At 30.2% G+C, this 72,089-nt stretch overlaps 6 protein-coding genes and 1 long non-coding RNA gene across 11 annotated transcripts; 4 read left to right on the top strand and 3 right to left on the bottom strand.

The window, feature by feature from the left end:
- The first annotated feature begins 21,545 nt into the window (after positions 1 to 21,545).
- LOC100816097 (homeobox-leucine zipper protein HAT7) lies at positions 21,546 to 25,141 on the top strand. Its single transcript, XM_003554344.5, has 3 exons — positions 21,546 to 21,981; positions 22,847 to 23,244; positions 24,552 to 25,141. Exons 1-3 carry the CDS (start codon positions 21,852 to 21,854, stop codon positions 24,900 to 24,902), a joined length of 879 nt encoding a protein of 292 aa, XP_003554392.1. The 5' UTR covers positions 21,546 to 21,851; the 3' UTR covers positions 24,903 to 25,141.
- An 11,577-nt stretch (positions 25,142 to 36,718) lies between these two features.
- LOC100820361 (probable serine/threonine-protein kinase PIX7) lies at positions 36,719 to 40,763 on the top strand. Its single transcript, XM_014771523.3, has 5 exons — positions 36,719 to 37,075; positions 37,548 to 37,683; positions 38,398 to 38,537; positions 38,625 to 38,748; positions 40,264 to 40,763. The coding sequence occupies exons 1-5, from the start codon at positions 36,719 to 36,721 to the stop codon at positions 40,761 to 40,763; spliced, it is 1,257 nt and encodes a 418-aa protein (XP_014627009.3).
- A 5,427-nt stretch (positions 40,764 to 46,190) lies between these two features.
- Positions 46,191 to 49,421, top strand: LOC100819830 (probable serine/threonine-protein kinase PIX7). Its single transcript, XM_014771522.2, has 5 exons — positions 46,191 to 46,526; positions 46,971 to 47,091; positions 47,870 to 48,009; positions 48,104 to 48,227; positions 48,853 to 49,421. Exons 1-5 carry the CDS (start codon positions 46,191 to 46,193, stop codon positions 49,419 to 49,421), a joined length of 1,290 nt encoding a protein of 429 aa, XP_014627008.1.
- Positions 49,422 to 51,130: 1,709 nt separating this feature from the next.
- Positions 51,131 to 56,528, bottom strand: LOC100806285 (3-dehydroquinate synthase homolog). Of its 5 annotated transcripts, XM_006603797.3 has the most exons (10): positions 55,893 to 56,526; positions 54,860 to 55,026; positions 54,071 to 54,169; positions 53,874 to 53,942; positions 53,663 to 53,803; positions 53,484 to 53,573; positions 52,709 to 52,876; positions 51,585 to 51,660; positions 51,390 to 51,505; positions 51,131 to 51,305 (listed from the first exon to the last, which is right to left on the bottom strand). In XM_006603797.3, exons 1-10 carry the CDS (start codon positions 56,281 to 56,283, stop codon positions 51,300 to 51,302), a joined length of 1,323 nt encoding a protein of 440 aa, XP_006603860.1. In that variant the 5' UTR covers positions 56,284 to 56,526; the 3' UTR covers positions 51,131 to 51,299. The 5 variants fall into 5 exon arrangements, 3 of the variants coding, with proteins under 3 accessions (XP_006603860.1, XP_006603861.1, NP_001402026.1); NR_183203.1 differs by having other exon boundaries at positions 51,201 to 51,505; positions 54,860 to 54,970; positions 55,893 to 56,371; NM_001415097.1 differs by having other exon boundaries at positions 51,201 to 51,505; positions 55,893 to 56,371.
- Positions 56,529 to 56,986: 458 nt separating this feature from the next.
- On the bottom strand, positions 56,987 to 60,525 carry LOC100803092 (aldose 1-epimerase-like). The gene is made up of 5 exons (NM_001255025.3): positions 60,211 to 60,525; positions 60,045 to 60,094; positions 58,664 to 58,787; positions 58,379 to 58,486; positions 56,987 to 57,919 (listed from the first exon to the last, which is right to left on the bottom strand). The coding sequence occupies exons 1-5, from the start codon at positions 60,383 to 60,385 to the stop codon at positions 57,270 to 57,272; spliced, it is 1,107 nt and encodes a 368-aa protein (NP_001241954.2). The 5' UTR covers positions 60,386 to 60,525; the 3' UTR covers positions 56,987 to 57,269.
- Positions 60,526 to 61,845: 1,320 nt separating this feature from the next.
- LOC102660883 (uncharacterized) lies at positions 61,846 to 63,548 on the top strand. The gene is made up of 3 exons (XR_419728.4): positions 61,846 to 62,104; positions 62,832 to 62,898; positions 63,293 to 63,548. It is a non-coding gene; the product is annotated as an uncharacterized lncRNA (long non-coding RNA).
- A 63-nt stretch (positions 63,549 to 63,611) lies between these two features.
- LOC100819296 (probable WRKY transcription factor 72) lies at positions 63,612 to 67,045 on the bottom strand. The gene is made up of 4 exons (XM_041012841.1): positions 66,788 to 67,045; positions 65,589 to 66,083; positions 65,313 to 65,426; positions 63,612 to 64,740 (listed from the first exon to the last, which is right to left on the bottom strand). Exons 1-4 carry the CDS (start codon positions 66,893 to 66,895, stop codon positions 63,811 to 63,813), a joined length of 1,647 nt encoding a protein of 548 aa, XP_040868775.1. The 5' UTR covers positions 66,896 to 67,045; the 3' UTR covers positions 63,612 to 63,810.
- Between the last annotated feature and the right edge of the window lie 5,044 nt (positions 67,046 to 72,089).

Here is a 72,089-nt window from a genome sequence, read left to right as displayed (position 1 = left end):
TAATATTAACTATTTTAAATAGTTATGTAAAACGATTGTGAATTGATTGAGAAAGTAAAAACTTTAATACTAACCATAGATTCCTCTTTAAATAAAAACTATGGGTTCGCAAGAGTAAGGGGAAATGGTTGAGTGCTATCACTGCAATCGAAACTCTATCCGTTACATCCACTCACGTTGTTTTTGTTGTTGTCTTGTTGCATTATGTTTCTATTTTATTTTTTATGGGATGAATGTGTTACATTACGTTATGTTATCATCGTTGCTATGCAACATTCGTGGAAACCTCTTTCTTTTGGTTTTTTATTTGTTAAAAAAAAGTAGTGTTTCGATATGGCCACAGTTACTCGCGGCAATTCTACCATCACTCGCAACATTTGGCGCGTGCAGCCGGACCCCCACTCCCTAGTCAGATGGTGAATGACGGTGCCGGTGCGTACGCGCTTTTGCAAGTTTCGCTAAGGTTGTGTTTACCACGGATAGGGTAAGGCACGTTGAAGAGGCTTTAACAAAAAATATTTTGTTTTTTTTAATTTCATTTTTCTAATTTCTTTTATATATATATATATATATATATATATATATATTCACTCTTGTCCTTATTTTAAGTTAAAATTAAAAGTATGATTTGTTACTGTTTATAAGTTCAACTATCTTTTCTCTAATTTTTATATAAAAAAAATCTCTTTCGTCTAAAAAATAAGTTTCAGACTCAAACTTCTCATGTGTTAATTATTTTTTTACAAAAATTATTAATGATAATTAAAGTCAATTCTAGAATGACGTGATAATAAGAAAAATATAAATTATTAATGTTAATTATTATATTGATTTTTTTATCTGTCTTTTAAGGTTGTTTTGATAGAAATAAAAAAATAAAATAAATTTTATTGATTATAATAAAATAGTGGTGAAATTTTTCATTTTATTTCTTTTTTTCCACCCAGTAATAAATATATGTGTAAAATAGTTAAAGATAACAAAACAAGAGTATAATTATCAGGTTGACATAATTGATAGTGACTTGTGTTTCTTAACTAAGTGATTCAAGATTTAAATCCTAATTGATTTTTTGGTATGGAAAAAATCGTATAAGGAAGATTTACTTTTTTTGTGTTCGAAATTTTTGACAAAAATTAATCAACACTTTTGATGGACTACTTTGTACCAATATTATAATTAACAAAAAAAAATATTCACATGCCAAATTTTGAAGAAAAAATACTTATTTAGGACAAATGAAAAGCTCTCAACACAACTAAATAACTAATTTCTTTAATCTTTGATGGATTAATTAGTTGGACTTTATAATAAGAACCGGAAGAAGTACTAGGTATTCCAGGGCCAAAGCTAGGGGTGGATGCATGCTTCAATGTTAGTAGGGACCAAAGAAGAAAGCTAAGATTCATAATGCATATTAAATTTTTATAAAATATTCATATAGTAAAACATATTAGAGAAAGGGGTAATTCTGTCTTTTACTGATATAAGTAGGGGAATAAGTGTAATTTCACAATAAGGGGAAGCATTTTTGTTATGAGATAAATACTTTTCCGTTTCAGAAAATATACGTGTGTGCAATTCCGTTATTCTGTTTTTCCTCCATCTCTTTCTTGCTCATCTTCTCCATTCTTCTTGGTGAGTTTCTTGGTGAGTTTGTGTGTGTGATTCAAGTTTCCATTGCTTGATGTGTGCTAGATTAATGTTCTAGATCCAACATTTTGGTATCCAGAGCCTAATCGAGTCTGGGATCAGGAAACACGAGTGAAATAAGTGAGGTTTCAATTTGCAATTTGGGAAACACGAGTGTGAGTGAGTGTTCTTCATCGATTCAGTGAATTGAACACGAATTGAGTGAAAATGAAGTTGAGCACAAATGGAGGAAACATCCCTGCGCAATTGCTGGTTCTTGACAGAAAAAATTGGGAGCGGTGGCATATTCAAATGAAGGCGTTGTTTGAATTTCAAGACGTGATGGAGGTAGTGAAGAATGGCGTAGCGGCGGAACCAGCAGAACCCACTACTGAGGCAGTGAGGAATGCATACAAGGATAGCAAGAAGAAGGATGCGAAGGCAATATTCTTTCTGCATCAGAGTGTAGATGATGCGAATTTCAATCTGATCTCGAAGGCGACCTCAGCGAAGCAGGCCTGGGATAAACTTGAGAAATGTTATGCTGGTGGAGATCGAATCAAGAAGGTGAAACTTCAAGTGTTGCAGCGACAGTTTGACTCAATGACGATGGAAGAGAATGAGAAGATCGCTGACTTCTTTGCACGAGTAAAGGTAGTCACCAATCAGATGACCACACAAGGTGAGACTCTAACTGATGGAAAAATTTGTGAGAAAATTACTCGATCTCTGCTGGAAAAATATGATTATATAGTATGTGCAATTGAGGAATCCAAGGAAGTAAGTGAAATGAGTTTAGAAGAATTGCAAAGTTCACTAGAAGCTAGAGAACTTAGATTGCTAGAGAGAAATAAGAAGAAAATTGCTGAACAAGCCTTATTGGCTCAATCTAGTAACAAGAATTCTGGCGACAATAACAGAGGAAGAAGTGGTTTAGAGGAAGAGGTCGTGGTAGGAACAATAGAGGAAGAAGTGGCTATGTTTCTAGTAGTGGAAGAGGCCAGAATAATGTTGAAAATAAACCTGATCAGTCGCAGAGAGGCAGGGGCAGAGGCTACTATCGAGGTGGTAGCAATGGTAGAGGAAGAGGTGGTAGGAAAAGGCTTGATAAACAAAACATCCAATGTTATAATTGTGATAGTGGGGACACTTTGCAGATGAGTGTTATGCGAAGAAGGATTCCCAAGGTGATGAGTCAAATCTTGCCAAAGGTGATGATGAAGAAAATGAGCTAGTGATGCTCATGGTGACTACTGCAGATGAAATGTGCACCATTGATGAATGGTACCTTGACACAGGATGTTCTACACATATGACTGGTCATAAAGAATGGCTTGTCAACTTTGATGCAAGCAAGAAAAATAGAATCAAGTTTGCTGATGGTAGAGTTATGCTAGTAGAAGGAGTTGGAAATGTTATGATTAAGATGCCGAATGGTACACAGTACTGCATATCAGGTGTATTCTATGTACCTGGACTAGAGAGCAATTTGCTCAGTCTAGGACAATTAGTGGAGAAAGGCCATAAGGTGATTATGGAAGATAAAAAACTTAAACTGTTTGATTCAGGTGGTAAAAACAGTTTGATATTTGATGCTTCTATGTCTAGAAACAGGACATTTAGAGCCAATCTGGAAGCACTTTGCCATAAATGCCTAGCTGCAGTAGTGAGTGAAGATGATTGGGTGTGGCATCACAGATATGGTCACTTGAATTTTAGAGACTTGCATGACTTGAATACTCACAACATGGTTAGGGGCTGCCATTGATAAATGTACCAAAAGAATTATGTAAAAATTGTGTTGAGTCTAAACAGCATAGAGAGTCTTTTAAGAAATTTGTTGAAACTAAGGCAAGAGAAAAGCTTGAAGTGATATACTCTGATGTGTGTGGCCCAATGCAGTGTGAATCTCTTGGTGAGAGTAGATACTTTGTATCATTCCTAGATGATTTCACTAGGAAGATGTGGGTGTATATCTTGAAGAGAAAGAGTGAAGTGCTAGGAGTATTCAAGAAGTTCAAGAGAATGATGGAGAGACAAACTGGTTTCTTGATAAAAACTATAGTCACTGATGGAGGAGGAGAGTATACTAGCAATGAATTTGATGAATTCTGTGAACTGGAAGGTATTGTGCATGATGTGACACCTCCCTACACTCCCCAACATAACGGTGCAACAGAAAGAAGAAATCGAACAGTGATGAATATGGTCAGATGCATGCTTAATGGAAAGAAGCTACCAAAATTTATTTGGGCAGAGGCTGTCTCCACTGCAGTGTATGTGCTAAATCGAAGCCCAACAAAAAGGCTCAATAAAATCACACCTGAAGAAGCATGGTCTGGACACAAACCAGTGGTTAGTCATTTTAAAATTTTTTGGCTCTATTTGTTATAAACATGTGCCTGATCAGTTGAGAAAGAAGTTAGATAGCAAAAGTGAGATAATGATACTGCTGGGTTATCATGCCACTGGTGGTTACAAATTGTTTAATCCAGTAACCAAAGAAGTGCTCGTGAGTAGAGATGTGGTAGTTGATGAATCCAAGGACTGGAATTGGGATAAAGAGATGTAGAGGAGCCCACAAAAGTTGTGATTGAAGCTTCTATTGATGAGCCAAGTGATTCTTCTGCTGCAGTAATTGATGACAGTGACCAAGGAGGAGTAAGGAAATCATAGAGAGCTAGACAACCCTCTAGCAGGTTACAAGGATTATGAATTGATACATGATTCAGCAATAGGGAGGAAGGTGAGCTAGTACACTTAGCTCTATTTGCTGAATCTGAATCAGTGAGCTTGGAGGAAGCAATGAATGACACAAAGTGGACTGATGCTATGAAAGAAGAGCTGAAAGCTATTGAAAAGAATAATACATGGCAACTTGTGCCTCTGCCTGCTAAGAAAAACCTATTGCAGTAAAGTGGGTTTATAAGGTAAAAAAGAATCTGATAGGAGAGATTTCCAAGTATAAGGCCAGGCTAGTGGCAAAGGGATTCTTGCAAAAGGCTGGCATTGATTTTAAGGAGGTGTTTGCACCTGTTGCAAGAATGGAGACAGTGAGAATTATTACTGCTATAGCAAGTCAAAAAGGGTGGCATATGCACCATATGGATGTGAAATCAGCCTTCTTGAATGGTCCTCTAGAGGAGGAGGTTTATGTGAGTCAACCACCTTGGTTTGAAATAAAAGGAAGTGAAGAGAAGGTGTATAGATTGAACAAGGCTTTGGATGGCTTAAAGCAGGCGCCTAGAGCCTGGAACAGGCGCATTGATGGCTTTCTAATGAAGCTTGGATTCCTCAAATGTACAACTGAGCATGGTGTTTATATAAAGGGCAGCAATACTACTAACTTGATTGTAGTGTGCCTGTATGTAGATGACTTGCTTGTGACAGGAAATAATGAGACTGAAATTGCCAACTTTAAAGGAGAGATGATGAGAGAATTCGAAATGAATGATTTGGACATTATTTCTTATTTTCTTGGAATTGAATTCAAGAGAACTGATGAGGGAGTGATCATGCATCAAGGGAGGTATGCAAGAGATGTACTGAAGAAGTTCAGAATGGTTGACTGCAATTCTGCAGACACACCCACTGCCACTGGTGTGAACTTGGTGAAAGATCCTAATGAAGAAGAAGTAGATGTAACTTGTATAGACAAATGGTGGGCTCACTGAGGTATCTTTGTTGTACTAGACCTGACTTATTGTATGTTGTTGGCTTAATTAGTAGATATATGGAGAATCCTAAACTTTCTCACTTCCGTGCTGCCAAGAGAATAATGAGGTATGTGAAAGGTACTCTCGATTATGGTATTCTGTTTCCCAGTGCTGCCAAAAAATGTAATGTTCTGGGATATAGTGATTCTGATTGGTGTGGAGATAAGAGTGATAGGAAGAGCACAGCAGGTTATGTGTTCTTCTATGGTGATGCCCCAATCTCGTGGAGTTCAAAGAAGGAACAAGTGTGACTCTCTCCTCATGTGAGGCAGAATACATTGCAGCTGCTATGGCAGCATGTCAAGCTCAATGGCTTGATAATATTTTTGGTGAACTGAAGATGAAGGAAGAGGGTGCTATTACACTGATGGTGGATAACAAATCTGCCATCAATCTAGCTAAACACCCAGTTGCTCATGGGAGGAGCAAACACATTGAAACACAATTTCATTTCCTTAGAGAGCAAGTGACAAAAGGCAAGCTAAGTGTTAAGTATTGTCCAACTACTGTGCAAGTAGCAGACATATTCACTAAACCATTGAAGATTGATCAGTTCAAAGAGTTAAGGAGCAGATTGGGAGTGATTCAAGTGCAGTGAAGATCTCTGTTAAGTGCTGTGAGGGTGTTGTATCTGTGATTTTTTGTTTTCTTCTACTGTTATTGTAATGTTGAGTTTAAAGGATAGATACAGAATTAAAGGAGAGTATTAGAGAAAGGGGTAATTCTGTCTTTTACTGATATAAGTAGAGGAATAAGTGTAATTTCACAATAAGGGAAGCATTTTGTTATGAGATAAATACTTTTCCGTTTCAGAAAATATAGTGTGTGCAATTCCGATATTCTGTTTTTCCTCCATCTCTTTCTTGCTCATCTTCTCCATTCTTCTTGGTGAGTTTGTGTGTGTGATTCAAGTTTCCATTGATTGATGTGTGCTAGATTAATGTTCTAGATCCAACAAAACACTAATTATATCAATAATTTATTATAATATCAAGAGAAGATATAATTAAACAAAAACAAACTAAACACATTTTAAAGATCCAAGATTACAAAATTTAGTCATTAACATGTCACAAACAAATTTCATGAATTCATAATAAACATTAGTATTCACATTAATCAAAATTTTAAGAAAATTAAAAGAATAATAATGTTATGCCATGACAATAGTCAATGCTCTAATTTTTTTACATATTTTTAATACAATTCAATATTTGATTTGTTTTTCAAGATTTATTCACTGGCCAGTTGGGATTCATGCACCAATAATGTTCAAATAAACAAAGACAAGAAGATAAAACGAATTTCTTAAAAAAAAAGATAAAATGAAGAAAACAAATATGCAAAAAGTGACCGAAAACAAAGAATATTTATTAGTACGACTCAAATCTCAATTTATCAATATCTTATATAGTGTTTATAATTAAGTTTACACTATTACATACCACCTCCGATCCTATATATTGGTCACATTCTAGAAGAAATATTTGATTATATTTATAAATCACCAATTAATCTATTAATAATAATTTTTCAATTTTATATTATATATATATATATATATATATATATATATATATATATATATATATATATATATATATATATATATATATATATATATATATATATATATATATGAGAGAGAGCATTGGTGTTTTTGCATTACAATGACTTTCTTGTTTTAGAACAAAATCTGACAAGGAGTGTTATAACAAATTTTTAAAATTGTGTAGATTTTTACTTGAGGAGAGAATTGTGGATTTAAAAAGTAGACATTCTAACCTTTCCTGAAATCGATCCTTTGTCCAAAACAAAAATTAATTGATATTATAAAGATAATTTTTTTAAAAAATATCTAATATAACTGCACACACCAAGAAGACTTAAAGTCAAGATGTCTAATTAGATTATATTAATTGATTTACAGGCAATCTGGTAACTTTAAGGTCAATATTATCAAAAACAATTTGAAGTTATCCAAAATAAAAATACTAGTATGAGATTCACACGTGGGTTCAGGGATTGGGATTGGGCCAGTTGATAATTACAAACACTTTACCCTACACATGAGGGCACGTGGACATGGCTCTTTCCAGTTTTCTCACGTTGCCTTGTGCGGTGGTTATCGGATCTTGCCAGCCATTGCCACTCCAATTATGACTGCACCTGTCTGGGGAACCATTTTGGTTCACCCTCATTATTGTTCATCCTACATTACACCTTTTTCCTTCTAAAATTTCTTGTATTAATAGTAGTGTGTTTATATTTTTATTGTCAAATTCACTTTTCTCATATTACAGGAATCATCTTTTCAATTGGTTCATACCCATGCATCTTCGTTGGTGCATGCAACTTTACTTTAAGCTTTTGCTATGATCATCCATCTAAGCAAACCTAATATTTCTTTTACAAATCCATTTGAATTATATACTATATTATATTACATTAATAGTTTAATTTTGATAAAGCAAATAAAGAATAATATATAGAAAGTTACTGAAAACCAAATAATAATTAACCTTGTTGAGCTATGCGGTTCAGTTACTTTAGAGGATTTTTAATTATTGGATTGTATGCTTGTCAACCTAATTCCTGTGCAGCGATCCAAATAAACTTAGAGAGTACTTATTAAATTATGCATTGAAAAATAATTTTATTTATAAACTTAGTTAGGGCTTGGACTTTTGTATTTTGCTTGCAAAATTTTGTAGATACATTTGCAAGCATGACTATACTACCTATTCCATGTTTATATACTAGTGTTTTAGCTTATACAATACATGAATAAAAGGATATTTTTATATAATTAAAATTTATAACCCAAATATTTTCAAATATATAAATTATATTATAATTAAAATTATAATAAATAAATGCTTTCAAAAATTATCATAAATAATTTATATATATTGTGATATATAAGATTATATTTAACTATTTGTAATTTATTTTTTAACAATATTAATATTTAATTTAAAAATAAAAATGAAAATGATAGATAGAAAGAGATAAGCAATATAGAAAATCAAATATATGAGAGTGATGCAATAATTCTTAAAAATATCATCATTTAAGAAAAACTCCTAAAAATGATATAGGTAGTATAGTCATAGGTTGTGTAAAGATAGAGTAATATTAGTCACAGATGTTAATTAGTCATAGGTTTGCATGTCTCCATAAACATAAACATTAGAGGTTGATGCTTATAATATGATATATTATATTAACATTATGATGAATTGATTATGTATATTATTTTTTAAATATATTATTTATTATTGTACAGATGATATAATTTACATGAATTTATAATATTTATAACGACAATTTAATTTCAATTAGACAAAATTAATTTATATCAACTGCACCAAGTTTAACGACATCTATTTGGGTAATGAAGTCTGGAGGTTTGTTCAATATATAGTGGGATTATGGGACACATTATATATCCATATGATTCACTACGAATACGATCCTTGGGATGGAAATCATGTTAGCTGTGATTGTCTTGAGCTTGTTCCATATAAATGACTGAAAATGTCTATATACAAGCTTTGGAGTACTCTTTTCAATTTCTCCTCTTTTAATAAAAGATTTTCTTTGTCTGACAAAACCAAACTCTGAAATTGAGGTCACAACTCATTAGGGGAAAGAAAACGAAGAATTCGGTTTTATCTGAAAATATGTGATGTGATTTTCGGAAAACATATTCATGATATGATAATTTATGTGTTCCATTAAAAAAAATATGATTTATATGAGCGTGTGCGTTGAATATTGCTGAATAATTTATACTAGCTAGTACTACATAAGAGGGGGTACTTATGTATGTGATGTATTTTTTAAATCATAGGTAGGAATTAATTAGTGTTGCCATAATTAGTACATCAAACTTTTGAGGAATTTGTAAATTACCTTTTTTATATAAATTTATTTTAGTAATTTATTTTTTATAAGTTTGTTTAAGTGACTTATTTTTATAAGATACTTAAATTAATTTATGAGAAATAAGCTAGTTATTAATTTTTTCTTCTTCTCAATTAATTTTTTATTATTTTATTTGAAATTTTATTTTATCCTTTTATTTAATTTGAAAATCATCTTTTCTTTTGTTGGCTAAAAAAATCTTAGTATTTAATTTTATATTCTTACAATAGATAATACACACCAAAATCAACACATCAATTATAATTGTCATTAATATCAATTTGAAAAGGAGTCTTCAACCAATGCTCATGAAGCCAAGAGTGCACATTCATCAATTACTTTTAATAAGTTAGCTTATAAGCTAATTTTATCAAATATTATATATATGGATAAATTTATTTATTCTAAGAATAATTTTTTCTTATCCTTATCATTTATTTTCTTGAAATCTAATGATTAAGATTATTTATTTATTATAATCATTAAATTTTTAAAAAATAAATGCACAAAATAATCTTGGAATAAGTGGATTCTCTCTCTATATATAAATGTAATAGTTTGTTTTCTATTATATCATTAAAAATATTAAATTAATTAAATTTATTTTTTAGTTGAGTATTAATAACTTTTACATGGTGGTCATGGTGGATATTTTACTTTTTTTTTTTGTGAAATTTGCATTGAAAATAAACACTAAATAAAAAAGCAGCATAAAAAGATAACTCTAGTATGTTCCAAAAAGTGTATTAGATATCATACTACTAACAATTTCCCATCGATAATGCACAGATCTAAATCGACATGAGATTGCCAAATCTCAAACACCATTTTAGAATATTTTAAATCTGATAAAAAAAAATTAGATTACAGCATATGAAAAAAATTCAGTTGGTTAAATAATATATATTAATTGTTGAAAATTCTATTTTTTAAGTTGGATTCATACAAATAATAAAAAAATACTCTATAGGACAAAAGCTAAATGAGACAAGTGTTAAATGCAGACCCTTATATGCTAAATATATCCCCTTATGTATTTTTTTAAAAATTTATTTCTCAAAATTACCCTTTCTAAAAAGTAAATTTTCAAAAGTATTACAATTTTAGTACTTTCTAAAATTTACTTCTTGAAAGCAAAAATGGAGTTGTATTAGTTATCCAAAGAGTTCTCAATCTATTTGGGATGACCAATATCCATTATCATAAGCTAAGTAATATTAATTCATTTCACCACAAGAGACACTCATCAAACATTACCAAATTGATAACTGAGTTCGCACGTACAAATTAACACCAAATACACTCCAAATTTATTCCATTCCAAATCAACAAACATTTTTAATTAAGAGTCAACTGACACTCTGATGTTGACACTAGAAATTATGAAACACTCTTTGTTGAGAGCTTGTTGCACACTTTAGCAACCACAACAACCATTGGTCGTGACTTTGTGATGAAGCTCATCTACTGAACAAGTTGATCCTTTGTAACTTAAGTTGATCCTTTGTAACTTTCATGGTCTTTCGTAATGCACAGACATGCACAAATGTCCCAAACAAGACGGGTTCAATGAGAAAATTTGAGAGAAACAACTCCATTGGATACAATATTGCAAAGCGTAAGATCTCAATTTCTTCTTTGATTACACATGTGTCGACAAAGAAATAAGAACATCAGGAGCACGGTGGTAGCATCGACAATAAAATGGTATTACGTGATGGTGTATTGCAAGAAAAGTTCAACAAGGAGTGTTTTGTCAAGGGTGTAGATTAGGGTGATTGTGTTTGATAAGGTTTGTAAATTAGCAAATGGGGGTAATTTTGAGAGAGTAAATTACCAAAAATACATAAAGGAATCACATTTAATAAATAAAGGTAGTTCATTTAGATAGAACTATACAACCAAGAATATGAGTGTTTAAAACCGAATCAAACCAAGTGTAAAACCAAAAATTAACCCAAAAAACCGATAATCATAGAAAAACTGATGGTCATTGGTTTGATTTGGATTTTGTATTTTCCAAACAACGCAGTTTGGTTCGATATGCAGTTTGGCATGTGAAAACTGAACCAAACCAAACCGCATCGTGACATTCCTAGAAACTATTGTTGCAATTAGTGTTATGTTGTTGGATATATGCTTGCTAAGTTTTCATGGTTGGAAGCATTTTAAGTTCAATCATTGGAACTTGGAAGCAAATATTATGTTCTGCTTTTATTTTTTACGACGAATGATTTATTATTTAAGTTGAATGATTATTATTTAAGTATTATTCAATTTGAAAATAATTATTGTTTTACTTTAAGCTCAATTGTTGTTCTTTTATATTGTTGATTGTTGAACTAGTTATTATTCAAATTTTGTCAAATTAATAACAAAAATTTTAAGAATTTTTTTAATACTTACTAGCAAAATTTTCAAACCACAAAAATTGAACTAAACTAAACCGTAAAAGATTGGTTTGGTTTACCAGAATTTCTTTTTATAAATACTTTAAACACAATCAAACTGGATGACACTTAATTTTTTTATTTAATTCGAATTAATTTTAAGCCAAAATCTTACCAAATCACACTTCAAACACCCCTAGCCAAGAGTTTAAATGATAGCAAAGTAAAAGGCCCTAATGAATGATTGAAGCTGGGAATGCAATTGCTTCCTCTACCTCCATAATTGCTTTCTACACCTTTTTAAGCTTTTCGAACATTTAATTCAGCATGTAAAATTATATTTTGAATTAGCCTTTTCAGAACTGTAATTTTTTACATTCTAGATAAGCCTTTTTAGAATATAATTTTATATTCTAGATTAATTAAGTGCAGGAAGCAACTACGGAGATGCTAGAAGCAATCGGGCGCTGAACACTTGATGGAGGTTAGGAAGCCCATATATACAGTGTACCATATTCAAGTTTTTGGTCATTTTACTAAGAAAAAGAGGATTTGGGCCATTTCAGAAAGAGCAGAAGCCTACATATCCCTACTGCATGATCCCTGGAAACTTGAAATTTACGATGCATACATATCTCTTGCATCCAACAGTTATTACATTTTAAATAATAACAATATATAATTACTTCTTTTTATACTGCTAATTCGAAACAAAAATTAGCGTGGGAAATATTCCAAGGCTAACCCATCGCTAATTAGTGACAGATTGTTGAGGGAAACCTTGTTTTGGGATCCGTTGCTATCGCTAATCCCTCGCCTAGTTAAAAAATAATTTAACAAGGGAAATGATCCCTCACAAAATTCTTGTTAAAGTGGTTATAAAAATAGTAAACATAAAATTTATATTTAACAATGACACATTTTCCATGCTATTCCCTGGTTTAGTTGCAAAGGAAATATTTATCACAAATCTATCACCTAAATAAAGAGGATTTAACATCGGGCAAATATTCCACTTTGTGAAGGATATTGTCCCTACAAAATCCATCGCAAATGTTAACATAGATTTCTAAATTTTGAGATGCATGCCCCGCTCGTCATTCCGTCACTATTTAATTTTATGAAAAAATAAATATTCTTAAGAGTTGTATCATATCATAATTTAGAAACCCAATTCAAATTATGAAAGAATGATATAAAAATGTTATCATGTGTAAATATATTTATATTATTATTTGATATAATACAAATAACACTTAATTAATAATATTATGAAAAAATTGAAGTACAAATTAATTTAGAAAAATAATATAATGCATACAAGTAATTTTTTTGTTGCAAATGAAGGCTCAAGAAAAGATGAAGACAACGTTTAAGGTGAAGATGAGGGCAGACATGAAGGAAAAGATATAGGGACAAATGAAAATGCAAATGATATAGGGACAAATGAAAATGCAAATGGACTTCTTTCAGACAAAAATATTGCTTGCACTTTGGGTTAAATTATGTTTTGAAGATTATCTTTGTAAGACTTTATGACTAATTCAGTTATATAATGTGTTAGACTAAAAAGATATTAGATTATATTGCACTTTTTAATTATTTGAGTTAATTCTTTTCTTATTTTCCTTCAGATTCAATTATGTTATGTGTTAATTTCAAAATATATAGTACATTGTAATAAATAAAATATATTTTTTTTTAATTTTGTATAAATTCAGATACAAGTGCAAAAATGATAGGACTTAAATTTTTTTGAGATGAAATTGAAACCGAATCGCGAGTTAAATATGTTGATTGTTTTCGTCATTTGCGAGGAAACAACAAAGCAATAGTCTGTGGTGTTTTTGCATGGGAATGACCAAAGAATAGCAAGGGATGATTTGTGAGGAAATAGACAATAGATACTTTCATAAGTAGCAAAGGATTTGCATGGAAAAATTGGCCAAAGAATAGGTAGAGATTAGTAGAGGATTACTAGCGAGGGATTAATTAGGGTTCAATTGTCGCTAATTAGCGAGGGAAATATTTGTATTCAATCACATAATTTGGTTGGAAGGATTATGGATTTAGTGAAGCAATTGCATGGGATGCTCTTTGCAGCTACTGTGTGCCTTAGTTTTTTAACAAGACAAATCTGTTACATATATTGTTTACAACAAATTAGTAAGGGATTATGTGACGCAATTATCCCTTGTTAGTATGAAAATTTCTTGTAGTATGATGACTTCTCTGACAAGCTCTCAAAATTTAAAATTGATTTTCAATTTCTCATCTCCTTCTTTTAATGGTGAAGATGAAAAGTAAGTTGATCCCTCATCTCTTATTCTTTAAAAGAGTTACTTTTTATTGTCATAATTTTTTTTTAGATCTAATGGTTAGAATAAATGACTCATTACAAAGAATGCATAGCCAACCCTTTCAACCTATTTGATCTCTCAGATCATGCATCAAATCAACATCCACTAGTACTCTAGCATATTGTCCAAAAGACCTGTTTAAAATTGCATCATCCAACAACAAAGGTATTCCAATTCCTCTAGCAATAGAGAAAAGGACCGCTCTTGGGTCTCCTGTATTCCAAAGGCAGGCCATAAATACGAATCCAACATTGAAAAATTGTTTGCTTCACCGAGTTAATTAGAGTTGAAATCTGGTGTCTATGAGAAAAGACATAGGATGTCAGGCCCTAGGTTCCAAGAACCTTCATAAATCTTCCACAAAAGTAAAAGAAAAGTCAAAGAAGCAGTTACCTAATGTGACCATGCTCCAACCCAATGGTTGCCATAACTACAACAACTTTGATCTTAATTCATAGGTTTTCGGAGTAGATCCCTTCGACAAGATTAATCTACCATGGAGATTATTTATACAACCTTCGAAATAAGTTTTCTATTCCTCTCCAAACATCGCCTTTCAAACAAGGAACAAGCAATTGGCTCAAAGGTATATCACATGCATTATGCAAGGCCTGAACAAACGTTTTCTGTTTCGATAAAGAGGGGACAATCATAGTGTCTTTACTCGATGGTGCAAAGTTTGTACAACTTCCATGATCACATGCAAAACTTAGAGGTTTACATGAAAAACCCTAACCTTAGCATAGCCATCTTTCAATAATATCAAAAAATTACAAGTTAGAAAATTATTTAATTGTATAAAAATTAGTGCAACATTAATATGACACGATCCCCCCCCCCCCCCCCCCCCCCATGTATTTGTAAATATATGAAAAAAATGTAATTGATTTAAAAATCCAACCAAACTGAATAATACATATATACAGTGATGAAGTGATTCAAAGCCATAAGCTTACACGCCAAGACCATGTTTTTTTGTTGGAATGCATAAAAAAGATTGGTGGGTTGGCTAGCTTGCATCCAAGGACTCAAGTAACATGGCTGGGGAACACTTGGTCTCCAATTAAGATGCCTTTATTAGATCTAAATTTTTCTTTCCAAATTCCGACATCTCAAAACCCAAAATAGAAAACGTGTTGAATCATTTGCATAGTGCTGGAAAAAAAATGTGGCGGCAAATGATCTGTTGCTAGTCCTGTCTTATACGTACATAACCTAAATATATAGATCAAGCATATTTATAGACCCAAAGAACAAATTACTTTATAAGATGTTTGATCATATACGCAAATTAATCAAACCGTGATTCTAATAACATACATCATTAGCTAATTCCAAAGATATAAGTATTGAAAAAAGATGAAAACGAATATGTATATTATTCCCAAATTAAAGTTATGTCTCCAATATCTTTAGCTAGGTATTTGTGTAGGTACCTTATGCTACACATCTACTTGCAGGGGGGTAGCAAGCACAAATGAAGCTATAGTTATCATTTTCCTATCATGGGGGGCACCTATGTATAGTTTTACAGAACTCTAGTCTATAGAGGCATACGCATATAGAGCATAATGATAGGAATAGGAAGACAGTGACTCAAATAATGTGTAAATAATTAGGAAGGCTTTTGAAGGCATCATTTTAAATAGGTTTTAATATTTTAATTCAAAATTTTCATTTTATTAATTAGAAGTGTGTGGACTCGTGAGTCATGATGCTTAACCAAAATAATAAAATCATGTAATTAAAAAGTTAAAAAGAAGAATGCCTTATTAGATTCCTCTCCTTTCCCTTCTCACTGTATTTTTCTAATGAGGCTAATGATGATAAACAAATAAACTTTTTCAAGCGTTGACAAGTGAGTTACACAAGAATGATACAGCATACAACTTGTTCCTGATCATTGTCTTATAGGGAATTGTGGTTTAATTTGTACATTGGAAATTGTGAATGTGTGTTTGATCCCAGATTTGATTAATCGGTGAATGTGCAACATAACTACCTAGCATGAAGAATAAAATATACAATCGTCTGCGTGATAGTAGTATTATATATCATCTCAAGTAATAATCACTTAAAAATATAAGAAAATATAATTTGTATTAAAATTTTATTCATTAATATCTTACTTAAATATATAAACAAATTTATACTTACATTTTAACTATTTCAATACAAATATTTTCGTGAAAAATAATTATTTTTTATTGTGATTTATGTAACTAATATTTTTTTTATAAAAAAAGATGTGTATTATATCAAAGAAAAATAATGAGACAGAAAGAATAATTATCAATTAAAATCTCAAGGAATAGAAGAACTAGGTAACATTAAAAATAAACTAAACATACAGATGGATTGTTTTTTGTTGTGATTCAAAATGGGCTTTTGTTGAAGAAGGGTAAAAGGAGAGAGAATGGGGGGAAGCACAAGCACATGGGAACAGGGGAGCATGTGGAGAAGATTCAGAGCACTTTGATGAATTAATTTTTGGGAGAAAGAGCAACAGGGAATAACATGGTCTCACCCTATTCCAAAGGGGTTGCCCCCAAACTTCCAATAAAGGGCTGCAATTGCAAAGGGACTTTGGTGTGTAGGCCAGGCTAGAGGAGGTACACCTGGTGGGGTCCATGACCAATGATACCCATTACATACCCACCTTTTAATTTCACCACCACATAAATCAACCTGCAAATGTGGAAACTAAAAGAAGTTTAGCTTAATTGATTTAATATGTATAAATTGGTGTAAATTTTTTAAAATTTATGATTTTTATATATAAAAAAAAGATTATGAGAACATGAAAGACTACTGGTGAGTATCAATATTGGTCAATTTAGAAAGAATATGAAAGAGTTATATTTGATGAAGACATAAATTAATTTAAATTTTGTTATTAATGCGAAAGTATTACTAGTAAATAATTTGCAAGCATATACTTAAACGTTTTTAACTCTTAAGATCTACACATCTTATTTATAATAAATATTCTTCAAATTGTAAGACTTATCTTATTTTTTGATAAGCTCCAAAAATCCAATTCATGTCTATATATATATATAAAAGTTAGGAGGCTATACCTAGCTGGTGTGTGGGATTCCTGTGAGTTTAGTTCCCCTAGACACTCTTAGCATTAGAAAAGTGAAAGCACCCAATGATTTCTCCATCAATGCATAAAAGACACATTCTATCCTACTCTCTTACAACTCTATTCATTCATTCATTCATTCACAATCGTTTTGCTCTTCGTCCTTGTGAAAATTATGATGATATCATGAGTCACACTACTGATCCCGGAGAACTAGCAAATTCGTGATCTAAAAACAAGATACCCTCAATTTGATTTGATCCTTCAAGATACATATGTTTTTGCACCCCCCCCCCCCCCCCCCCCCCACATCTTATAGCTAGCTTTAAATTATTCAAGCAATTAAAGTGGGGTATGGTAACGTGAGACCAATTATATCAACTAACAAATCAACTTTATCGTTTGAGGGCCTCTAAATATAAATTAATCTCATGTTTTATTTCTAGGATTTAATTGAAATATATTGATAATATTTTTCTACATTATTATCTAATTATTGATTATCATATAATTAAAAATTATTCTTTTTTCAATATTTATTTATTCATGCAATTTCCATTGATATTCTCTTTCAAGAAATATTCTCATTCGAAATAGTTTTGAGAAAAAATGTTGACATACCTCTTAGTAAATATTTAAACTAATTAATATATATTACTACGTTGTAGACTTGTAGGAGATTAATCCATTTCGTTACACTCAACTTTTATTGGTGTAATACTTATTTGAAATTTCATATCTTAAATAATATCGAATTGATTAAAAATATAAAAGTATTTACACTACTAATCTATTAAAATTAACCTCTTATATATATATATATATATATATATATATATATATATATATATATATATATATATATATATCATTTTATTATTATATTGATCTAAATATCTCATATTATAGATTATGAGATAGGCTGTACAACCTGAAATCATATTTTATAATTATTGAAGATTAGCTGAACTTTAAGAATTTGCAATCAAATCTATCTTTACCATGCATGCCAAAGGAAATACACCACCACGGGATTGGAGTGAATATATTCCAAAATCCTAGTCTCTGTTTGATAGAAAATGGCCAAATATATCCAGCAGATGCCAGACTCGCTTTAATTAATTTAATTCCAAGTGCAAGTTCCATCACTGATGCATATATTATATACTTATATATAAAAATAAAATGACTGCTTGATGAGGCATGCATTTCAAAATTTTCTATTATACTTCTCTCCTTGGATTCTGGATTTTCACGTTGCCGAATGCCAGGTTTCCTCGTCACACATGCATGACCTAACAAGTTAAATTACCTCAAAATCAAGTGGTTTTTTTTTTGGCAATATTCCAACTCAATTAAAAGTTGTCAAATATGTACTTCGTTGGTATTTTTATCAAAGATTGGTGTGTCTTCAGTGTAGAATATATTAGGTTTTTTTTTTCGGGGGATAAAAATTGATTTATATAAATCAATTCAAATACTATTTGTTTTTTTCCAAGTATTTGATATTTAATTTTGATCTATACCTCAATAATGTATAAATAAATGGTACTATATGTCAAGCACAAGCAAGCTACGTCTAGATCTCTCCAAAGAAACCAAGCTTTCTTCTTTTCATTGGGATTGCTTGTTCTTTTGATGTGGACAGGTATTAACTAAAGTAGACTTGCATAGTTGCATGATCCCAATCTCTTATTTCAAGTCCATTCTGAGCAATAAAAGGCCAAAAATCTCATATAATATATATATATAAAATAAGTTATTTTGTATGGCCCAGAACTTCATTCTCGAATCATTGAGTTTGAATGATTTTCCATTTTTTTGTGACATTTTTCTTATATGTAAATTTTTGTGTGGATTTGAACATATATATATATATATATATATATATATATTGAAAAAGAGAGAAGTATTTGTGCATTATCACAATTTGAATAAAAATTTCACCTTAAAATATTGGAGAAATGTGTGCTATCGATCACACATGACGCATCTATGAATCTTGTATGTTAAAGGATATAAAAATCAGCAGCCATATCTGTATATAAAAGAAACATTATAATTTGAACAGTTTTTCACATTAAAGTTTTGAAAATAACATTTGTGTTCCTGATCACACATCTAGGAACTTTCTGTGCATCTCTATATTAAAATTATGGGTATATAAAAATCAACACACCCACACACACAATCAATATATTTCATAAAATTATTTTTAATAGTTTTTAAAAATCTAAATTTTATTAATTTAATTATACTTACAAATAGATTATATTTTAAAAATTTAATGTTTTTAAAATGAATTACTATTTAACACTTCATAATATCACTTTATTTTAAAATTGAACTTTTCTTAATAATTCTAACACCAAATTTTAAATAATTTACACATTTATGAATATATTTAAAAAATAAAAGTATTATTTATATTTTAAATATTATATCACATGTTAAAATTATATATATATATATATATATATATATATATATATATATATATATATATATATATATATATATTTATATATTCATGGAACACTATTTTTACCATACTATTTTTCATCTTTCTCCACAATGGTAGAGCTAGACAGATTTAACTTGTTCAAATGGAAAAATATATAAAATATTATTAAGTAATTATATTAAAAGTAAACTTAATTTTTCTTTTTGGTTAAAAATGACAAGCATGTGATTTTTGTTTCTTATTTTTTTCACAAATTTAATCTTTCTATTTTCTTAATTGTTATAATTATTAATATTTTTAAAATTGAATCAGTCATTAAATTGATCAAGGTACTAATTCAATGTTTAATCGTAATTGAAATGTAGTTAAATCAATATTATTATTATAATAATAATAGTAATTAAATAATATATAAAATAATATTTAAAAATATAATATAATAAATTTATATCACTAAAAAATAAAATACTGTTATATGACTTCTTAATATTAAAGTACACACACAGTTCATATCAAATATATAATTATATTTAATTAGGTTTAAGTTTCAATAATATTTATTAGAACAATTTCACATCTAGAATTAATATAAGAGAAAATGACAAATATCTTAGGTAGATTTTTCATTTCAAAAAACAAAATAACATGATATTGAGTGTTTTTCATTGACTCGCGTATGAGTTAGTATTTGGACAGTTTTCGTTAATTTTGATGGATTTTCTAGTTTTTTTTACCATCCAAATTCGATTACATAATTTATTTGGATTCGATATTAATATGGTTTACCAATTTTGTAGTTTGACCAACTACTTTGGTTCACTATAACTACAATTTCACATTCTTTATATACATTCATCAATTTTTCTTTATATACAAAAATTTCACATTCTTTTTTTTCTTCAAATAATTTAGGGTTTATAAGATGTTTCAGATAGAAAATCATTTGAAAGGTTCCAAAATATTATTTTTTTGTTAATTTTTATGCTAGCGTTTCAAAGAAGGAAAATATTTAGAATTTCTTATTTTTGGATAAAATAGGATATTTAATCAACGAGCTTTAAGTTAAAGAGAGTTTTAAATAGTCCAACCAATTTACTTATAAATAATTTGAAAAGAAAATAAAAACTTAAAAGTTTTAACAAGAGGAAAATTGATAGAAATGTGAAACATCTGAATTAATTGGTATAAGATTTTTTTTAGCTTAACTAATAATATCTTGAATTTTTGGTATGTAATTGCGTTTAATATCTAGAAAAAAAATTCACTATTTATAATATTCATATTTAATTCAAACAAAATAACTTTTTGTGAACAATACATGTAATCTATAAAAATAGTTGATTTTTGTATTATTAGTAAAAAAAAGTTAAAAGCTAAATTAACAAAAATATTTGAAGATAAAAAATCACACATTAATCATAACAGAAAAATCAAAACTATAATTAACATAAAATTATTAATTTTTTAAGTATATACGTAAAATAAACTTTTTACACTACCAAAAAGAAAGAAACTTCTAAAATTTGGGGGTATCCCTCAAAATGTAAGTAGCTCCTCCCCCCGTAAAAATATATACAAATTAATTGTATAAGTAAAATTGTTCATATATATATATATATATATATATATATATATATATATATATATATATATCATTTAGGAGAAATTAAACTTCACCAAAAAAATATAAGAGAAATCAACAAATTTTAGTGATGAAATTAGAATAAATAATTTAAATTAAGTTACTGAAAAGAATGTGTACTATTTATGTATAACTTCATAATTGCCATCAATGTAGACTTTGTACATATATGAACAAGAGAGTGAGAGAGGGACAGAGGGGATGGGTCCATGAAATGTCTAATACTTTATGGCATTTGATGATACTACTATTACACAATTTGCATTGCACCTCTTATTATTATTATTATTATTATTATTATTATTATTATTATTATTCTCTCTCCGCTGTCCGTCTCTCAACCTAAAAATCGCTGTCTTTCGGTCTGCATACCTATCATCATCACCATCCCTCTCTTTCTGAAAACTCTGTCACCATGAGAGTGAGAGCCAAACTCCTGTCATCGCCACCACTACCCTCTTAATTAAATTAAATCGCTGTACCACACACACATACACAAAACAGTAGCGAAGAAAGAAAAGAGAAGAATTAGTGTGACCCTCCAAAAACCTTGTTGCATGAATGAATGATATCATCATCACTACTACCACAAGTCCACAACAACAACAACAACAACCTCTTCTTCTACCATGGCTTTTCCTCCTTCTCACACCTTCATGTTCCAAACCCATGAAGATCATGATCCCCACCAGCTCCATCTGCGTTCAACTTCAACCTCTCTCAACGCTTTCCCCTCTTTCCCACCTCATCACTTTCAAGGTCAGAACACACACACACGCTCATCATCTTCCTCTCTTCAAGTGTAATTCCAAGTCAATTCATGTATATTTTTATTTTATTTTAATATATATGAAGGTCTTTAAAAAACAATTTGTAACTGTGATTTCAGACATAAACATGATTTTTTTTTTACTCTATGGCTCTATAATATTGCATCAACTGTTTTTATCTGCAATATCAGGAATCACAAGGAAACTGTGATATCAACCACAATTTGAAAACATTGATCTCTTATATAATAATCAAGATTCTAAATTGTGAATCACAGTTTCATTTTAGTGGTTGATAATTGCGGATAAATGTAGTAAAAGATCCTTACAACTTTTCTTTAGGTTGAGATCACAGCTGTGGGTATTTTTTAAAATCTTGATAATAATATTAGCCCGGAAACGATTGTTTTTCTCTTCTAAAAATAATATGGGATATCTGATAAAAAAAAGTTATTGTTTTTTTTTTTTAAGAATACAAGATAAAGGAAGAAGGTATACTGAAAAAAGTTAAATGAACTCCTCGTACCACTGTCCAACACTTAGAAATAGAATAAAACATATAGATACAATAGAAGGAATGATGTGATAAAAAGAAAGATAAAAAAAAAACGAGGGATGTTAGCATAGTATTTAAAATAATCAAATATTTATATATCATTACTCATGAGTTATATTATGAATCTGTTTGGATAAAGGTTAAAAGTGTTTTTGAGAGTTTTTTTTTACTGAAAAAAGTTTTATATTTTCAGTAGAAGAACTCTCAAAATCACTTGTGGCGTGTATCCCAAACAGGAACTATACTATAGAATATGCTGGTGTTAATTTTGTGTGGTTGTATTCATGGGGTGGTGCAGGTGCAGGAGGTTTAATGATGAAGCGTTCGATGTCGTTTTCCGGCATAGACAACAACAACAACAACAACAAGTGCGATGAATCGCACGGGGACGACGAGTTATCGGACGAGGGATCTCAGCTCCTAGGGGAGAAGAAGAAGAGGCTGAGTCTGGAGCAGGTGAAGGCGCTGGAGAAGAGCTTCGAGCTCGGGAACAAGCTCGAACCAGAGAGGAAAATGCAGCTGGCCAAAGCCCTAGGGCTTCAGCCGAGGCAGATAGCGATATGGTTTCAGAACAGAAGAGCTAGGTGGAAGACTAAGCAGCTTGAGAAGGAGTATGAAGTTCTCAAGAAACAGTTTGAAGCTGTTAAGGCCGATAATGACTCCCTCAAGTCCCAGAACCAGAAACTACATACAGAGGTAATAATAATTGATGGTACCGTTACCATATGTAGCTATATTAAAACACAATATATATATATATATATATATATATATATAGTTAGATGCAGTTCTTTAGATGTTTTTATATATTTTTGTTATTTAATCAGAATTGGAGTTTGTCTTGATAATCTAGATGATGATAACATTTTACTGTAGAAGTTACTGCAGTGAAAGTAAAACTTGAATTCTCATTGAAAAGCAGTACGAAATACATCTAAAAAATTATATCTAAGTTTTACTCTTTTTAATACTACGTACTAGAAACATGTCTTGTGTCTAGTCATTGCTTGTGGAATCTTGAAATCAACCTTGTTTGTAGGGATAAGGTTCCTTTCTTGGGTCATGCTAATAATTAATGGTTTTTGGAGAAATGAGAAGTTGGAATTTTTGAGATCTTGGGGGATTAATTTTGGTACCATTTGAATCCTGATCTTGATTCAAAATATCCAATAGAGTTTGACGTGACTCCAACATCCAAATGTCTTTTGTTGAATTAAAATTGAATCGTGAATGGAGTTATGTTATTCAATGATTTTTTTTTTTGCACCATAGTTTTATTTATTGGATTTTGGTTAACTATATTTTCTGAATGTCCTTTATTTGTTTAGTGCTCATCCTTTTCCCTAAACAATGAATTTGATTGATATTTTCGTGTTTCAGGAGAGATCAGAGCTAAGCTTTATATATATATATATATAAGAGTATTTTTTTTTTCTTTCTGAGTATTGGTGCTTCTCGTTATTTAGAGAGAAAGCTCCATTTCATTGATTGAGTAATGATGATCCCACATGTGTTAAGTGACTAATTTTAAAGAGGTTGATTCCTTCATTAACTTTTTTGTTGATTGCGAGTTGATCATTCTCGGGAAGAGTCAGTGCGACAGTGTCAGAACTGAGAACTGAGAATTAATAGTAATCTTTGCCTTCCTTTTTCCATTGAAAACTCTGCTATAACTATTCCACGTTGCTGTAGCTAGCTATGAAAAAAGACAAGATTGCATTTGATCCTTCACATGGAATAAAAAAAAAAAGACTTGTGGTTGAAACACATGAATAAATAAAAACAGTCTTAATTTAAATAATGATACACGAATCACTTTTTATTTTAAACATCTCATCAATATCTTTTATTTCTTTCTATAACATGATGAATCTTATTATACTTATATTTTTCTTTATTTTTTCATTCTCTCTATAGAGGTAGGATAACATATGGGTATATATCAAACATTTTCCTTTTGGTTTTTACACTTTTCACTGTGCGGTGTTGTTGTGTTTTTGCAGTTACAAACTCTAAAAAGAAGGGACTGCAATGAAACTGGAACTGTAATTAGTCTCAAGAAAGAAACTGATCAGGGTTCTTGGAGCAATGGCAGCAACAACAGTTCAGAGATCAATTTGGATCTCTCAAGAACACCAGTGATGAACACTAGTCCTGTGTCTTCTCAGAATGGAAAATCCCTTTTACCAACAACTTCTTCTAAGCCTACAAGCATAACTCAACTCCTCCAATGCTCATCAAGACCAGATCTCCAAGATGAGAGCTTCTGCAACATGTTCCACATCATTGATGAGCAGCAGAATTTTTGGCCCTGGCCTGATCATCAGCAGCAGCAGCAACACCAGTTTCATTAATCAATGAAAAAACCCAAAATTGTTGGTTTTGGACACTATAAATGATTTGAGGTTGAAGAAAAGTTATGAGAAGTAGTTAAAAAGTTCATTGATTAAGCTTAGCTCAACCTTCTTTTTTATTTTTTCTTTTTTTCTTTTTTCCCTACCAGTTTTTTCCAATTTTATGTTTATGATGTAGATTGGTGTATAAAAAGTTTGAACACATTTTACTTAAGTCATGATCATCAGGATTTGGTGGACTTTGAGTAGTAGTGCAACTTCTTCTTTCCTATTTTTCCCCTCCATAAATATCTTCTTTCATATACAATCACATTCAAAATACATCTTTTTTAATAGCAATTTAAATCTTGATTCCTCATATTGTAAAGAATAGTCTAATTGATTAGATCCAAGCCTAATTGGTTGCAACTTCTTTCATATTACATTACACTTTAGTGTTATATATGCAAAACAAATATATTTTTTTGCTAGGTGGAAATAAAATAGTATATACTATGTAGTTAATATATAAATGTACGTGCCCCTAAGTGGATTTCCAGCTCTGGCACGTAGTATGGGGCCACGGATAAAAATAGGATTCTCTGTTTGCATTCTTTAGGCACACATGTATATTTTTTCAATTTCATGTTGGTGCTTTGGAATCATGATATCATGTCATGGGAAAATTGAATGGAAAAAGGTGTTTCGGAGAGAAAGTTCAGCTAATGAGAAAGGGAATGTGGCTCGCTTCAGTTTTTTTTTTTATCACTATATATTAGTTATTAGTTTTTTTAATAAAAAAATCAAATTCATATTTTTTTAATTACTAAGTCATTTTTATTACTTTCGTGTGACTGACATCAGTACTGACAAGAGATGGAAAAATGGTGCAGTGAGGGCATGTCGTTTTATGTGGTTGAAAGAAAGAACCAAATCTAGCTGGTAGTTTACAAAGGGTAGAGAAGTGGGGTTGGGGAAGTAGGATTCTAATGAGTTTGCACACACTCCAAGAAGAGTGATGAAGCTAAAGAAGTGGTGCTAGGGAAAGAAGAAAATGTTACTATAAAGTTAGAAAAAATTAAAAAAAAAAAAGTTACTATAATGTTAGTGATGGTGTTGAAATTTCAATTTAGGTATATAACCTTTGCCAATTTTAATCTGACAACCGAAACTACTTCACTCTGAATCCTAAAGAAGATCCATGTGACCTACTGCCAAGCCAAAAGCAAAAGCCTTTGATTTCTCTCTCTCTCTCAACTCTGCATTTTAAGTTTCTTATAGTAGCTGTATAAGAAAAAGTTGATGTTTGCTTAAAAAAGAGCAGACTCCTAATAGAATAAACATTTCATAGAATAGTGCTGCTAAAAATTAATTAATTCAGTATTAAAGCAAATTAATACATGCAGGAGATGACATAGTTAATTATTATTGTTAGAAGCAGCTGCAATCAAATTATTTTATTGTAGTTGTAAATAACTGTAACTCTGGCATGGTATAAAGTAAGAAGACGATGTTGCTTCCCAATTTTTGCTGAAGTTACAAATATACCCCTTTGGAGATGTGTGGATCTTTAAGTATGGTTATTTATTACTTGATTTTTTTTATTAGAAATAAATTTTAATGAAATTGAAATGCATTTTTTTTATAAGAAAAAAGTTTTATTACACATTAAAACTTATTTCTTATAAAAAGAACAAGAGAAAATACTATTTTCCTTAATGCATTTGCATGCAGTTTCAATTATTGATTGTAATTAAGACATGGATAATGGATTTGGGGGAACATTTATTATCCAACTCAACAATTTGTGATATTACCCTAAATCAAAAGTAACAAAAATTATAATCAGTATTATATTTAAGAAAAATAATAATAGTGAAAATTTAAGTTCTTATATCCCATAATTTTTCAAACAATTAGCTATAAACTCGCGTGTTGAATGCATACATGTCATAAAACTGTAAAAATCATTTAAACTTTAAATGTGTAAAATTTATTTCTATTAATATTTCATTGAAGCATAGAATAGTATATATATATATATATATATATATATATATATATATATATATATATATATATATATATATATATATATATATATATATATAATTATTTATGAAAAAATTTACAATAATCTATACATCATATTTAACCAATACTCAGATATTAGTATAATATGTAATATGTTATTATGTTTGGATAGCTATTGGTGCTTAACTAATATCACGCATGTGAATAAGAAATGTACTAGTTCCGGCATTACAAACTTCCAATAGGAAGTGCTAATGTATTTAAGAGATTGGGGCCATCTGAACTGACACATAAATGATAGTGAAACCGTTCCATAACTCTATATAGAACAATCAGCATTAATGGGTTGCATATCTTATGCATCCATTCACCAAGACATGTATGTGGCCATTGCAATGTGTGGCTGTGTAAAATAAACATTCAACAGACAACGTACAAGTGATTAGTGAATTGTCTTCCTTAATTTTGATATCAGTGTTAGCAGGACTGGCATTTCAAGGAAGAACCAAAACATGTCGGTGACAATTTCTTGTTTCCTATCATATCACATTTATTAAGGTGAAGTTGGAAGTCATGCGTGTTGATAATTACATATTCAGTTGATTTCACACCAAAATTGTAGTTCTCGATCACTATGGCAACCTAAAGATTTTTTATTTTTTATTTTGTATCATTGCATATATTCTTAAGAATAAGTAATAATGTAGTAATTAAGTTTTGGTTGATTTTTAATTATAATTATCTTAAAACTCATTTTTAACAATGATTCTGGCTACTCAATAATAATGTTAACGTATTAAACTTATATTCTAATTTCAAACTAACAGTAAAATTATTTTCATTATATTTAATTATTTAAAATTAATTGCGTTTAAGGTGTGGAGTGATCGTGATTTTCATCTTTGCTTGTAAGCAATGTGCTTCATGCTTTTATCGGAAGTGCTAGTGGCAATTGTTGTATATAAATTAAAGCTCTATATAAAAGAGCTACTATTAATGTGACAAGTGTTAACAGTATCATAGAAGATATCAAAAAAAAGTATTAATGCTTTCTTATTGATTGAAGATTAAAGTATACATGATTATGAGATCAGTCAACTCTGTTATATATATAATAAATCGTTTCATTATCAAGTGTCATGAATTATTGGTGAGATCTATTGCTTCTCAGCCAACATCACAATTAACACTCTCTTTCCAAAAGCATGTTTGGCATTGGTGGTACCAAACTTAAATTAAAAATATTTTTAATAAAATAGTTCTAAATTTTATTATAACATCAAGAGAGATGTAATAAGAAACTATAACTTTACTCTTTAATAATATGCGGTAATTAATTTATGGTGTATAAACAGAGGCACGGGATTTATGCCTTGTATGAGATTACATTGATACAACTGATGGCATACAATTTCATAACCCTAAATCTGTGAAAGTCTTAAAATTTGTCCAAATTAATGCAAGAGAGCTTACGTGATTTATGTAAGTTACTTAAAATATCATATGAGTATGTAAATATATGTTAGATTACTTAGATAATTATCTTTCCTTTGAAATATGTGTGTGTGTCAACTTATAATTAATTTCTGATCAAATCTACCAAAAGAATATTTCCCAAATCATGTGAATGTTCTCTGTTACCTATCAGATTTAGGATTTATCACCGACCAGCATTTCAATTTAAATTTAACAATCCTTTAATAAATTAAGTAGTTTTTAACAATGAAACGCCTAAAGTCTACTAAATTTTATTTCATCAAACCTTTCAATTATATATGGTTTGTTAATGCATGTTTGAGAGGAAGTTCAATAAAATGCTTTTTAGAAGATATAAAAGTTTAATTGTTTGATAACAAATTACAAATGAAAACTGCTATTTGTTATATACAAAAAGTTTTTATAAGAAGAGAGTGACAAAAGGTAGATAACTGAGATCAAATTGCACTTGGTAAAAAAGCATGAGTTGTAATTAAATTGATGAATGTATGGTTAAAATAATTTCAAGCTAATTCGTACATTGTTCATGCTTAAAATTTGTGACATTATGAGTAATAGTAGACATTAAAAATTTAAACAAACTTCCATTGTTTCGTATTGAAAAAGTATAGTGCATCTTTTGACCTTACTTTCTATTGTTATTTAACGGATGGTGAATGGACTTCATTTTAAAGGGGAACCATCTTTTTTATGGAGAGTATATAGATCTATATATCATCCCTCATTTGTGGTGGTTTCTTTTCATATGGATGTATAGCTCAATAATCACAAGACACGATAACGTTCGTAGAATATGCAAAGCTATCTCAAATTATATATATATATATATATATATATAATGCATGTTTTTGTTTTCCCCTTTTTTTTCCAACTTCCTCGCTCGATCCATTTTAAGTAACATATGATGTTATGATATTGGACCGTGCCAGGCCAATAAGCCCAGCCCCAACAATTAAGTAGTGGGATATGCAAGGCCTTTGCTTCTTGCACCTCCAACTTACCCTTCGCTCCCCTCTCCCCCTCACTCACCCTCTTCTCCTCCCATCTTCATATCTCCCCTCCTTTCGCATTACCACAACCAGGCCTTGCACCATGACAACCTAGGCCTCGTAGAGCATTGCACCACATTTTGCCATGGATGTGAAGAGGCACTGCCACCACAGAATCCCAAATCTGGAAACTAAACAACAATATCTTGGATTGAGTAATCTGTTATACATTTGTATTCCGGAATACTTAATCCAGAATTATGTAACCATATATAATTCTGGAAATCCAAATCCAAAAATTGGCTAACAATATTTCAGATTGAGTAATCCAGAATATAAATGTATTTGAAGTAATGACTAACATATTTTCATTGTGTTATAGGTGTGAGACTTATAATGCATAGAGAAAATATGTTTTTGTTATGTATTGTTATAATAATTATATAATAGAAACATGTTTCTATTAGACATGACAATGGGTCGAGTCGGGAGTAGATTTGGCTCTCTCCATCCTGGCCGTTCTTATAAAATGAGGGATGGGCTTGAGGTTGAGTTTTTAAAAGGCAAGGACAAAAAGATTAAACCAAATCTCATTCCATCAAGTTTCATCGGGTTTGAAGAATCTCGAAAGAAACACGTTTCCATTAAGTATTGCAAATATGTTTTCAATACAGATATGTGTGAACCTATATCAATACTAGTATGAAAAAAAGAATAATATAACATGAAATAATACATAACAAATGAAGAAACAATACAAAATATATCTAAAGTATCCTTTTGGATATTCCTTAGGTTTTTAGTGATTCATGCTTTCGTCCTTTTATGTTTTAGTCCTTTAAGATTATAACGTTATCTAAAATGATCATTTAGTCAGTTTAATACTAACACGGTTAATGTTTTAAAATAATTAATTTTAATATAGTGGTGATTTTTAGTCATTACTATCTTAAAATTAATTATTTTAATTAATGATTCTGTCTTGTGTAGAACAATAATATGGTTAAAAGAGGAAACAGGAGATGAGAATGATGGTCTGGCCTGCAACAATTGCTCTTCTACACGTTCATCTTGGGCCATACTTTCATCCACCAACTCCAAATGCGTTCCCTTCGATCTTCTTTGTCCCAACTTCAAATTCAATGCTCTGGTTTATTCACAAATCTAATGGCATGCATTTGGATTCATATACTTGTAGAATTTTTTAGAAAAAAAAACTAATTTTGGGGGTCACGAGGATGTTGGGCATAAGAGGTTCCAACAAATCGATCAAAGCAAAGAAACAATTCTCAAACCCCAGTTGCACCTAAACTCAATCCTGCCTCTTCTTCTTCCTTTACAAACTAAATATACCTCTTCCCACAAATCACAACAAATTTATCTTTTTCCCTTCTATATTTTCTTTACATCCTTTTCATCCCTTGTTCCTTTTTGTGTGATTCACAAATTTCATTCCCTTTTTTGTTTTGGAGATTAAGAATCCCACCCGCACCAATAATTGAAGCAGATCGAGAAAAAGGCAAAAAAAAAAAAAAAATGATTTTTACATCGAGGAGTTTAAGGGGTGTGAGAGGATGAGGCTCAATGGTGAAATCTCAAGCAGAGAAGATTGAATTTTGTGTGTGATGATTGAATTCTGAACTTGGTTGTATTTAATTTGAAGATTAGGGATTTGGGGATTAGTTCTTTGCATTGGAGATTTTTTATAAATTAAAATTATTATAATGGCAATCAAAAACCTCCATAATATTTAAATAAATTATTTTATAATAACATAATTAATTTAAACATTGTGATGGTTTTTTACTGTTAAAATTAATTAATTATTTAAAATGTAAAACGTTGTTAACCGTGTCTGTGTGAAACTAAGAAAAGGACAAAATAAGTTTCTAAAACTCAAACCACCAAAACGAAAATTTTAAAATATAAAGAATCAAAGCAAGAATTACTAAAAACATAAACTACTAACAGAATATTTCAGTCTAAGTCTAACATAACATGTAATTAATAATATGATAAAAAAGTATAAAAAGTCATAACTTCACTTGCAACGAGTCTTCCTCCTCCCCTAATATGTACATCATGATGTTATTGGTAGTGAGGGCTGCCTACTTAGCCCATGGAAAACCCTAATGCACTAACGATTCTCTATTGTTAATAGTGAGGGTTGGCTACTTAGCAAACTACATATTCCTTGGAGTAGGATAACCTTTAGGTGGCGAGCAAAGGATCACTTAGGTGCCAAAATTGCGATATATAGCACTCTTTCAGGTAGATAGGCGCATAATCAAGGGCCATATTGGTGGAAGTTTATTTAATTTACAAAATCATATTTTGAGTGAATAAACACATTTTTAGCTTAAAAACAAATGTTTTAACAATATTGTGTTTCCTCAATTTATGTTTTAGCTTTAAGTAATATTTAAAGTGCATTTTTATTTTGTGTATAGTTGGAATAATGAGGATCGGACCTAAGTCTCCATGCATTTATTCCAATCCCTTATAATTAGGCTTATTCTAGTGGATTCATTTAAAGTGCCTAAATAATAAAGAAGAATTTATTGTGGCTACACAATTTTATTAAAATAACAAGATTGAAAGTAGTTGCCATTAAGGAATATTTATTTATTGACATTTTAATATTTATGTTTGGTAAAATAGTATAGTATTTTGATCAAAGTAAATTTATTTATTTTTTGATAGAAATTAAAGTAAATTTATAACAAGTTCCTTTATAATTTTATCATAAAAATTATAAATAACTAGATAAGTAAAAGTATACGGAAATATATATAGTTACATTATAAACCGAAATTTGTGTGTGATAAATTGTGAATTTTTTCTTATTTTACCTTGTTTTTAAATAACTTTTTTGGCACAATTCATTGTTTTTTTGCTAAGTGTGCAACAACTAAATGTAAAAGTGAAAAATGTTAGAAAGATGTTGAAATGAGTAAAAAAAAGAAGAAGAAAGAGAACCATTCAAGAGAGCAATTGTGTTCTACAAAGGACATTAATTGAACTCTTATTCAAAGGGGATCTCAACAATGGTTTTTTAAAAATTTGATGTTGTATAAGCACACATAACATTAGTTGTTTAAAAACCGATATTAACAGGAGATCTTAATATCGATTTTTAAAAAATTAATATTGTCATTGCTTATATAATATAGTTTTATAATACAATATAGTTTTTTTAACTTTATTCTACTAATATTTTATTTACAAATGTCACTGTGTATTTTTTAATGTTGATTTTCATTATAACCGATTTTAACAAAATAATATTAAGAGTCAATTTTCTAATATTGATGACCATACTTAAATTTTCGAGTAAACGATTGTGTTGACTTTTGTGTGATAGTTACACTTTTTATATTATAAATAGAAAATTGGAAGTGGGGGTTTATGTATCTTTTACTCTTCTAAGTGAGAAGGTGCTGGTTAGAGAAACTAAAGCTAAGGAAGAACATAAGATCAACACAAGGTTTTTTCTTGTAAAGTTTCTATTCCCTTGCAATTTCTATGTACTTGTTAATTGTTTGTTGCTTTCCTAGACCCATGGTTAGCTAAACTTTTAAGCTATAGGACTTTGATGTAACTCTATTTTAATTATGTTTTAATTAAATTTCTTTGGTTTTGAGTAATTGAATTTCTTCATTGCTTTGAATTGCTTATTTATGACTGATCACTCTAATTTTGCGTTCATTATTTGTCAGTGGTCATTTGCTTATAATTGACTGATTTGTGAAGTATTTTAATTCATATAACATACATGATCAAACCTGTTGTTTGAATTACCAAATAGATTAACACACATTGATGAATCTCTCTATTCTTCAATCTTTTCCATGATTTGATACTCATATGACTGTCTCGGGAATGAATTATAGGGAAAAGAACATAATTAGACTTTGACCAAGGGCTAACTCATGAAATTAAGAGAATATTAGCTATTGCAATTAAACCAAGGGTTTCAGAAAAATAGAAATTGAGGAAAATTAAGGATAAGGGTGAAATCATAGTTCTAGGTCGTCCTATTTGAATGTTTTTCAACCCAAAACTGTATGTTTAATTTGTTTTTGTACTATTTCTGCCGAGTAATTGAACAATATTTTCTCAAATTGATGATTATCTTTAATTGTTTAGTTTATTACATGTAAAATTAAATTTTTTATGGATCTACCATTAGTACTTTAGGTACAATATCCGAAAGACTCATTGAAACTACTGCGTAAAATATGCTTATTCCTAGCGCACATTTTTATGCATCATGACACATGTAGGTGTTTATTGTGAGATGTCGAGGGTGTTGAACGTTGACAGAAGAGTTATACGTGAAGTACTATAATTAATTTTTATTAAAAAATACACATATGCGTTATAATCTTGACCACATGTATTTTTAATGTTTAAAATCATTGATAAATTATAAATATAAATAAAGATTATGTCTATTATAAATTATAATTAGTTGTTGACAAATGAGGTGATTAGTTTCTTAGTTTTTTTTTTTTAAAAAAAAATTAAAGTTATCTCCAACCCGTTCAAGTCCTGAACCCATAAGGTTAAGAATACATATAATTAACATAAAAAATGTTGAATAACAAGATTGAGAATGTCATTGCAGTGGTTAACCAAATTCTCTGGACATTGCATCCAATGAAGTATTATCACTTTGATATGTTTCAACGGTGGTTCTATTTCTATCCTGTCTCTGAAGTAAGGCAATTCAGTGTTGAGCGTTTTACTTTGACATGTTTTGATTCTCTAGTCCCACCCTCTTAACCTTTATTTTGTCATTTACTAACCTTTTGTTTTATCTTTTACTTACTTTTATGTGTTCTTTAAAGCCTCATTTATTATAAATAAGTATCCCTCAGTAAATATCAACCAGTAATTCGAAGCCATCTCTCTCTTACAGGAATCATGATAAAAGCCTAAGAAATTTTTAAAATACTTTTAGAACAGTGTTTTTAATGCATCCAATATTTCCTATATTTTTATTGATTGCGTTGACCATTCTACTCGGTGTGATGCTTTTCAAAATGGTTTGTAATAACACTTAATAATTTTTTTAACATTATTTTAATATTTTTTCTACCTTTCTCTCTCAACATTTATTGATTATTTCCATTGTCTTAAGTCTCCCTTCTTTTGAAAAGCAGCAATTACCTTGGCCTATGTAACATCTTGTCTTGCCCATGTGAATGAGTGTGATCAATGCAATGCTCTCTCTCTCTCTCTCTCTCTCTCTCTCTATATATATATATATATATATATATATATATATATATATATATATGTGTGTGTGTGTGTGTGTGTGTGAGAATGAGTGTCAATCACCCTACCCTTCATTGAACGAACCCATTTCTCATAGTCAATCAATCACCATAGCTTTCATTTGATTTCTGTAAGTAAACATAAACTCTCTTTAATTGGTGTGCTTTTCTATCTTTGTGTTGCTAAATACACAATTTTACCATGTGGGGTTTGTTGACTTTCATCATTTTCTGGTTTCATGATGAACATCTTTTGGTTCTTAAAAAAATTATTAATTTTGTTGGTTTCACAATTCTGAACCTGTGCCAACATTTATTAATTTTCTAGTTTAATTTGCTTGAGCATTTGGAGTTATAATGAGTGTGTGTCCATCGTTTCAACCTCTTTATTGTACTTTTGCATTTTTGTTTAACACATATTTTAGCACACTTTATATTATTAATTAACATTTAGTTAAATAAAGTGTGAAACTCATATTTTCATGATTCTTAATTAATTTTATCTAATAATGAATATTGTCTTTAAAAGAATGTCTTACAACATTTCTATCTCAACATTTTTGTTTTAACTCTCTAAGCATGTTAAATAAGTCTCATCACTATTATAAATCATTTATTTTTACCCTTTGAAAATTAAACAAATTATCTCATCAACCCAAAAACTCATTAGCATTTATTATTATTATTATTATTTGACACAAACACCTCTAGATTATTGAATAAGCACACGATGCTTCACATACTCTATTTAGCGTTCTCCCAATAAAGCACATCTCTTGTTAAGCACTTAAGCTATATATATATATGAGACAAGCACCTATACTAGGTATTTTCCTACAAAGTGTGTTGCTAGTTAACATTTCCCTTCTTAGTTTTTGTCTTTTAAGAATTTTGTACTGAAATTTGTATATCTCACATGTTTTAGGAGACTAAAGTGAAAATGGGAAGCATTACCACAAGAAAATCTAAGGGAGAGAGAAACAACAAAAATGTTGTTCAAGGAATTACTCAAACTTACTCAAGACTTAGGATAAAATTGAGGATTTTACTAGGCTGCATGCTTCCAAATTCCAAAAGGGAACAGTCCTCCGCTGACAAAAGCAACGAAGGTCATGATATATATATTCTACCTTGTTTCATCATTTTTCTTAGAGTACAAATTAGTTTCTTGTTTTAATTAAAAAAATCTTTTTAATCAATGCTTATATGAATTCATACATTTGATTGGTATGTAAGTCACAAGGTGGTAATCCCATACTTATTTTTGTATGCCATTGAATTTAACCCCACATATTCAATAGTACAACACCTACTTTGACATTAATTTTTTATATGTCTATCTTCTTATTGATTTCATTAAATTATTTATGACATTTAATATTTCTCTTTCCTTTTGTTTTTTTTTGGTCAATCTCTATGTGTAAACACTCCAAAGGGTGTCCACAATTTTTTTTCTCCATATTCCTTTACATTTGCCTCTCCTTCCTTCTGGTCTTATTCTTGATCCTCCTTTCTCATTTCCACTACCTTAGATCAAAATCTATATTAATTAGTCAATCATGGGAATAATATTTGGGATTTTATGTCAATCCTATATGTTTATTTTGTTCTGTTGTAAAAAAAACACATTTATTTTACATCCTTCATGGCCTATATTTCTTTAGAGAGAAGATAAATAAAAGTAAAAAATGTAACAAAATATGTTACCACAAAAGGAAGAAAATGAAAAGTTGAAGTATGAAAATAATTAGGATTTGTTTTTCTTTTAAAATTTAATTCCAAAAAATAACATAAAAGATCAGTTTCTATTTTAAAATAAGTTGAATAAGTTGAACCAAAATCTACGTAGATACCATATGCTTCTATTAATGGAATTACTTGTGAAATAAAATTGAAAATCGTGTATATATGTTGCAAAAAGTGCAATATTTGTGGATATTCTTGGATCTTATAGGGGATGAGGGAAAATTAGACTTAAGTAATTGATATTTGTAACTCATGTACATTTTATGTTACTCACTAAATTTGCTTTGATATGTTTATTCCCTTTAAATCATCAGGAAGGGAAGTTATAAAAGATAATGTTAGACAACAACCGGTTACTCCAAGATCCTCATCCACCATAAGATTAAGAAGTCGTGGAAGATCATATACTCCCAACCAGGAATTAATTGCAGCTTCTTCCCTTCTTCGAAGGTTCTCCTTTAATGACCTTAAGTTGGCAACGAGTAACTTTAAATATGACAATTTACTTGGTGAAGGGGGGTTTGGATCAGTGTTCAAAGGTTGGGTCGATCAAGATGAGAACTATGCAACAAAGCCTGGAATAGGGATTCCAATTGCAGTGAAGACTCTCAACCTAAATGGATTACAGGGTCATAAGGAATGGCTTGTATGTGACCATACTAACCCTGGCTATATTTCTTTATATGTTAGCTATTTATTTAATTTGCACCATTTTTATTAAGAAAATCACATTGACATCTCTTGTGATTTCTTGAGATTGCACATGATATCCTGTCTTTGAACCCCTCAACTAACCCCTTTTTATTGTTTTAAATACATTACATTAACGTCCCTATTTCTGAAAAAAAAATTACGATGTGAATCCTCTAAGGAGGTTACTGTAAAGGTTCCTGTAAATACTTAAAAGGCAAGAGTAATGTCTGCAATCTCAAGAAATAAGAGGTGTCATTGTAATTTGTTAATTTTTAGTTTGGAACAAAGTGATACATATATATATATATATATATATATATATATATATATATATATATATATATATATATATATATATATATATATATATATATATATTGTTAGATTAAAAAAATTGAATCTCTTCATTGTTTCATGTATGACAGGCTGAAATTAGTTATCTAGGTGAACTTCATCATCCAAATTTGGTTAGATTGGTAGGCTTTTGCATTGAGGATGACAAAAGGCTATTGGTATATCAGTTTATGTGTCGACAAAGCTTAGAGAAGCATCTATTCAAGAGTATTTCCTAATTTCAACTTATTGTTTTGTAGAAATTTTTGTTCCGATTAATGCATTATGTCTGTTATTGTTTTAATAGTGTTTGTCTTATTTGAATTTCTTTTACTACTCACATGTCACTTTATTGTTTTAATAAAAAAAATTATTTACAATTAAAAATAAAATAAAAACATATTTACTTATAATAGGCAATTATTTTTCTTCATTTTTTAATCAAACAAAAATTACAATGTCTTTGCTGCTGGTAAGTAAAGCATGGATTGGTGAAAGTCTTTGGTCTTGATACTGTTTAGGTAAATTTGGTGTGAAGCTTTCACTTCCTTAATGTGACATAAGGTATACAAATTACGCGCATGATTATAAAAATGAAAATTGATGGAAGATTTTTGAACAATCTAAGATAACAAAATCATAATTTTCTACAAACCAAATGTAAAATTATATCTGAGCCTTGGGCTTTTAAGATGGAAGATGCTTTGTTATTCTAAAGATATTTATCAATATATAGGTTCTAATGCAATTGGAGGAATTAGTTTCAGTAGTATTACGTTATTTTATTGTCCTCATTCATTGAGTGAAATAAGAACAATTCTATCTAATTAAATTCACCTTTTTATGATAATGTTACTTGTACTTTTAATTTGTTTTGTGTAAAATTTAATTTATTTAGTTATACCATTGAATTAACAAGTAATAATTAATGTCATGTATCAGCAAGAAGTATGCATCTTACGTGGCCAATCAGAATGAAAATTGCAATTGATGCTGCTAATGGCCTTGCATTTTTGCATGAGGAAGCTTCGAGGCGAGTAATATTTCGAGACTTCAAGACATCTAATATCTTATTGGATGAGGTAATAGCTTGAACATTGCATTTCTTACTATGATAATTTTCAACATATATATACCTTCATTGACATCTTAATACCATTCTGTTTCAGAACTACAACGCAAAACTTTCCGATTTTGGGCTTGCAAAAGATGCTCCAGTGGGAGATAAAAGCCATGTATCAACAAAAGTGATGGGAACAAAAGGGTATGTAGCCCCTGAGTATATGTTGACAGGTTAGTATATATACTCTCAAACATCTCATTTTATTATCAAAATGCTATGACCTTGAGTCTTAATAGCCTCTACTCCAGTAAATACCATAAATATTACTTTTGTTGTTCCATTCTTCAAATTCTATGAAAAAATTCAGTCCTTCATGTATATGCACTCCTTTTATTAAAATCATGGCACCTGACACGTGGTTACTACTTCACTCAATTTTAATTTTTTTTTAAAATAAAAATGAGAGAAAATTATCCAATTAAAGTGATAATTGGCAAGAGAATAGTTTACTATAGAAGTACTGAAACTTTACTCAATTGTTTTTCCATTTCTGACATCTACAATCTATTTAACTTGGGGTATGCATTGCTAGCAAGACTCTTCATATTTATAAAATAAAAAAAAGGTAGATAGAAAATTTAATTAGGTTAAATTATTCTGGAAAGGATGCATTAGTTTGAAGGAAAGTCAAAATCATTGTCGGAATCAAATCCTTCGGTTAGATATTCATTTCCTATTTGCAATCTCCATAGATGATATTGCTAAGTCTCCTTGATGCCATTAAGCTGCAAAAATAAAAATCATCAACACAAGCATGTTTATTCAACAAAATGCTTTACTCATGTTGCATACAATCATAGACTTTATGAAAATACCTAGCCTAGATCCTGTTTAATTTGTTTCTATGATAAACTTAATCAAGTCAATGCAATAGGATCTATGAACATATGATATTTTCCTTCAAGATAAAGAGAACATTGCTTATCTTTCTTAAAAAGAGATTAGAATTTGTTTACAAAAAGTATAAGAATAATTAGAGAGTTGCCACGACACACCCTCGTAAATCTAGGAGTTTTGGTATGTACAATTAGTTTGTGTCAACAATTGCATAAATTCTTATAGTTTCCATACTAAAAAGAAAAACATATCATGACATCATGACTTCATTATACAGAAACTCATACAACTATTAGTTCAAAAACCAATGATATCAAAACCCTAAGATTTGTCACGACACCATAGAATTTCTCTTCTTTCTATCCAGTGGCAGACCATGTATGTTTGAGGGGTGCATTTGCATCCCCTGACTCCTAGAAAAGCACAACTATATATTTATTGTTGTTATTTTTTCTACCTCCATATTTTAGAATTTGAACCTGCTGCTTTCAATTTTTTAGCTGTTGCCAAAATTTTCTTTTTATTAATAAATCACTAGATACTTTTAGGCTTTATTTAGTTAGACATTTCATTTTTAGCTCATTATACTTGATTTTAATATTTATGTCTTTATTTTTATATATGCATGATAATAATTATTAATTTTTATTTTTTTAAATTTTCCCCCAACCACTTAGTCAGGATCTTGAATCCGCCACTATTTTATAGTCTCTTCTTATCACATTATATCACTTATGACATAATGCGTGCATTAGATCGACATGGAAACAATACATATGCATGACTTAAACTTGAATATTGTTGCATATATTATATATATATGATCATGATGTATGTTGTTGTAACAGGACACCTTACTTCCAAGAGTGATGTCTATAGCTTTGGGGTGGTTCTACTTGAAATGCTAACAGGAAGAAGAGCCGTGGAGGAAAGAATGCCTAGGAAGGAACAAAACTTGGTGGAATGGTTGCGCCCTCGTCTTAGGGGGAAAGATGATTTCCGCTATCTGATGGATCCAAGACTTGAAGGTCAATACCCAATGAGAAGTGCTCGTAGGGCAATGTGGTTGGCCACTCATTGTATTCGCCATAACCCTGAATCAAGACCCCTTATGAGTGAAGTGGTTCGTGAGTTGAAGTCTTTGCCTCTTTTTGATGATGATGATGACATGGCTTCTCATCAGCCTGGTCCCTTAGCCTCATCAATACCCTCAACCTCACTTCAGAGACTGCACGTAGGTCCTTCCAACCATGCTGGTTCTAACAAGTATGGCCTCAAAACTGGTCAAGCACCAAATGTTCCAAGGCACTATCAAGCCTCCCCTCGATCTACCTCCTCTAAATCCTGAGGATGTTGGATTTTCATCAAACCCTAGTGTTGTACAACCATGAGATGAGATGCATGTGTGTGTGTTTGGTGGTGCATGTAGTTTATTATGAGGAAATAGTGCATGTTTGATTTCCGGTCTAACTTGTTGTGTATGAATTTTGAGATCAAATCTAATGATTATTTATTGTAAATTAAATGCAAAAGGAAGAATGAAGATGTTTTTATAATATTTTTGTTGACGTCTTAGAAAAGCTATGAAAAATAAACAATTATTTCCTTTTAAAGGAACTTTTAATTTCCAAACATGCACTGAAGGCTTGTTCAGCTTCTCTTGCATTTCATAATAATAGGCATTCAGAGGAAAATGAAGAGGGGGAAATAGGATTATATTTTTAAGGCTAGTTTGAAACATAATTAAACTTACATATATATCTTCCTTCCTGTTCCATTTCTTCTTTTATATTGCCTTGCCATGAACAAGTCATGGAGATACGTACCATGAGGTAGATACGTACCATGGTCTTGAGTTGTTTTTAAGACTAAATGTTATATTGTCTTGTAAGCTTTCTTATATATTCTTAATTTCCTATTTTTGAATTAAATATATAACAAATAAATAATTTAAAACAAAGAAATTTACAGAGGTTTTCTGCTCAACGAAAAGAAATTTATAAAGTCCTTCTTGTTATATATCATAATAAATTAAATTAATATTTAAATATATTTTATACGTGTAAATAATTTATTTTTCTATTTTTGTTTAAATTTTACTCATTCTGTATTTTTATTTAACCAAAAGTTCACCCACGAGAATTAAAACTACAAAATTTGGGTAATGTTAAAAACTAAAAGAATTATATAAAAGTTAATTTAATTAAAATATACATTTTCAGCGAACAAGTATTGTTTAAGACTAACAACAAATGTTTCGACCATATTGGAGTATAATTTATTGTCACTACAAAATTTTATCAAAAGAATAAGTTTGAAAGTAGTTACAATTACAAAAGGGAGAATTTACATTTTTTAACATTTTCATATTTATTATGTTTAATTAAATAGTGTACTATTTTTAGAAAATCAAATTTATAACAAGTCCCTTTATAATTTTATCATAAAAAATATAAATACACAGATGAGTAATAATATAAGAAAATATGGTTACATGCGTAGGCGTTTATTTTGAAATGGGGAGGGTGTTGAGTGTTGACCAATTAATTATATGTTAAGTATTAAAATTAAATTTTATTAAAAAGGGGACATGTATTTAAATTATAACCTAGACTATATTTATTTATAATCTTTAAAATCATTGGTAAATTATATAAACTATATTTAGTTACTACTAATGAGGTGATTAGTTTGTTAGGTTTTTCTTTTTAATTTATAGGGACGTTGTCTCTTAACCGGTGTACGTTTTCTCTTTTTAAAATCACTGATTGAGTAAATTACTTTCTATGTTTTTTGGAACCTCGTTTAACATAATAATATGTAGAAGAATATTAGTGACATTGATCAGCCTCTCTAATTATCTCTTTACAACCAGTCAAATATTTTTAGAAATTAGCAATTTTAGTAAGTCTCATTTTTAAATAATTAATTGTAGAACGTGTTAAAGAATATCGTCAATTAACATTTCTCTAATAAGTATATCCTTCATTGTCAACTACCACTAATTTAAAGTCATCTCTCACACACCTTAAATATGAGGAATCAAGATTAAAAGCCTAATAAATTTTAAAATAAGTCTCATTTTTAAATAACTAATTGTAGAACATGTTAGAGAATATCGTTAATTAGCATTTCTCTAATAAGCATATTCCTCATTGTCTACTACCACTGATTTAAAGCCATCTCTCACACACGCCTTAAATATGAGGAATCAAGATTAAAAGCCTAATAAATTTTAAAATAACTTTACAACCGTCTTTAATGCATTATAATATTTCCAATACTTTTTATATTTGTTGCGTTGACCATTCTTCTTTTGGTGATTCTTTTCAAACTAGTTTGTAATGCTCAAACTTTTTTACATTATTTTATTATTTTTTCTTAATAAAATTTATTAAATAACTTCTCTTTAACTTTAATTTATTATTTGTATACATTTTATAAAAATTTAAAATTGAGAAAAATCACACACATGAATTAAATCACATTATACTATGACTACACAACAAAGATAAGTCTAAGTACTTTTTTCATTCTCATCTACGATTCGTTAGTTCGCTTCTTTTCTTGCTCTAGTCTCCTTGCAAAAATATTTCTTTCTTCCTTCAATATTCGGTGAGTCCTTACTCCCTCTTCGTTTTCATTTTCATTATCTGTATCATATATTTTTTATTGCAATCTTTGTTTGGTCCTTTCCTTGTAGTGCATGCACTCACCCATATTTCCATGTGGTATTTTCGGTTAAAATTTCAATATACAATGTCTTACATCTTTTTAAATGTGTTATCAGTTAGCATTTGTTTAATTCATCCATTCGGTAACAATTCAAAAGTTATATCAAAATGTCATTTAAAACTAATAAGGAAAATTTTTAGATTGTAAAATATTTTTTAATTTTTGGGTACCCATTGACCCAACCAATCCATTGTTGATCGGATCAGACCAAATTTGATGAAAAAATTATATAAATTTAATTTAATTCAATTCAAACTAATTTGATTGGATCCGATAATGGATTTAAAAAAATTCAACCCAACTTTACCCATAAACATCCTTAATGTATTTTTATTAAACTCAGATTATGACACTTTTCTACATTTATATGTTATCTGAGTTGTAAGACTTTTTCTGCCTTGAGCTATATGTAACTATCTTCTCTCCACAAATTTAATAATATATAAAAATGTTATATTTATGATATTATTTAATTAATTGACCACATAAAAATTAAATACAAACTCAAATTAAACTATCAAGAACTTATTAAATTGTTAATATAAATCCATCCTTAATTAATAGGTTTAGGTGTTCAAAAACCAACGTTTTACTAAGTTCTTTTTAATGAATTTTTAAATGTTAATCTATTCCCTTTTTTAAAAAAAAGCATTAATCTATTCTGTCTCTCAACATTCATTGATTATTTTTGGTTTCTCAAGTGTGCCTTCTACTTTTTTCATGCATAATGTAAGTCAATCTCTCTCTTTTGAAAATTAATACTCCCTTTATTTTTATATATAAGTTCTAATTACTTAATTTATTAAAATTAAAAAAATGATTAACTTAGTTAATAATAATAAATTATAATTTTTTTAAAATTATCTTTATCATTATAATACTCTTTCTTTTAATTGTTTCTCAATAAATTTTTTCTTTTTTTAACGAGAAATATTTCTAATCTAAAAATAATTAATTCAAGAAATATTATAATTTTGATTTTTATAAAATAAAATAAATATTATTTTAAATTTGAATCTTATAAATAAAAATATAGGAATATTTTCCTTGAGTAAGCGTCACATGTTATTGGTTGTCTCATATCACGACGTCAATAAGAGTGTGGTAACTGTACTGTACACATTTCTAATAATCACCATAACTTTCACTTACTGTAGTACTTTCCTTTAATTTTTGTAAACAAACACAAACACTCTCCGATGTGTCATTTTCTATCTTTGTGTGCATGCTTGATTCCTTTTTTATCAAAATGTTGCAAAACCTGATTTCACCATGTGGGGTTTGTTGAAATGGTTTAGTTTATGGTTTCATGATGATGAAGCTCTCTTGCTTCTCAAAAAATTTATTGTTTCACTGGTTCTACAATTGTGAACATGTGCCAACATTTATCAAATTTCCTAGTTTAACTTGCTTTAAAATTTGGAGTTTTGACGAGTGTGTACATGATTTAAGTTTCTTTAACGTACTTTTTCATTCTTTTCTCTAACACATTATTTTTAACACACTCTACGGTTAATTATAATTTAGACACATTAAATAAGGTGTGATACTCACAATTTCATGATTTTCAACAAATTTTATCCAATAACAAATACTGTGTTTAAAATATTATGTTATCTTTACAATTTTAGTTTTTACTCTCTAAACAGTCTCACTATTATCATCTTTTATTTTTACTCTTTATAACTTAAATAATCTATCCAACCCAGCAAGATGAAACACTTAATAATGATTCCCACAAATAATCTTTCAACATTAGTTTTCATCACCCTATCATTATTTTATTATTATTATTATTATTATTTATTATTATTATTATTATTAAAGGTACACAACCAATGACTCACATATACAATATTTAAACACTAAAGTATATTAAGATTGTTTCACACAAGCACCTACAAAGTGTTGCTAGATAGCATTTCTCTTATTTATTTTCATATTTAAGAATTTTGTGCATATATGCCAAATGCTTTAGGGTTCTGAGTTAAAAATATGGAGAGCACGGGAAAATTCAAAGATGTTCTTCAAGGTACCTATGAAAAAGGCCAGAGATTTTGGAAGAAATTTAGAATTTTATTATGTTGCAAGCTTCTCAATTCTAAAGGAAAAGACTTCGTTAATGACAAAAACAAACAAGTTCAAGGTATATATATTCTACCTTTTCTGACCGTTCTTAGAATTCATACTTGTTTCTTGTTTCAATTAAAAAACATTTCTAATCAACACTTATATGAAATTGTGTAATTCATACATTAATATATTGGTATAGAAGTCACAAAGTGATAAATCCCATGCATGTTTCCTTATGTCATTGAACCCCACGTTCAACAGTATAAATGCCCATTTGATACTATTTTTTTATATTATTACATTTATCATCTCTCTCCATTCTATAGAGTATAGAGACTTCAAAGGGTGTTCACAAAAATTTCCGCATACCGTTAATTGCATATCTCTCTTTCTTATCTTATTCTTCCTCCCCCTTTCTCATTTCCATCAACCTTAAATAAATTCTATATTAATTAGTCAATCATGTTATGTTTGTTTGGAATTTTATATCAAGCACGACATGTTTCTTATATATATATATATATATATATATATATATATATATATATATATATATATATATATATTACATCTTTCAGGGCATATTTTTTTTAGCGAAAAGGTAAATAAAACTAGAAAAAAAATGTATCAGATTAACCCATCAAAAGTAAGTTGAAGCATAAAAAATGGGAATTTAAATTTTGAAAAATATTTTCTTTTCAAAAGTTCTTTCAAGAAACCAATACAAATTAAAAGGCTGATTCCTTTCTTAATATAAGATTAACCAAATCTACATATATGCTATTAATAGAATTACTTGTGAAGTAAAATTAACTAAAACAATTTTCATTACAAAAATATTTATGTGTTACAAAATTGGCAATTTAGGATCTTCTTTGTTGCTCTATATATATTTTATGTTCGTTAAATTTGTTTTTTTTTCTTATATTTTCCGTATAAATCAGCAGGAAAAAATGTTACAAATAATATGGTTAGACACCAACGAGTTACTCAAAGATCCTCATCCACCAAAAGGTCAAAAAGATCCTCGTCCACCAACTTAAACCAGGAAATAATTGAAGTTTCTTCCCTTCTTCGAAGATTCACCTTTAATGATTTGAAGTTGGCAACTAGGAATTTTGAGTCTAAGAACTTTCTTGGTGTGGGGGGTTTTGGAAACGTGTTGAAAGGTTGGGTCAATGAGCATGGGAACTTTGCAGCACGACCTGGAACGGGGATTCAAGTCGCAGTGAAAACCCTCAACCCAAATGGATTTCAGGGTCACAAGGAATGGCTTGTATGTGACCATTCTAAACTTGATTATATTTCTTTATCTTCTAACAATTTATTTCATTTTCACCATTTTTTAGGTAAATTACATTGACAAATCTTGTGATTTCTTGAGATTGCACACATTATATTGTCTTTTTAACTCCTCTAGTAATCCCTTTTAAATGTTTTAAATACATTACAATGTCACCCTTATTTAGCAAAAAGACACAACAAAGTGTGTCCTCAGAGGGAAATATAGTAAATGCTAAAAAGGCAAGAGTAGTTTACACAATCTCAATATACCAGGGAAGGTGTTAAGGGTGCAATTTTGCTCATTTTTATTTTGGTACAAAGTATAATAATTTACATAACTTACTGTATATATTGCTCATTATATATATATATATATATATATATATATATATATATATATATATATATATATATATATATTAATCTCTTCACTATTTCATTCGTGGCAGGCTGAATTAGTTACCTTAGTGAGCTTCATCATCCAAATCTGGTTAGGTTGGTTGGCTATTGCATCGAGGATGACAAAAGACTGTTAGTATATGAGTATATGTGTCAAAGAAGCTTAGACAAACATTTGTTCAAGAGTATGTCCTAAATTCAACTTATTGTTTTGTAGAAATTTTTATTTGAATATATCAATAAATGCATTATTTAGTTAAATTTTTATAGTGCTTGTATGGTTCGAAGAATTTTATTTGTTTTTATTTTAAATTACTCAAATGTCACTATTTTTTTAATTAGAAATAAACCTGCCGTAATATTTCTCCATTGTTTCAATCTCACAAAAATTACAGTGTCATTGTTGCCTATAAGTAGTGCATGGTGAAAGTCTTTCATCTTGATTGTGCAGGTAAAACAATAAATGACATTCACATTAGTTTAGACAAATTTGTTGTGAGGCTTTGAATATTCTTGAAAATTCTTCATGGGACAAAACGTATACAAATTATGGGCATGATTGTAAAAAGAAAAGTGACCGACGATTTCTTAACAATCTATGATAAAAAAAAAATCATATTTTTCTTCAAATCAAATGTAAATTTATTTCTAAGCCTTTGACTTTAAATATGGAAGATATTTTGTTATTCTAATGATATTTTTCAACAAAAAGATTCTGATGGAATTACGGGATTGAATTACAAGTGCTTCATTTAATCTCGTATTACCTTGTCTTATTGTCCTCGTTCAATGAACAAAATGAGAACAATCCCATATGAATTTACCTTTATGATAATGTTACATGTAACTTTTTCTTTTGGTATGGGTTTCTAATTTATTTAGCTTAACAACTAGGCTAATTAATTGATATCCATATGCTAGGCATATATCGTTGAATTAACAAGTAATATTGCCATGTATCAGCAGCAACTAAGCACCTTACATGGCCTGTCAGAATTAAAATTGCAATTGGTGCGGCTAATGCCCTTGCATTTTTGCATGAGGAAGCTTCAAGACCAGTAATATTTCGAGATTTCAAGACATCTAATGTCCTATTGGATGAGGTAATAACTTGAATGTTCCATTTCTTACTATGCTAACTTTCAACATATAAACGCCTTTACCTACCTCTTATAATATCATATCATTCTATTTTAGGACTACAATGCAAAACTTTCCGACTTTGGGCTTGCGCAAGATGCTCCAATGGGAGATAAAACTCATGTTTCCACTGAAGTAATGGGAACACAAGGCTATGCAGCCCCTGAGTATGTTATGACAGGTTAGCATATATACTCTCAAACATCTCATTTTGTTGAACCAAATGTTTCTATTCATTTGTAGCATATAATCACAAGCTTTATGAAATACCTAGTCCGGGCCATGTTTAGTTAATTTGTTACCATGATAAATCTTAAATGAAGTCAATGCAGTAGGATCTATTAATATATTCTCCTTTAAGATAAAGAGATGAGAATTTGTTTACATAAAGTGTTAGATTAGAGAGTTGCCACGGTGCCAATATAAATGTAGGGGGTTTGGTATGTACAATTAACTTTTGGGTCATTAAATGCATAAAACCTAAGTTTCCTTACTAATTAGCAAAACAAGTGACATGATTTCATTAAATGGAAACTCATGCAACTATTAGTTCAAAAACCAATTATACTAAAACCTCCAAACTTTGCTAATTATAAGGTAACAGAGAATTTAATTTTCCTCTTCTTTCTGTGTATGACTTCTTATCATATTATATCACTTAGACATAATACATAATGCATTACACATGAAAGCAATATATTTCAATGATTTAAGCTTCAATGTTTTATATATATGGTGCAAGTTTCTACTCCATTGGCTGGAATCTTTGGGGTTGTTATTTAGAAAGATGTATGTTGTTGTCACAGGACACCTTACTTCCAAGAGTGATGTCTATAGCTTTGGGGTGGTTCTACTTGAAATGCTGACAGGAAGAAAAGCCATGGATCAAAGAAGGCCAAGGAAGGAGCAAAACTTGGTGGAATGGTTGCGCCCTCGTCTTAGGGAAAAAGATAATTTCCACTATCTGATGGATCCTAAACTTGAAGGTCAATATCCAATGAAAAGTGCTCGTAGAGTAATGTGGTTGGCCACTCACTGTATTCGCCATAATCCTAAATCAAGACCCCTTATGAGTGAAGTGGTTCGTGAGTTGAAGTCTTTGCCTCTTTTTCATGATGATAATGACATGGTTTCTGATCATCCTTGTCCCACAACCTCATCAGTTTCCTCAATCTCAATTTCCTCAAGCTCACTTAAAAGATTGCATGTTGGCCCCTCCAACCATGGTGGTGCAAACAAGTATGGCCCCAGAACTGGTCAATCACCAAACGTTCCAAGGCACTTTCAAGCTTATCCTCTACCTCTTCCAAATCCTGGTGTTGGATCTTCATCCAATCCTACTGTTGCATCTTCTTCATCCAACCCAAGATTTTAAATACCAACCACAGTCACATTGTGGTTTCATCGTGTTTGTTGATATCACAGACAAATGCGACAGTTGTGATCTCAGTTGCAGTTGTAGCGACAGTTAAAAAACCTTGGTATTGCAGTCCAAATCACGGTCGCAGACGACCATTTTTAAAAACCTTGATACAACCCTAGTGTTAGACAAGCATGAGATGAGATATGCATGTGTGTGTTTAGTCAAGTTTAAGACTGAATTTTAAAATTGTCATACTTTCTAAGCTTTCTTGTTATGCATTTATAATTTCCTATTATATGTTGCCCAAAATTACATTTCAACCTGTTGTTGTCCAGTTTCTTGTGAACCACTGTACATAACTATTATTTTTTTTCTGAAATCTAGTGGTGGAATCACCATGCTGAATTGTCCAGTTTTAAAAATTGGCTTCAATTCAAAGTTGTTGGCGTTTTGTAATCACGAGGCTAACAATGTTGTTAGCCAGACTATTAAGAGTTATTAGATTGATATAGTCCAACAACATCCTTTCTTTGAGCCATGTGTTGTTGTACTCTAAGTCTCTAACTTGTCTTCTTTTTTCTTTTTTTTATGTCAACTAACTTGTCTTCTTAATCTAGCTCTTAGCAATCCTCTTTATTTTTGGACCAAATTGCAAATTAGGAGAATAAGAATGAGAGAGCATACAAGTGTGCTAAGGTTGACACTCAGCTCTATCTAGGATGGATACTTTCTTACAAATGTGACTATATATAAAGACGATTATTTAACATAGTGTCCCACCCAGATTTACATAGGTGCATGCTATCATGATATAATTATATGCATGTCTTTGTGTACACAGGTTTTATAGTCTCCTCACTCTCGTCTAATTTATACTTTTAATGTAGGCGTCTAACTCGGGCAATTGCTTCCTGCACTTTCTTTCCGAATTGTTTTCAGAATAATAATTCCAAAAGTAATATAGGAAGTGAAGAAGCAATTTCAGAAGTGTATCCTCCACGGGAGGCAATGTTGTTCAAAACGGACAAAACCACTATAGGTATCCGGGACTCAAACCCAATCCCTATGATTAAGCTCGAATAATTTCACGTCAGTTGATTCACATGCTTGATGGTCGGAAGCACCAGATACCTAACCACTTATAACAGTTTTACCAAATGTTGTAAAACACAGTAAGTTTACCTCTAAAGATGTAGTGGCCGGCTACATATGATAAAAGGGTTAACATTTTAATTACATCTTTACTGTGTTATATACTGTCATCTTTTTTATGAATATTACAAGCCATCTGAATTTTCTCAATTTACTATCATTGGTAAGTTGAATTGATTACAAGAGTTTCAGAATTTAGACCTAATGCATGTACAAAAGCAAAATCAATGTTAAAAACTGGTAAACTTAAACCAGTTAGGATGTGTTTGTATAAGCATTCAATCTCCGTACGTGAATCCTTCAAATATTTTCAATCACATTTCGTTTTTAGGAAAGTGTGGAACGGATGCTCAAACAGTAAAACAGAAAGTTTCCCTGTGCCACTTCGGCTATTTTCATTTTCAGTTATGCCATCATCATAAGGTCTAAGATCTAATGTAAACTATTTTTCTAAATGAAATATCAACTTTATTTTTTATTGTTTTATAATACAGACTGATTAATTATATGTTCAATGGAAGTGGTAAATCAAAATTTACACACTCTGAGAAGTGATAACATAACCGCTGACACAAAATGTTCAATTGGAGTTGCTATAAATTATGGAGAAAATTTCTGCAACATGTTTAGTTTAGATGTATCCCGTGCAAACCCTCAACAGCTTCAATGCCATTGTGTAGAACAAAACATAGCTGGCCCTTTTCAATGTCTCTGGCCAGATCATAATCTATCCTACCATCATAGCTGCAAGGAGAAAATAAGTTTACAAATTGAATGAATGAATATTACAACTTGAATACATTATTTATTACTAGTTCATTTCTCAACTATAAATTCTTGAATCTCTATTCCTGTATGCCGAGCACCTCCTTGTACTCTCAACAGAATTTCATCTCCAACTTTTAGTGAGGTCACAGGAATGGATGTTTTTAACAGTGTATTTCCTGAATAGGGCAATAGACAACACTTCAGGAAGCTCAACAAACTACCAGAAAAAATAAAAATAAAAATTGACTGAATTACCTTGTGGTGTACAAACCAAGGCAACTGTTTCAGCATTCTGTAAAAGGATGCTGATAGATTGATTATCTGATTCTATCTGAAATTACATAATTATTATTACCAAATATGATTTTTGGATAGGTAATCAGCAAACAGCAATAAAAGTACCTGAAAAATATAATGAGTAGCTTACAGGACAACGAAATTTTTGTTCTTTACTGCCATACAATGTTCAACCATAATTTTACAATATTGATGCAGAGCGGAAACATTTGACCAACACGGTTAATACCCATTCAACAAACTAAGTAGCAGACATAAGTAGTCTATTCAACCAGTTACTATGTATAACAGATATCCTGGTATAAATTATCATTATCTAAGTTTCCAAAACCCTGCATAACAATTTTTGAACTTTTATCTTCACCCTCATTCCAAAACTCTGCATTTAGGTTCTATAACCATGAAGACAGTTTTGTGGAGAAAACTACTTATAGTTCCATGTAAAAATCTGACCAATTTATTTATGCTTCAGGTTCAAATGCATATTGCATACACTATAGCACTTATATTTTCAGCTCCTGAATTTCATACAATAGATCTATAAGATACAAAAGAATTATGGTTATATAAATTAAACATTTGCAAAAAGTTGATCAGCATTCAATGCAGCTTTCACATTTGAAATTCAATCTTAATGTACAATCATTAAGTTTGTTGGTATTTTTATTGATGAAAGTGTATCTTATACAATAACCACCCTTAGATCTAGTTGTAGAGGACAAGGGGGAAATGAAGTGGAAGAAAGAGTATAAGGAGAAGAAGAAAAAAAGTTGGACTAGGAAAAAAACCAACTTTGAAGTGGTTTTTTCAAGAATCAGTTTTATCTCAAAATTGGTTTTCATAGGAACTGTTGTTAAAAGCTGACTCATTCCACTTCGATATCTAGATTTTAGGAATTTCCAAACAACCCTTAAGAATATTACTTTGTATTATCAACTGCTACATCCTTAAGAATATATGTTTTAGATTAGCGTGATATATTCCAGAGGAAATGTACCACAGCAGACTCATTAAAGAAATCAAGTTAAAAAATATAAAGAAACACTTTTCAAACAATTTTTTCCAATAATGCATACACAAACCTTTGCCTCCACAAGGATTAGTGGTCTACTTTCTATCTTTACACGCCCAACAATTGCAATTCGTTGCCGACCCTGATGATCAACTATAATCACTTCTTTTCCTGATTTTAATTCTGACAGGTAGCATGTTCTGCCTCCTGGAACAGCAACATAGGCATGCACTGGTCCCTGTTATGATAAGTAATTGGTTAAAAAGAATTCATACAACTTCTATTGACAACATAATTAACTTTTTAAACTAGAAATTCCAAAACACTTTGAATGCAAAAAGAAATAAAAATATTAAAAACATCAAATCTTCATCTTCAAGAAAGTAAATAGGCTGAATTAAACTACTTTTTGTGACACACAAGGTTAGAACAACTTCAGCTATCAGATTACAAGGGTACTGATGGCACAATCTGTGCTGACACTACCTCTTGAACATGTTCAACATTCCTGATTTAGTGCAAAGCAAAGTTTCCCTATTAATAAAAACTCTTTACATCCAATAGCAACAATAAATATATTTTATAATGATTATAAATGTTATCCAATCTTTAAATTGCTTGACACTAATGATTAACTTTTATACAAAAGTGTACATACATTGATCCACTTCAGATGGTGAGAATTACACACATCATCACAAATTTTCCCAAGCAGGTTTTTGACTGCTGGTCTCACACTATCGCCCCATTGTTATGAATTTTGATGATAAGAGAGGTAATTTTATCCAAGATCAAAGGAAATGAATATATTAATCTCAAGTTCAAGCCTTGAATGCACAACTTACTGCATTCACCCGAAACGGCCTGCTTGCAATGTAATTTGACTCCAAGCATTCCGAGTGAACAAGAAATAATCCTCTGGCAAAAGATCCAACCTGTTGAAAATAATAGGACAATAAGAATGGCAGCTTCACTAGATTAGACAAGAAATAATTTAACTGTTGCAAAGGAAACAGATACATACAAGAAGTCCTTCACCAGGTCTCATGAGACTGCAGAGATCTACACAAACGCGATCACCCATTCCAGCTGCTTGAATATGTGTTACAGTGGCTTTGGTCAAGCTCAGTAGATTGCTTTCTTCCATTCTTCTGTCGAAATATTCCTGAAAGTTTCCAACTGAAATAAGAGGTCAAGTCTCATTACTGAAGAAGTCTCATCTAGGTACAGAATACCTTTAGCTCGAGAACAGGTTCAACATCTTCAACTTTCATAATTATGCCATCTAAACCATGTTCAAGTGCCTATAACATCCAAGGGTTGCAACTGTGAGAAGAGAGTTAAAGCTGAAAGCAAAAGAGTACAATTATATACAGTCACACGAGCTTCAACTCTGAAAAGTTTACTTCATTAGTCTCCTCCTAGTATATACCTCAAGAAACACCTGAGCTTCAGATGTATTATTAGAGATGGCAAACACAGTATTTTGGCTTCTTTGAAATGCAGCTATTATATTTTCAGCAGGTATTACCTAAGCAATTGCAGACAAAGAAAATTATTGAAAATGAGGACAATAGATTTTGTTGCAGTAATTGAAGTCAGATAAGATCAAGCTAGAAAAAGAACAATTTTTTAGGTGATGCAGTCAAAGTCATCAAGAGTTAAAATGGAGGTCTTAGAATCACCACAGAACATAATCATATTTTGAATCAATTTATATTGGTTCAATCACATCCATAATATTATGGTTGACAGACATAGATAGAATATCATCCATATAAAGGGTAGGAGTTATCATCATCATCATAAGAATAAGAATAATAATACCCATAAAATTAATCAAAGAATCAAACACATTTTTTGGTTGATCAATCAATCATACCAATTTCATAGCTAACTGAAGTACTGAACTGGCTGATGTTATATACAACACATTTCCAACATATTGTTGATTACAACTGATGCCCTATTCCTAGCCTATATCTAACTTATAAAAGGAAACCATGAGCTAGAACTAGAGCATAAACATGCAAAATCTCTAGGCTCCCAATATAAGCTTAAATAGGACTGACATCTCATTCCACATTAACCATGAAAAAAAGATTGATCTTTTCTTCTTGCAAAGCAAATTGGTATATAAACTATAGAAAATATCATCAATGGATAACAAGTGTGCAAACTATTCCATTATAATTCTTATAGCAATCAACAACGAACATACCTGCCAATCTAGTAAATTAACTACAATATTCTCTGCCTGCTCATTCTCTGGTCTAAGTTCCTCTAGTTCCTCCGGGGTTGAAACGTCAAAAATTGTGGCTACCCTTTTATTCTGTCCATCCAAAACCTCTCCCTCATTAACAAAAAGAGGGCATATTACCGCAATGGCTGTACCCCATCAAGACCAAAATTCCAAATTCATAAAATTAGACATGCTAGCAGTACACTATCCAGTCCACCAATAACACAAACTCCATTTTACTCAACCAAAAAATCTATTATCTACAAAACAATTGTAGTCATCTTATCTTATGGCGAACACTAAAGGGATTTAATTTTGATCCAGTGTCACTACAAAACATTTTCCCACTATCATGTATTAACAAATTGAACTTATTAGAATGAATTCTTCAATCATGGTACATATTCAGTATATTGACAAGTTTTACGTTGTGTGTTGATGACCTAACATAATTAACAATGAAAAAGGGGAGAGGGAGACCTAGAAAGATATTGGAGAGAATTGTTAAGACTCAAGAAGAATCTCATGGTGAATAATATCTCTGAAAATTTGCTCTTTAACCAAGTTGAAAAACATAGTATGATTCATATAGTCAACCTCACCTAGTGGGATTAGGCTTTTGTTATCTGTTTTGTTTGCATTCAATCATGGATTTCAGACCAGATTGCTAACTTTTATATTTAGGCAAATGCTAACCAGGAACCAGTGCTGCAAGGGCAGTGAATAAGGAACTAAGAGTAGAAAGTTTTTTATTGGGATACGTAAAATTGTGTTCCAATGATTGTTTGCACTTCTCTATGGTTTACGCATTAAAAAATTTCTTTTTTTAATTCCTTAACCAGTGTCCTAAGGACTGGTTAGCAAGATGTATTTTGAATTCACAGTAATTCCTAATTGATTCACATTGTAAATAATTTTACATTACAGTCTATCAAAATTAAATTCAAACCGGAAAAAACACAAACACACACACAAATGGATAATAGAATTTCCTTGGGAATGAAGAACTTACAAGACCAATCATGAGCAAGTTGTCGATGGTGTGATGGGAAAACGAAAGTGTTCCATCCTCTCTCTACTGCTGCAGTCATGACCTGCTTGTTGCTGGTCCATATCCAAACTCTCTTGGATCGTTTACCACTCTCATCCAACGATGAAGCCATTGAAGAACAAGGGTTGTAATATTTATGCCTATGCCGCAAAAGGGTCTTCCCAGAATAACGAAGAGAATTAACGTTGGAACAAAGGTTTGTTCTACGAATGTTGTTCCACGTTGACTCGGTGGAGAACGAAGACAATTGAAGGAAAGTGGTTGGTGAAACAGATAGAGATGAAGAAGGTGCAGTTGAAGTGAAGAGAGTGGAGTGTGAGATGCAACTGCAAACATGAGACAACACTGCCATCTTATGTTGTTACTCTGCAACTGTGTCAGCAACAAGCAACCTCAGTCACCTCATTTTTTAATTTTTATGTTTTTCTGTTTTCTTGTGGCTCCACAGCACAGCATTGCACCGCACCTCATCTGTTTGAGTCACTTGACCTTTTTTTTTTTTTGGACTGAGTCACATGACATTGGCCCAAACTGAAACTAGTTATTGGCTAGTGGCCTATTGGGTTGCGAGTGTACTTTGTTGCCCACACGTTTACATCCAAGACCAAGGAAGGGGCTTGAATTTTAGCTGAATCAACTTCTAACGACCAATCAAGTAGTGAGAAGTAAAATGTATGGATATAAATTGGAAAATAAAAAAAATAGTGAATTTATTATAAATGATTATGCACTTACAAAATATAGTCATAATTCATCTTATTTCATTATATCTCGGATGTAATATGATTTCAAAGGATGAACCGGATAATCCTAATAAGATTTTATTCTTTAACAAAAATTTACTTTAGTGTTTATTTCATCTATTTTAGGATCCTAATTGGTGGAGATACACATTACACAAAGATTTTAAAAGAGAAGAGATATTTCAAGAATAACATATCTATTCACTCTATTAATAATCAAATCAAATCTATTATGTAATAAAGAATTTATTTTTTCTATTGATTTCTCTATATTGGATAAAAACATTTGTTAGTGATTGAGTAATAATAATTATAACATTAGACTTTTTATCTAGCTATTATTTTCTTTTGGAAATAAATTAATTTTATTTGAGATACATGACTACTACCTCTTTTAATAGAGATTTACCAATAATAATTATACTAATTGAAATATTTCAATGGTATGGTTAAATAACAATAAATACATAAAATTGAAATATCTCTTATTCATTTTAATGAACCCAAGCCAAGTTTTGCAAGAGCACAAAAAGAGTCGTGCTATACATTGATACCAAACACATAAAAAGTGGTTCATCAAAGCACACAATTCTAATTAGAACTGTGAAAAAGCATATGGAACTTTGGTGGAAAACTTAAGCAACATGACATGCTTGTAAGGCTTATCTGGGGTCACAATAGTTGATGGAAAATTAGGGTGATTCACGGAGTCAGGAAATGCTTGACTCTCCAAACAAAGTGCTGAACGTGGCTGATAAACAAACCCTCCTTTTCCCTTGTCATTCTTGACAAAATTAGCAGTGTAAAACTGCAAACCAGGAGCATTTGTGAAGAGCTTCATCACTCTCCCTGACTTCTTATCCACCGCTATAGCTGCCAGCTTAATCTCTGCATTGCCTTTTTCACCATCAAGCACATAGTTGATGTTATAGCCATTTGTCTTAGGCAATTGGTTGATCCTTTCTCCAACAATGTGTGGCTCAAGGAAATCATTTGGGGTTCCTCTAACTGAGGCATATTGGCCTGTGGGAATGAGATTGTCATCAAATAGTGTGACTTGGGATCCAAAGATCTGAACCACTTCATCTAGAATGTTGCCACTGTTGTGGTTTCCTAGGTTCCAGTAAGCATGGTTCACCATGTTCACTGGGGTAGGCTTGTTCAGAGCTTTTGCTTTCATGATTATGCTTAATGAGTTTTTCCCAAGAATGTAGCTCACAGTTACTAGGAGGTCCCCAGGAAATCCTGAAACACAAATAGTATTCAATTATAATTGAAATCATAAATGTATACTACATGTTAATAGTGTATACACTTAAAGTTAAAGTGTAAAGAGTTTTTACCTTATTATCTAATAATAAATTGTTATGTATAGTAAGTTTATTAATTTTTTTTAATAATTATCTTAAAAGTTATATTAACTATGATTTACATTAATTGTACATAAAAATTAAACTCAGTATATACATACATAATTAGATTCATTTCTTATCATAATTATAAGAGTATAATTACATTCTCAACCAATCAAAAATCATGATAAATATAGTGAGTTTAAGTTAGCTATCCAACAAACTTACCACAATGATTAAATAGTGAGTAACACGGAGTCACAAGAGTATTTTCTCTAAATATAAATATAGGCTAATTCATAGTTTAGCAACATTAAAGAAATGAAGTTAATGACAATGCTTAATTACTTACCTCCTTCACCATCATAACTGTGATAACTGAAGGTGATTCTGGGTTTGTCATCATCTTTTATGTACCTTGTCACTTTCCAAAGAACATCACTGAATGCTTTGGGTCCAGCTAATTAAGGTCAATCAGATATGAGTTAGTATTTCTATGAGATATGTGGCAATTAAAGCAAACATATATATGAGCAAAGATTTTAAATTGCAATTGTGGATTTGCACAAGCCTTGCAGCATCATATATGAGAGAAAAATTGTGTTCAACAATATATGGTAAAACAAAGTGTACGTACAATGAAGTGTGTTGTTTCCTTCATTAGCAACTAATTTGTAATGGATTCCATTTAGAGTGAACTGAGCTCCTCCAATTCTGTTAGCAACCCGGCCCACAGTAGCTCCAAAGTATGATGTATCATTCTGCAAATATTTTGGCAGTTCTAGTTATTTTTTCATCTGTATAAGATTTACTCTTTCAATCCTACCTTTCTTTTTTATTTTTATAATATTGGGATATATAATAATTTTATTAATTTTTATAATAATTATTTTAAAATAATTTGTAATTGATTAATAGTGTAAACAAAAATTAAACTCTTTAAAAAATATCTAATCATATCTATGTTTTTCCTTTTCTAGGTGTACAGTAAAGTAACGGCAAGAATTAATTAAAACTAAGATCTCATATGCATATTATCTTAATGTTCTCGTTATTAAGCTGATCCTAGTGAATTATCCTATCTATTTTGTAGGTGTACATCCATTTTTTATTTTATTTTATGTTATAAAAGAAGAAAGAGAAATTCAATTTTTTAAGTCGTTTTTAATTTATTATTTATCAATATTAATTTCGTATTGACCTACTTCAAATTTAAAAAACTTCATATTGAATAAATTATCCCAACGTGTTGACTAAACATGTATGTACTTTTTTCCTCAATGCATGGGTCTAGATCAGACTTAAAAACTATATTTTCACATTTACGAATAAACTTTAAATTAATTATTCCTATCCAAAAGCCAATTAATGTCTAGTCACTTTGACTTTTTGTCCTCCTTTTGTTTATATCGATCGTATATACGATATGGTCAAATTGATATTTAGTGAAATTTTTATGCATAAAATTCAAATTCAAGCTACTTAAGAAAAGTAAATATATCTTTTACTTTTAGATTTTTCACTTAGCATATAATAATCATTCGACAAGCTACAAACCAGTAAACCTATTTCTGGTAATTAAAACTGTTAGCAGTCTTAAAAAATAAATATTGATTTGATAAATACTTTTTAATTTTAATTTTTATCATATAAAAACCACTGAAATATTTTTCATATAAAAATATTTATTTATTTATTTTCTCTCTTTTTCGATAAAAGCTTTCTATTTTATCTCCCTAATCTTAATTCTTATGTTATTGAAAAAATTAAAATTAATCGATAAATAAAATTATAAGCACAATACAGAACATAATATTGTCTCAAAACAAAACTGTGCCGTCGTTGGAAAAGATCATGTGTGAATCAATTCAAGTTGAAGAGCATTGAATATATTATTGAAAAGCTTTATCCTTATCTCATAAATTTCACAACAAAAGAAAGCAGAAAATGTAATTGTAAACAGATCATTCAAAATGAACATATTCAAGGAAAATGTTTATATATATTTTATGACTTACTGTGTATGCCTTGGGAGAATCATATCCAAGAACAATATCACCCAACTTCCCTTCAAAAGAGAAAGAAAATTAACAGTGTGTTAAAAATGCACAATGCACAAAAAAAGAAAAGCAATTAGTTAAAATTGAAAGTTTTTGGACACTAAGTAAATGCATAGGTACGTACCATTCTTATCGGGAAGTATTACGGACACAAGTGTTGCACCCCAATTGGTGACCTTTATAGAAAAATCACCTTTCTTGAGCTCAAATAACCTAATATGATCCTTCTTAGAAGAGCCATGGACAAACCCAGAAGAAGCTAAGAAGAGCAGACATAACAGCACAAAGATCTTGGTCATTGTATTTTCCTATATATGAAGCAATTAAGGAAATTGATGGTGCTTATTATTAATGGGGTTAATGGAGGAGGGATAGCAAGAGAGAACTTTTAAGCTAAGAGAGAAAAACAGTTTGCAATGTCAATGCAAAAGTTTAAGGTGTTTTGTTGCTTGTGGCTTGCAGTTTATATTAAGAGGGTGGCTCTGACACATTGTATTAGGACCTTCTTATTCTTAGTTGTCATATCCTGCGGTGCTCCAAAGTCAATGAATTTATTATAACGCGGGTCATGAGTTACATAAAATATTAATACTTGCATATTCTTATTTTAATTAAATAGTATATATCTTTGAATGATTGACTAAAGGATAAGAGGCACACACCGTCAATGATGTTCAACTTGAAAATAATTGTTTTTAATAAAAAAAATACATGTGATTTATGTCAAAAAATATATTCATTATTTAGAATTTAATAAACATTCGTAGTCAATGAAAAAAAAATTTACACCATCAATCAATCAATTAGAAATAATAATTGACATGATTTTAAGATAAATAATATAAAAATTAACAAATTTAATATATATAATTGTTTGAATTTTTTTATTAACGATTATATGTATTTTCTATAGACTGTAATTATATTCGAGTTAAATAAGATTATTATAAATAATAAATTTTTCTTTTGAAATATTTAACACAATTTGATATTTAAATCTTTCCATCTAAGACTACATATCAATACAATTTTATATAAGTTGATTTATGTAATATAATACATATAATAATTTGTGATAATATAAGAGAATAAAAAAACTTTAGACTGTATTATTTATTTATTTTCTATTGACTTATCGGTGACATTATAGAGATGCTAAAACACTTGGGTAATTAATTAAGATTTTCTGCTATTTAAAAAAAAAATAAGAAACAGAGAAGCAAATTCATTACGAAAGCTTGTGGTCCGGATAAACATTTATTTATTTATTTATCGGTGACTTATCGGTGACTTATCGGTGACTGTATTATTTATTTATTTATTTATTTTATGAATTAACATTTATTTATTATACATCAGTAAAAAAAATTATTATATGATGTTCAATGAAAATTATTATTATTATTATAAATATTATGAATTTACATTAATAGTGTATTATATTAATAATATGATTATGAATATACAACTACATTGACTAAATTATATGTTTGATCTTTTATATTTTAGTTTTTGTTTAATTTGTACTTTTATATTTTAAAAGTTTTAATTTATGTTTATAAAGTGAGTAAAAATGATTATTTTAAAATAATGATGGTTTTTAATTTTGGGATGTGATTTCTAATCTTTTTTTTGACTAATTTGAGATGTAAAAATTATTCTATTAAAATTATTTATATGAAAACTATAAAATCCAACTAAAGTATTGATTAAAAAAAGAGTGAAACATGGTGAAAATCGCGTGAAAATAAGTGTTATGAGCAACTAAAAAATAATTTAATATAAGATTTTTTTTATTTTTCAGTTTTTGAAGGGCTGGAACTGGATTCCATAGTTGATAATATTGGTGATGCAACAGGAAACACAGCTAAGAATATTTGTGAGGCATTTCCTCAGTTAAAATACATAGTTTTGAACCTTCCACAAGTTATTGCAGGGTTAACTGGAGCAACAATTTGAGTTTTGTTAGGTGGAACATGTTTAAATCTGTCCTTCAAGCTGATGCAGTTTTACTCAAGGTATGCACAAAAATTTGAATTGTGATAACTTGCTTTCTCTAGCTTCTAATACATGTTTAAATCTCATTTATTAAGGCAAATAAATCATTACTGAAGTTATTATTGACCCTTTATACTCTATTTATTGTCGGATTTTTTTAGTGGGTATATTACACAATTGGGGCGATGAAGATTGCATAAAGATACTAAAAAATTGTAAAGAAGCTATTTCAGGGAAAGTGACCATCATAGATTATAGATTAGTGATAAATAAAAAACAAGATGAGCATGAAATAACTGAACTGAAGCTTTTATTTGATATAGTTATGATGACCTATCTCAATGGAAAAGATAGGAGTGAAAAAGATTGGAAGCGGCTTTTTATGGAAGCAAGGCTTCCAGCGTTACAAGATATTCCCTGCATTTGGTTTTAGGTCTTTGATTGAGTTTTATCCCTTTTTTTTTACACATTTCATATTCCTAAATTACCCTTCAATATATATAATTATTTTCATTTCCTTCTCAAACCTTCACAATGTCACTGTGGTTGTTATTACTTTCTTCAACTGCTTTTTTTATTTAAAAAATAAAAAACAAACAACATTATATAAAAATACAGAGGTACTAATTCAACTAGTTTCTACTAATAAACTTGTTGAGAGACATACTATATGCACGACACAATGAGCATAATATGTTTGAAGAAGTGAAATTCCTCAGCAATAACATGGTACATGGTTACTTCCAGAATTTCGGTTCCTCAAGAGGAAATGATGGGTGCTTCCACACTGTTTGACCAGTTTTAAGGCCATGAGGTAATATATCCAGATAAATGAGAAATTTTAGTTTTTTTTTTTTAAAGGGAGAAAGTTTAGTTGTGCATTGTTCAACACACTCTTTTAACATATTATTTGTAGTAGACATTAATGTTTTAAACTAGAATAAATTACACCGACACTTTCTGAAATTTCGTCAGTTTTTTTTTCCATACTCCTTTTATATTCTTAGATTGACTTCCCTTAATTGTTTAAAAAAATATTAGACTGGCACCCCTTGATTGTTTGAAAAACATCACAATGTGCACCCTACAAGAGAGGTTGCTATAAACATTAAAAACAAGTTGTGTGCAATCTCAAAAAACTTCAAGGGTTAGAGTGTAATTTATCCTATAATCAGCAATTTAATGTATCTGCTCTTTGCAAAACTCAGCTGAGAGCTAACTGTCATGCATAGCTTCATTGATCTTTTGAGCAAACCAAAATGAACATTACACGGCTTTCACCTTCCTTCAACTTAGCTGTGTTGGAGTGTTACAACTTACAAAAACGAAGCGAAATGACAAGATTGTGGTGGCCATGTCAAGAGTGACATGATTGATTTTTAGGTATCACATTTTGTCCTAACTTGCATTTTATGTTTTATGAGAAAAAAGGTATACTCCAATAGTGTAAAAACTTATACATAGTTATCCAATTATAACCTACCATATATGATAAGTTTGTTGACTTTTAAAATAATTATCTTAATATAATTCAAGCAGTGATTTGTGATTGGATGACAGTATAAAACTGTTTTACACTTTCAGTGTATATGCTTTATATCCTATTTTGACATCCTATGAAATTGTCGAACCTTTGACAAGGTAGTTTTTGAGTGTACAGCTGGCCTATTTCAGTTGAGCTGAATTGCTCCTAAACATTGTCCTAATTGAAAAACAACAAGAGACACTAATGATGAGAATTGATTTCTGAAATCCAATGGTTGATGTAATCAACATTGGAAGGAGGTGTGCTAGTCTTGCGAATAGAAAATGGCCATTGAGGTTGGAGAAGCATTGAGTTTCCACCCTGAGAACTTGAAGATGAAGATGATGATCTGTTGAAGTAGCCTGTTAAGCATTCTTTCTCATTCTTGTTCAAGGAATTGGAAGAAGCAAGTTGAGGATGCTCCCCAAGTTTCAAGCTCAATCCTGAACCTAAAACCTCTCCATCACCCTTGTTCTCACTGCTTGATCCTTGTCCCCTTATAGATGAAACTGCAGCAGCTATCGCTGACCGAAAACTCGTGTCTGTGCTGATTGCTTTGGTTAGTGTTTCTGCCAAAGCCTCCCTGAATGGAGTTTGGTTCTTGAAGTAATGTTGGTAGAAATGTTCTTGAAATTGGTTTCCTATATTGAATGGCTTGATGTGAGTTTTGTCAATAGGAATAGTGCCATTGTTAGGAATTCCCTTGCCCCAAAAGGATAGTGGAATGTTGGACTCTGGGGACCAAAAGTTTAGACTTAATGGAGGGAATCTTGGGGTTGAAGCAAAGTTTGATGGTAAACAATTCCCTTGATTTAATGAATAGGATGGAGTAGAAGTAAGGTCTAGAGTGATTGTTGGGAGTAAATGTGAGGAAGGGGTTGGTAACAAGACTTGGTTTGCTCTTGGTTGGTCTAAAAGACTGAAATTGACACCACTGAACAGTGTAGGAGAATTTGCATGATAGGCAAAACTGTGATCTGTAGGCTGAGATGTTGAAGAGCCTGACAACAACATGGAAACAGCAGCAGAAGTGGTGGAAGCCATGGCTGTGGCTGAAGCTGGAATTGGGTGGTTGTGAGTTCCTTCATATGTGGTGATTAAGATGGACATGTCATCAGCACATCTTTGCACCTGTGTGGTCATGCATTGAGTTTGAGTATTCTAACCCTGCTGTATATCTTAATCAATTTTTTAAATATTGTATACAATTAACTTAAAGCTCTATTTGGATAAACTTTACCCTTTAATACTTACAAGAGAAGAAAATACGAAGTAAGAATAAATTCAGCTTCTCTCTTATCATAAAAACTCTGTTGTGATAATATTCTTCATAAGTACTTATAAAACAAGAAAATAAGAAGCGAATTTCTCACATAATCTAAATTAACTTACGTACTTAATTTTTGTAGAAGCTCTCTTTATTTAACTTCTCCAAAAGCTAATGTGCATAAGTTGATTTTAACTTATAGAGAAGCTTAGTATATTTTACCTTTTTTATTTGTAAGTACTTAAACCAGACCAGTCAACTTATACTTGCTTTTGGAAAAGTTAGATGAGACAACTTCTATAAAAGTTAAATACACAAGTTGATTGTAGCTTATAGGAAAAACTCAGTTCACTTATCTTCTTGTTTTATTGTCCTATAAGTACTTAGGGAGAAGTTTATCCAAACAGGGACCTAAAGGTGTAACGTCGATGCTTACCTGTTTCCTAACCGGGCATGCTGGAGCAAGTGTGCAACGATAGTATGCTCTTGGACATGGATTTCCTTTTGCTATCTTCTGTCCATATTTCCTCCACTGGCATCCATCATGCATCTGTTTGAAGGGCATAACATTTGTTATTCCACAATTAAAAAAGACTACAGGAACTAAAGAGATTTGAGACTACTAATTTTGAGAAAAACCTCCTTGAAAAGACTAGAATGGAGGTGGCATGATATATAAGTAGTGGCAATAGAATTTTTCATAAACACTTACAACGGGACTATCACATCTTGCTCTGACACAAACTCTAGCCCTCTTGGCTGGGGGTGTTATCTCTGAAATTTCATCACCTCCATCTTTGGTCCTTACTAATTTATTTGTTGAATCTTCTTCCTTTTCTTCTGAGGTGTTCATATCAGATACCTGTTCCTTTGAAGACACACCTTTGCAGTCTAAACCAAGGGTAAGGCTGGCTTCCAAATCTTCATTTTCTTTATGTTTGCTAGAGTTACAGATTATTCCATCCTTTTTATGCTCCCATGGACTTGTTCCAAGACAAAGTGACACAAGCTTAGGTTCCTCCACTTCATCAAGGGAAACAGCTGAATCTTCCACACCTTTGTTTGAAGTTTCTCTATGAAGGATGTCAAAGAAACGAAGTTGAAGAGAATGGTAATTCTTTCCTACTCTTTCTATCATCATCTTCAATCTTTCATTCTCCTCCTTCACCTTACTCATCTCAGCTTTAGCAGATTCAAGTTTATCTTCCTATATTTAAAAAAAAATAGCATAAAATTATTGGTCACCTACAAATTTTCAAAGACAACAATAGGCTTGAAATTAGAAGAAAAACTTTCTTCTTAATTCTTATTTGTGTGTCAGATTGTAATAATTTTATGCCAAAGCCAAACTACAGAGTAGTTCCCATAAGTATTAACACAACAGTAGTAAAGTATTTAACATATTCAAAATATTATTATGTGATTTCTAATCAAATTCACTAATATGCTAGAGATATAAGGTGGGTTGAATGGATAAGGAAGAAGGAAAGGGGGAAAAAGGTTACAGGTTTAATTCTCTTTCCTAACAAAATTAACAAACTAACAACTAACATTTACACATAAAAAAATAAATCACTAATCTGCTACTTTTCCTATTGTTTGCATTAACTCGACAGCATTCTTTGTATATTTATCAGCAAATTATATAAATAAAGGTTTAAATGGACCTAATTATACCAATACTTATAAACATGGTAATAAAGGGAAGAAAGATGCTAAGGCAACTTGAGAAGTAGCAAACTGAAAGAACGATTAATTTGAAGTGGAAAAGTCAGTTAATTACTCCTGTGGTTTAAGTTGGTACAGAAGTAAAAAGATGTTCATGAGAAACCAAGGTCAAAATCAATGATGAGAAGCAAAATAAAGTTTCAAAAGAAGAAAGAATTTGAGCTACAAAGAATTCGCATATACCTTACTACCCTTTTCAATACACAAGTCCTCTTCTGAGCAAATGGAAGTATCTCTCTTATCATCTATCTCTTGACCACAAAGACTAGACAATTTTAACATGGCCTCCATCACTATTCTCCACTAGACCTACTTCAATCTCAAACAATTCCATAGTCCATATATATATATATATGGTACTATGTAGTAAGTACTAATAACATAACATATACCCTTTTATACAAACCAAACAACTCTCTGCTAGACTTGCAATAAACAATTTCAAATACCAGTGCTAATTCACCTCTTATTACGCAGCCCCTCCTAAAATGTCAACACTCAACACCAATGCTAATCTCATTGTTGGGATTTTTTTATTGCAATGATTAAATTAATTTTATAATATGGTCTTAGAAATCCATGTCATGAATAGGAAGCTGAATTTGGACACACAATTTGGGTAATATATCGTACATGGTACTACTGTCAAAGTTGTCATATGTAACCGATTGGCCCTGGCAACCAGTGAGCTCTCCTCTTGAGTCTTTGTCAATAGTGTAAGCCTTGTTTCATTTTCAACCACGCGGTCCATACTTTGGTTGTACATGATATCACTGCTGAGTGTTGTCCACTCCCATTGAATTGCTTTCCATGAATGCATTGCCATGTATTACTTTTGAAAAAAAAATTGTCATTACAACAATACAAAATATTTATGGGCTTTGTAAATGACTAATCTCTTCCCTAAAATTTAGGTTTCTCAACCATGTTTTTTCCATTCACAAAACTCGAACTCTCAAGACTTTGTTTAAACAATTCAAACCCAGATATAATTGGACCAACATGTTACTTTTGAATTAGCTAGAATGCAATAAGAGTGTAAAAGTTTTTTATACTATCATTGTTATATAAATTGTTATTTATAGTAAGATTATTAACTTTTCTATAAAAAAATTCAAGTATATCCATACAATATAAAGATTTTTTTTACAAGTATACAACCATTTTGATCTTTAGGGTGTAATTTCCTGTCACTTAATTAAGTCCCTAAATGTATCAAAATGGTTTCTCACTGTGTAATTTGTCTGTCACTGAAAGACTTTCATTAAAGCTAAGCTCGTTTTTATGTGGCACCTTATCTATCTCCTTGGCAGTTGACAATGCACATGTGGATAACATAAGACAATCCAATGAATATGTGATAGCTAATGATGTATATTTATTGTCATTTTGGTCTCTAAATGAAGTATATTTCCTTGGCAATTGACAATGCACATGTGGATAACATAAGACAATCCAATGAATATGTGATAACTAATGATGTATATTTATTGTCATTTTAGTCTCTAAATGAAGTGTTTCATGTATATCATCTGTCATAGACACACCATCCATGTGTGCACCATCAAGTGCCACGTAGGCACAATCGCACATGCATTAACTTTAACAAAAGATGAATGACAAGGTTTTTAGTTTAATTTCAATATTATTGATTTAAAGAAAATTTACATAATTAAACAATTAAGTAGCAATCTATATATAAAATTTTAAAAGAGTTATCACAAGGTTTAATTTGAATTACATACTAATACTAATAGTTTAAAAAAAAGTACACCACCAACTTAGAAGATCCTATAAGTCGGCATTTCGACGACTCATCCTACAACACTTTACACATACGATAACTCTTCACTTAACATTTTTATTAGTCAAAATCCTCTGTAGATGGTCATTTCTGAAACATTGACAACTAATTTGGCTTCTTTGGGGATTATTGTCTCTTCCCACAAATCAACACAAAACTTTATAGCATGTTTTGTCTTCACTCACAAGTTTCCTTGTAAATTTCGTAGAAGGTCACTCATCATATAATTGTTAAAAGCTAAACATATTTAACTGTAAAGTTCTTAAGTGATAAACTACCAAAAATTAGAAATGTTAAAATGGGTGGTACCAATTAATTTCTTTGAGTCATTTTCAATTTATAATCTTATACCTACACAATCTTTAGACTCATTCATGTGTATGTTCATCTTGGATGTTACATGTCCATCAGTCTATACTTCATTCATCCTTGAATAACATTGAAAACATCTTAAATATGATTTTTAAGTAACTATTACTCAATTTTCAATTAGAGTTTAATTATATGTTACCAATGTAAATGTTGATCAATTTGAAATTATGTATATTTTTAAAGTAATTATTATAAAAAATAATAATATTATTATATATGATAAATAAAAAATATATGACAATTTATAATTAGATAATAATATAAAAAAATTACTAAATTAGTATATTTTAATTAAACTCCATTACATGGCCAAGTTTTTCAATAATGCCGAGAGCGTAAAAAATATTTATATTGTTAGTATATATTAATTATAGTCTGGTTTTTTGAACAAATTTTTTTAACGTCACAATATTTTATACTTTACTAAACTTATTTGTATTTTCTTTTTTTCTCTCACATCTCACTATAAATAAAAACCCTATGGCGTCACTAGAAAGCTGTCAAAAACAACCCTTTTCCTAGTTTTTACTACAAAAGCATGTTTTCAATACCTGTCTCCTCATAAACCAAAATGCGTTATCATATTACGTCAAGAATTAAGTTAATTTTCTTAGAGTACTACATTTCAAAATCCGTTCAATTTATTCCCACGGTTATCAAATTATTTGTTCAACTGTGACGTTATCAAATTGGAATTTTTTGTCATCTAGGTGTACTTTATCATTAATAGACGTGTCACAGATTTAAAATCATTTAACAAATTAACATAGAAGATCCCCATAAAGATAACACTGGATGTTGTTATTATTGAATTGGAAGACTAAATTCAATGTATAAATTTGTGGGGTGGGGTGGGGGAGTTATAGCCTATAATGAACATGAAGTTAAATCATATAATTCCTTAAATTGTAAATATCTACCACGTAAATTTTGATCATTAATTCATTTTTGTCTTTCACTTTGCAAAATATCATTCACGTTAATTTTTATAGGCTTAATTACTTAATTGGTTTCTATATTTATATTATTTTTATCTTTTAGTCTTTATACTTATAAAACCTATTCATTTTAGTTCCTGCACATATACACTTTTGATATCCGTTTTTCGTTTTTTACGGAGAGTAAACAAGTTACAATATTTTTATTTTTATCTCTTCAATCAATCTTATACAAATTATTCCCATTGTTATTTTTTTATTAGAATTGTTATTTGTTTTAACTATAAATGAATCTTTGTAGAAGGAAACATAGAATTTGTTGTCACAAAACTAGTTTTTACAAAGTAGATTATCATTTTTTTAGGACAGTCCTTTAACATATAGAGCATTATCAATGGTAGATAGAGGACACTAATTACTAACTTTATCTATTCCACCGATTATGTCTTACTGTGGTAGTTTCTAAAGACAATTAATATTCCTCTCTCAAGAAGTTAATTATAAGGTCTAGGAACATAGCCATGCCCTCTCAAAAAAAAGGAACATAGCCATGTGTCTTGAGAAGGAACTGTCCAAATACCATTTGGAATTTATTACATTCTCTTTACTTTGTAATCAAAGTACATATTTTATTTTCATATGATAAAAAAATTATTAATATTATTATTTTTTACTACAGATTTAATATTATAATTTAAAAGACTTTGTATATATTACTAAATAGAAATAAAAAAAATTTCAATTTAAAATATGTTAAACAAAGTTTATTAAAAGATAATTTCTTTAATTAATATAGTATAATAATTATATAATTAAGTTTAGTTAACATGTTTATATGATGATAATAGATTAAAAAACGTCAAATAAAATTAAATTGATCAGTAAAAGATTAATTTGATTTTGATATTATATTTAATCTGAATGAAAACCACACAGCAAAGACTTTTAGTTAAGAGAATTAGTACAATAAAGAATTATTAGTTTTTTTTATCATGAACATACAGTGTTATATTTTTCTTATTTATCATCATTAAAACTTAAGCTCCAAATTGTTTTAACTCTAACATAAAACAATTATAAATAGGGGGTCTATTTCAATTCTTACGCATAGAAAAAAAAAAAAAAAAACAATTGTAAGTTTTCAACCGTTATGATTAATTGCAAAGCGAGTTAATTAGTGAATTCCCACTTTAACGTTGGCCTTCTAAGTGTCACAACTCACATACGTTTGCAAACCGTAGATTCCGATTAAACGAGCTAGGTCTTCTAGTCTTTGGTCAATATATGTAACAGATAAGATATTTAAAATATGTATATGTTAGGTTAACTCAATATTTTTAAATTTTATGTGCCTTTAACCTGCCCCAAAATGTTTGTCTTGGGATCTCACTTCTGAGTACACTGTATATTACCCTTTAGATCCAGGCATATTAATAATACAAAAATGATTGCGTATATATAATTTTTATTAACATTACGTTTACATCACTTTTGAACTAGTATACATCTTATTTTTCGATTCAACTTTATATAAGCCATGTGTAAAAATAGCATAAATTTTTTTGTTAAAAGTATCATCACAACCTCATCCCTTTGAAAACTTTCCTATTTAAAACCTCTTTCCGAAATCACTGTTGAATTATAATACACAATTACACTCACCTGTTGGTGTCACTACGTACGGTGATTAATTAATTAATCAATGGTGCGTATGAGAACATGCATATATAATTATCGACTCCAAAGACCTATCTTCGTATCACTAGCCATAAAGTAATTCAAGGGCTTTTTGGCTTGAAGAGATTAAAATATTAGATACCATTCTTAACTTTCTAATTCGTTACCTACCTTAATAATTTACCATAGGCTGACCCTTTGGCTTTGGATGAATTTTATCTGGCAAATTTTGGACAATGGTAAAAGTCATATATATATATATATGAAGCCCTAAATACACCTTAAACATATAAATTAATAAAGCTAGGCGTTTGTTGGGGCCCTGAGAATTTTTTAGATTGGAGGTCAAATATTCACTTACTCAGTCATCAACTATTTTACTCTTTCCCTTATGCAAAACTATCAAGTTTTATAAAAACAGTCTTACTCAAAACTTCAAGCAAATATTACTGGTCAAATGGTCAATTAATTATTAGGGAATATCTTACACCTTTCCCTTGGTCAAAAAATAATTATTATCTCTATAGATTTATATAACCATATATATATATATATATATATATATATATATGTCCTAAGATTTTTCGTATACTTTAATAAATATATTGTTGTATGCCTTACCTAATCAATTAGCTCAAATATGATTATCATAAAACAACAATCTATTTGAGAAAATCTTTTTATGGCGGTCCAA

This window comes from Glycine max, chromosome 19, assembly GCF_000004515.6.
Source record: "Glycine max cultivar Williams 82 chromosome 19, Glycine_max_v4.0, whole genome shotgun sequence".
Lineage (NCBI taxonomy): Eukaryota > Viridiplantae > Streptophyta > Magnoliopsida > Fabales > Fabaceae > Glycine > Glycine max.
The sequence above is the reverse complement of the archived record's forward strand: the minus strand, read 5'-3'. Positions and strand labels throughout refer to the sequence as shown.

Bases quoted from the DNA above. Each gene is read 5' to 3' on its own strand.
- LOC100803092 (NM_001255025.3), bottom strand. From the start codon at position 60,385: ATGACCAAGATCTTTGTGCTGTTATGTCTGCTCTTCTTAGCTTCTTCT. The intron at 60,095-60,210 runs GTACGTACCTAT...TCTCTTTTGAAG, and splicing joins AATACTTCCCGATAAGAATG to GGAAGTTGGGTGATATTGTT. The intron at 58,788-60,044 runs GTAAGTCATAAA...AAATATTTGCAG, and splicing joins ATTCTCCCAAGGCATACACA to AATGATACATCATACTTTGG.
- LOC100816097 (XM_003554344.5), top strand. From the start codon at position 21,852: ATGGCTTTTCCTCCTTCTCACACCTTCATGTTCCAAACCCATGAAGAT. The intron at 21,982-22,846 runs GTCAGAACACAC...GGGGTGGTGCAG, and splicing joins CCCACCTCATCACTTTCAAG to GTGCAGGAGGTTTAATGATG. The intron at 23,245-24,551 runs GTAATAATAATT...GTGTTTTTGCAG, and splicing joins ACCAGAAACTACATACAGAG to TTACAAACTCTAAAAAGAAG.
- LOC100819830 (XM_014771522.2), top strand. From the start codon at position 46,191: ATGGTTAGACACCAACGAGTTACTCAAAGATCCTCATCCACCAAAAGG. The intron at 46,527-46,970 runs ATTTCTTTATCT...TGAATTAGTTAC, and splicing joins ACCATTCTAAACTTGATTAT to CTTAGTGAGCTTCATCATCC. The intron at 48,228-48,852 runs GTTAGCATATAT...TTGTTGTCACAG, and splicing joins CCCTGAGTATGTTATGACAG to GACACCTTACTTCCAAGAGT.
- LOC100819296 (XM_041012841.1), bottom strand. From the start codon at position 66,895: ATGGAGGCCATGTTAAAATTGTCTAGTCTTTGTGGTCAAGAGATAGAT. The intron at 66,084-66,787 runs GTATATGCGAAT...TTTTAAATATAG, and splicing joins GTATTGAAAAGGGTAGTAAG to GAAGATAAACTTGAATCTGC. The intron at 64,741-65,312 runs GTAAGCATCGAC...ATGACCACACAG, and splicing joins CATGCCCGGTTAGGAAACAG to GTGCAAAGATGTGCTGATGA.
- LOC100820361 (XM_014771523.3), top strand. From the start codon at position 36,719: ATGTTTATTCCCTTTAAATCATCAGGAAGGGAAGTTATAAAAGATAAT. The intron at 37,076-37,547 runs GTATGTGACCAT...CATGTATGACAG, and splicing joins AGGGTCATAAGGAATGGCTT to GCTGAAATTAGTTATCTAGG. The intron at 38,749-40,263 runs GTTAGTATATAT...TTGTTGTAACAG, and splicing joins CCCTGAGTATATGTTGACAG to GACACCTTACTTCCAAGAGT.
- LOC100806285 (NM_001415097.1), bottom strand. From the start codon at position 56,283: ATGGCAGTGTTGTCTCATGTTTGCAGTTGCATCTCACACTCCACTCTC. The intron at 53,943-54,070 runs GTATATACTAGG...TGGATGTTATAG, and splicing joins AAGCTCAGGTGTTTCTTGAG to GCACTTGAACATGGTTTAGA. The intron at 51,506-51,584 runs GTAATTCAGTCA...TGCCCTATTCAG, and splicing joins CTTGGTTTGTACACCACAAG to GAAATACACTGTTAAAAACA.